This window comes from Crocodylus siamensis, chromosome 3, assembly GCF_052110815.1.
Source record: "Crocodylus siamensis isolate JL-2025a chromosome 3, ASM5211081v1, whole genome shotgun sequence".
In the NCBI taxonomy this organism is placed as follows: domain Eukaryota; kingdom Metazoa; phylum Chordata; order Crocodylia; family Crocodylidae; genus Crocodylus; species Crocodylus siamensis.
Window position 1 is genome coordinate 72,491,208 of NC_143397.1, and position 72,089 is coordinate 72,563,296.

General features: G+C 42.4%; 1 protein-coding gene across 3 annotated transcripts; it reads left to right on the plus strand.

Annotated features, from left to right (window-relative positions):
* The first annotated feature begins 7,148 nt into the window (after positions 1-7,148).
* On the plus strand, positions 7,149-52,435 carry LOC149868398 (long-chain fatty acid transport protein 6-like). Of its 3 annotated transcripts, none has more exons than XM_090038503.1 (11): positions 7,149-7,190; positions 7,729-8,232; positions 14,502-14,708; positions 18,284-18,442; positions 22,100-22,224; positions 32,184-32,378; positions 43,477-43,567; positions 46,136-46,334; positions 46,721-46,818; positions 47,932-48,062; positions 51,123-52,435. In XM_090038503.1, exons 2-11 carry the CDS (start codon positions 7,752-7,754, stop codon positions 51,297-51,299), a joined length of 1,863 nt encoding a protein of 620 aa, XP_089894629.1. In that variant the 5' UTR covers positions 7,149-7,190; positions 7,729-7,751; the 3' UTR covers positions 51,300-52,435. The 3 variants fall into 3 exon arrangements, with proteins under 3 accessions (XP_089894629.1, XP_089894627.1, XP_089894626.1); XM_090038501.1 differs by lacking the exon at positions 7,149-7,190 and adding an exon at positions 7,204-7,484; XM_090038500.1 differs by lacking the exon at positions 7,149-7,190 and adding an exon at positions 7,204-7,480.
* The last annotated feature ends 19,654 nt before the right edge of the window (positions 52,436-72,089 follow it).

A 72,089-nucleotide genomic window follows, 5' to 3' on the forward strand; every position in this document is an offset into this window, starting at 1 on the left:
AGCCTTAAACCCTGCAACCTTGCTGCCAGAGCCAGGGCAACCGACGCATGACTGCCTTGAGGTCCTGAATCAGACCACGCAGGTGCGACCTGATCTTGCTGAGGACCCAATTGAAGACCCAGATGTTGAATACTTTGTGGACGGCTCCAGCTCTGTCATCGATGGAAAAAGACGAACAGGATGTGCAGTGGTAACCTTGGATAAGGTAGTATGGAGGGAGTCATTGCCGAGCTCATGGTCGGCACAGGCCGCAGAACTCACTGCGCTCACCCGAGCATTACAGCTGGGGACAGACCAGCGAGTTAATATATACACTGACTCTCGCTATGCTTTTTCTACAGTCCATGCGCACGGACTATTGTGGAAAGAAAGGGGTTTCATTACTGCCTCTGGGAATAAGATTGCTAATGGCCCCCAGATTATCAAACTACTAGAGGCACTCCACCAGCCTAAAGAGGTAGCAGTCATTCATGTGCGGGCCCATGGGAAGGCTGCTGAGAAAAAGCATAAGCTTGGAAATGCAAAGGCTGATGCAGCAGCAAAGGAAGCTGCATTTATTGGGGGAGAAGCGGAAGAGGTATCCAAGCAGGCTATGTCCCATGCCATATGGCCATACGTTCAGGATTTGGTCCCACAGTATTCCCCTGAAGAAGATAAATTTGCACAGAAAGCTTGTGCAGAAAAGAACTCCCAGGGGTGGTGGATAGTACCAGGAGGGAAAGTCATGATACCCAGGCCATTGCTTTGGGAGGTGCTGCAACAGCTCCATGCAAGAACCCATATGGGAGGTTTGGCCATGGGTGATCTAATGATCCGCCAAGCAGTAGCCCCAGGGCTATATGTAGAAGCTCAGCGCATTGCTACCAGGTGCATTACATGCCAGAAAGTAAACCCTCGAAGGAAACCCCCTGTGCCAATGGGAGGTAGACCCTGGGCAGCGTACCCTGGACAGGCATGGCAGATTGATTTTGCCGAGCTCCCACGATCCGGACATCACGGGTTTTTACTTGTCATGGTAGACCAGCTCTCTGGTTGGGTCGAGGCTTGGCCCACCAGGACTGCCACTGCAGCTGCAGTAGTGAAGTATTTGTTACAGGAGATCATTCCCCGGTATTCCCTGCCTGAGTCCATCGAGTCGGATCAAGGACAACACTTTGTGGGAAGAGTGGTTCAAGAAGTCGCACAAGCTCTCAAGGTTACTTGGAAACTACACACACCGTGGAGACCACAGAGTTCAGGACAAGTGGAATGCATGAATAGAACTTTAAAGACTTTGCTCACCAAAATCTGTATTGAAACACGCCTTAAGTGGCCTCAAGCATTGCCGCTAGCTCTTACTTGCATTCGAAACACTCCCCGCCGGGGCCTCAAATTGACCCCATATGAAATTATGTTTGGCAAGCTGCCTCGAGTCTTACCTCCTGGGATGCGAGAGAATGTAACTTTTGAATTAGGTAATAGTGAACTTCATACATATGTTATTGCCTTGCAGTCTGTCTTGTTTTCTCTTCACAGGTATGCAGCCTCCTTTCAGCATCTGCCTTTAGATGTACCGGTACATGACTTCTCCCCGGGAGACTGGGTCTTGGTGCAGCGGTGGAAAAAGGAGCCTTTGACTGAGAGGTGGAGTGGCCCTTTCCAGGTACTTCTAACAACCCACACCGCTGTAAAGATTACTGGCCATGACCGTTGGATACACCATACCCGTGTGAAACGACATCCACAAGCGTCAGAGGACAACATCTCCCAAGACGAACTCACTCCGGAAGCTGAGTCGTCTTCGGAACAAGAAGCCAGCAAGTGGAGCTGTGAACCTACTGGTGATCTCCAAGTGCGCCTGAGACGGCTTAATCAAAGCTCAGAAAATTAGACAAGAAAGTAAAAGGGAAAATATGGTGGGAATCTTAATGTGCCTTGTTCTTATCTGCATAATGAAAGAAGCAGAATTGAGCAGCCTTAACCGCTGGCTCACACCCTCGCTTTCCCAAATTGCTCCCCCAGGGACAAATTTGTATGTTGATATGATGGAAAGAATTGCAGGTACTTTTAATCTTACCAACTGCTGGGCCTGTGGGGAGCTTCGGGAGGCCAGAGGCCAGTGGCCTTGGAGGGCTTTTCCTTTGGCCCCGAAATGGCTAGTAAGTAGTAAGGCAGATGTTAAAAGTACTAGTCAAAAATGGGATGAGAACCACAGTTGGGAACTTTCCCAAGTGGCGTTAGGAGAGTATTGTATCAGTAATAATGGTACAGGAAAAAGGTTGGGACACAGCCGTTGCATATGGACTTTAAAAGTAAGGTGGATGAACCTTACAAGATTAGAACGGCTTTATTATCCTAATAGCCCAGGGTATAATCGGCTAGTGTGGCAGCATCCCAATGGAACAATTGTGTGGTTTAATAAGTATTGGAGTGCCACAAATCAAAGTGATGATCGGACAGATTGTACAGACAAGAACCAGGATGGGCTATGGGAATGTTCCATGAAAGGAGGCCACGCAGTTGCTGGTCCTTTGGGTCCAGAAGAAGGCTTGGGGTTTCCCGAGATGCCCTATGGTTGGGCCCCTCCAAATGCCACCAGTAGAGAAAATAGGGCCTTAAGAGGATACTATTGGATTTGCGGACGACGGGCCTATACAATACTACCACAGGGGTGGACAGGAACTTGCTATATGGGAGTAATTGTACCAGCTTTCTTTTTGTTACCGTCTGAGGTTGGAAATAAGCTAGGAGTCTCTTTGTATGATGATTGGAAAAGGGCCAAGAGAAGTATTGATGTAAGTTTGACACAGGGTAGCTCCCAAAAGTGGAAGAAGGATGAGTGGCCTCCTCAGAGGATTATTGAGTATTATGGACCAGCTACATGGGCTAATGATGGGAGTTGGGGATACCGGACACCAATATATATGCTGAATAGAATCATCCGGTTGCAGGCAGTCTTGGAAGTAATTACTAACCAGACCGCCACTGCTCTCGAGTTATTGGCCCGACAAAGTTCTCAGATGAGAGCAGCCATATACCAAAATCGGATGGCCTTAGACTATTTATTTGCAGAGGAAGGCGGAGTCTGCGGAAAGCTCAACCTTTCTAATTGTTGCCTCCAAATAGATGACAACGGGAAAGCAGTCTTAGAGATTGCCAAAGAGATTAGAAAAATAGCCCATGTACCAATACAAACGTGGGAAACCACATGGAATAAGGACTGGTGGTTTCAATTATTTGGAGGACCCTGGTGGAAAAAGGTAGGGTTTGTGCTTTTGTGTGCTCTAACTGGTTTGATTTTTATCCCTTGCCTTATTCCTTGTCTCACTAGATTGATAACCACCACAGTAGAAGGAATGCAGGTCGCAGCAGTCCCTCTAAAAGCACAGACTGCTGCAAAGGTCATGGTCCTCAGAAAAATTCCTCGTAATTATCTTGATATGCCCGAATGAAGTAAAGATCAGAAAGCATCTCGAGGGGGGATATTGTTAGAAATATTATTAAAAATGCATTATCAATAGCAGATTTAGAAAAAAAACACAGCTGCTAGCCCTCCTTGTCTCCTTAATGGGAGAGGGAAGCGGGGGGTTGGAAATTGAAGGGAAAAACCACCAAAGGCCCTTTGTACTAAGGTATCACTCCCTCTCTGTTCTGCAAATTTACTATCTCTTTGTTACACTAAATCACACTTTCTTTCATGACCCCCACATTCTTAGGCTAAGATAAGAGCAAATGCCATTTTTGCCTTCAGGTTGAACCTTGAGTAACCTTGGGTCCCATCTACGCACGCATGATAACCTAATGCATATTAAGCCTACCCGCCCCGCATACTTAAGTAGTTAATTATAATGCACATGGGACGTATGAAGCGACATGTTTACATATATGTTTGTATGAACCGGAAATGAGTTGTAAAAATTCCTCCTTCTGCACACGTGGTCAGGAGAGAGGGGATAAAAGCCTGCTAATGATTGTGCCCGGGGGCAGAGTGATTGATCTTTTGTCTCTCTCTCTGACCCTATTTGCAAATATATACCTTTTGTGTTGCTAATAAAGTGTGTCTGTAGCTGAAAGTTTTTTTCCACCTCCCGAGAAACGAACCACGATTTTTAATTCAACAACCTCACAAGTATCAATGGATTTCCTGGTTGCCTGCCCTAAGCTATCTTTTCTTTGATGAATTTTTCATGTAATGAACTTTCTGTTTTAAAATATGCCAAACCTTGGAATACCTGTTCTACAGGCAATTCCAGTATTTTGACACTTTCTTTCACCCTGAATTGAAATGACAATTCAAAATTTCTAGAGAAATTCCTGAAAAATAATATTTCAGTAATATCAAAATGACCTTTTTGAAAAATCTTCATTTTGACAAGGATGAAGCTCTTTAGTTCAGCTTTTCTGATTCTACTACAATAAAAATCAAAATGATAAAGCTGTAAGTAAGTGCTTTTACTTTACTGAAGACCTTCAGTAATCTTTTGCCTTCGCTTTTGACAAAAAAATTATATGGTTCCAGAAAGTGCTTAAATGAATCAGAATTTTGCAGTAAGGAAAAAACCCAACAACTTCTTCCACAAAAAGTTCAACCATCTCTGTATTTCCATATTTTACCTTTCAGGTCACACCACACTAATCTATCAGAAGGTTAAAAAAAAATTGTGCAGAAAAGTAAATGGTACTATATTAGATAATTTAGCAATCAGCCATTAAGCAGATGAAGGTAAAAAAGTATTCACTATTTTGGGGTGTTCATATTTTAAACGTCTAAGACCCTATTTTTCATTTGACCAGATAGCGTTATATTGCACTCCATATATTCCAAGAAACCCTCACTCGTTTCATTTGCAGTTGAATGCTCAGCTATTCTCCTCATCAGAAAAGGGGAAAGGCAGTGATTATTTGGGGGAAATTTGGCTAAGACAAGTGACTTCCTTGCCTGTGCTGCAGAGCTCTTACGTGATGCTGAGGATCTCAACTCATCTAACTGAATGCCCTAGACAAATCAACCATGAGACTGCAATGCCTCTCTTGTCACTACATGTTCACCTTACAATTTCCGCAGCAAGTGTGGCAGGAATCCTACAAGAAAAGCTTGCCTTAACTATGATCCTGATTCTGATTCGTTTCCAGGAAAAGAACAATGTATTTTTTAAAGGAATAGAAAACTTCTCTTTTGAATATTACTTATAGCAATGAAACACACATAAACGTCTCAGCCAGGTGATGCCAGGTATCCTATTTAATGTGCTTTCTTTTATAAATGAATAGAATAGTTGGACACTTGCTCCCAGAGAATTTATGTAAAGAATTTTTTTGGCCTTTCACAAGACCCAATATATGAAGTAATTAATGAAACATTTCATAAGGGCTGCCTCAGCTAGGTATTAAAATAGACCCCTGCTCAACTCTAGAGGTCAAGAATTATTAAAAAACAACAACAACAACAACTCATAGAGTGGATGATCAAAAAGTACAATTTTACTCCACGTGGTGTCTTTCATACAAACATATCATGAAAGCACAGAGGCAAGGTTTCAAACAAGGGCATATAAATTAGTAACCCCATTTCAAGACACGAAGGATCACTGCTGTTTAGGCAATCAGAGTGGGATCCTACACTGCAAATTATTTATACCTCTGTGAAGCGGGTTTGAAATGCAGGAGTCATGAGATTTCTCAGAGCCCCAAAAATACACCTAGCAGCCATGGGCACAAGAACTAGACTATTTGCCCAAGTGAATAGCATTGGCGCAGTGACACCCATCACGAACGACAGACATTTCTGCAACATAAAGAAAAACGATCCAAAGCATGGCTATTTAGCTCAGAAGAGAATGCAACCTTAGAGCAGGGGAGTTAAACATGCAGCTCCCAGGCTGGGTCCGGTAGCAAAGGAGTTAACCTCTCACTGCCTCGCCCAGAGGGTTGCCAGAGCCCCCACCCCCCGGTGTTCTGGGCAAGTGGCACCCTGAGGGTGTTAGGCCCATTAGAGGAGCTCAGAGACCTCCTTTCCCAGCGAGAGAAACTGGAAGCTGAGGTGAGAGGAAAAATGGGAACGAAAGGGAAGAAGAGAGCAGTGGAAAGAAAGAAGTAGGACACGATGGGAAGCCGTCCCAGTGGGTGCTGGCTGGGCCCAGTTGAGGCCTGCTCACGGGTGGTGGCCCTCACGCCTCATAGCCAGCCGCCCTAAGCCTGCCCCCAGACTCACCCTCCGATTTCCTCCCTTCTGAGGCTCTCTCCCTTGCATAGTTCTTGCTCAGCTTACTAACGCCAACGGCCTGTCGCTGCTGCCCTTTGCCCTGCTCGTACCATCCCTTGTGCGCGGGGCCGAGGAGGGCAGGCAACAAGATCCTGAAGTGGAAAGGAGAGGCAAGGCAAACTGCCCCTTCAGATAACCCAATTCACGCTCAGGACTGGGTCATCCCAGCAGCCTGGTCGTCTCTGATTTCATGGTTTGCACCTGTCCCTCCCTCTCTCACTTGGTCCGGGTGAAACGAGCCTACAAAACAGGAGGTGAGACAAACCAACATGTTCCTCCCTAGGTGGCTGAGGCTTAGGACAGTAGTTTGGATGTACCAGCTGAGAGACCTGCATTTCTCTCTCTTTATATTTGTAAATCTAATTTCTGAATCTTATTCTGTGCAGGGGCACCAGGTTTCTGAAAAGCTTTTGCTATAATGAAATTCTGGGTAGCCGCAGGGAGAGTTTGCTCTTCACCCCCCTGTTGAATAGGCAGATTTAGCTAGACTTGCTCACCTCCAAGCTAGGGTGGCATAGGCAGATCAGTGGGAAGGAAAGGGGCAGGGAGGTACCGGCTGGGAAGGAGACCAGGGGAGTGGGAAAGCAGGTGTATTTCTGGGGATAAGCAGCACTGTGCTGGCTGCAGGGAAAATGGCCGGGGGGGAGGGGGACTGGGTGCCACACAGGGAAGCAGCAACATGGCAGCCCTGCTTTTTGATCACTTCGGCCTCTCTGAGGCAAGCTGGACTCGTTGGCAAAAGCAAGACGATGCCTGTAGACCTGTAGCCCACACCCTGAGTGCTGTCACGCACCTAGCCCCTTTTTGCATGGAGAAGCTACGGTGGAAGAAGCGGGGCTGAGGAGGAGGAGGAGGAGGAGGAGTCCTCCAGTTTCTTGTTGTGTGAATGCCTCTTCAGGGCGGAGTGGGATTGCATGCAGATGTCTCAAACCTCTGGCATGCCTAATAGGTGGAGTAGGGTCTGGTGGCTGCAGCGTCTCGCTGGGCTTTAAGGGATTAAAAGAAGGGGGATAGGGGTGATTAAGGCCACCAGCGGCGGTGGCTCGAAGCAGGGGGCTGCCTGGTGGCGCGCGGAGAGGCTCGGCGCGGCCGAGGGCAGAGCCAGCCCCTCCCGGGCTGCCCGCCTTGCAGCAGCAGCAGCAGCGCCGAGGGAGGCAGGGTGGGGAGCAGGCACGAGCAAACAGCAGCACAAGCACCAGCTCTAGCTCCCGGCTTGTGCAAACAGAGGAGGCTGCTGCGGTCAGTGAGTCTCGGGCTGGGGAGAGATGTTTGCTCCACTCAGAAGCCGCTGGGGCAGTCCTCGCTTTGCTGAGATGGGGGAAGTGGGGGGCTCTTTCTAGGGGTTTTGCAGGTTTGTTGGGTACATCAGGGCTGGAGGAGGCCGAGGGAAGGGCTGGGGCTGTTCCCTGGGCCCCCCTAGGTGGAGGCTCCTGCAGGCTGGCAGGGCTGCTTGCAAGCCTCTGGCTGTAAATCTTTTTTTTTTGCAGGTGCCAGCTGCTCATTGGCTCCTATGCTGCCCTTGTGGGTGCCAGGCATGGCTGTGGGGATGGTTTCCCTGCATCTCCTTCAGAAGCTGCTCTTCCCCTACTTGTGGCAGGACTTGAGGGACTTGCTGCAAGCCATGGGCCACGGGCTGTCGGCTGCAGTGCGCAGGCGGCGGGGGCAGTTTCCCACTGTACTGGGCAGGTTTGTGAAGCTGGCCCAAGAGCAGCCTCACAAGCCCTTCCTCATCTATGATGGGTGTGTCCACACCTACCAGGACGTGGACAGGAGAAGTAACCAGGTGGCCCAAGTCTTCCTGCACCAGGGGGGTCTAAAGAAGGGGGACACTGTGGCTCTGCTGATGACCAACGAGCCCAACTTCATCCATGTGTGGTTTGGGTTGGCTAAACTGGGCTGCGTGGTGGCTTTCCTCAACTTCACCATCCGCTTCAAGTCCCTCCTGCACTGTATCAGCAACTGTGAGCCCAAGCTCCTGGTCGTTGGGGCAGGTATAGTATTCACCTGAATTGTAGGCTCCTGCTGTTAACCTCATGTGCCAAGCTTTTCCCTTTCTTGGAGACCTGGTTTCCCCAAAAATAGTCATATTGCATAGTAGTAGTTACACAGCAGTGGCCTAGTTGCAACTGAGTACCCTTTTTGCTTGGGGGGACACTTAGGAAGATATGGGCCTTCCCAGGATCTAGAACAGGGAGCGGAAAGCAAAGCAACAGATCAGGCCAGGGTAAGGTATCTGCATGGCACTCAAGGTGGGTATGGAACTAATTTGTGGAATGCCTGCCAAAAAGGTTAGCCTCTGCTGGTGCAGCACATAGGTGACAAGATGCCTCTCAGTGGCCATTTCGCCTTCAGCAGATGGGGTGAAATCAAAGCTGGCTCAAGTCATGGCCAGCACACTTTGGGTAGTTCCCTTTTGTAGATTTTAAGTGCTCAGAGGGAAGCAAAATCACTTTTGTCTGAGGCATTGCGCATTCATTGTAACTTAGTGTTGATTGGAGAAAGAGTTCAACTAAAATCATGGATCTAGAATGAGAATTTGATCTGAAAAAGGTTTCAGCATCCAAATCCAGACCCAATTTTTGTAAATAGCCCTTTATTTTTACAAAATACCAAACAGAATCTTAAAAAAGAGAATATCCTGAACTGTGGGGAATGTGTGTGCATTTCAAAATCTAGATATCCAGCCCTACTTCTGGTTTGCTACTTACTGTCCCATTGTTATTGGTCTGACAGTGGGCTTTAGCATCCATGCCAACAGATTAGTGGCAAGCCCTTCTACCTATACTTTGTAGTAGTGATTTTTCTACTTAAAGGTAATTCTGAAACATTTTTTCTTGGTTTTATTTAAATTACATTTTACTTTTTTGCATATTCTGTACTGGTATATAGTAGGTTGTCTTAAAGGTGTAATTAGAACCTGATATTTAGTCAAACAGACTAAATATTTAGTCAAACAGACTAAAAACAGGAGGCAATTCAGTAAGATTACAAAACACATAATGACCAGTTGTTTCTAAATTTATTTTTCTCTTAACTTTCAGTGGGGACAAAAATCACATAGGCCTACATAAGAAAAATGGCTACTGATGGAAACTGTTCAACTTTGATTCCTCAGTATAATAGGTTGAGTAGAAGTATACATTAACAGCATACATATAGTACCAGAATCTCCCCACCTGGAACAGGGAGGTACAAACAGCATTTGATGGTACCTGTATTGGTGCTGCATCTTAAGAAATGACCAGTTCTGGGAATGAAATACAGTACCATGTTGCCACCACTAGCACTGCTGTGCAGTTCCACTGAAACAGGTTTACTTTGGTTAGTCCCAGAGTCCTTCCCTGGCCACTTCTCAGGATTCAGGAATTATGGGACTTCTGGCACATGTTTCAGTTGCTTTCTGCTGCTGTTGTATGCTATTATGAACTTTCTGTCATTATGGGCCATGCACTCTGGTTTACAAGACAAAATCAGCCAGGAATAATTTTTAGAGAGTAAGAGGCAGCAAGGATTTTGTTCCTGCTGCTGTAAATTTGGAAAAGCTATGGTGACATACAAACAGGAGGGCCCTTTTAAAGACATCAGCTACCTGAATGGAGAGTGGGCAGAAGAACTTTAAGTTTTCCTCAAAGCAGATATTTTTTAATAATTCACATTTTGATTTAAATAAATGAGTAAAAAATGGAAGCAAGGGTTTTGAAATATTCAGAACAGTGAATAATTCAAGATATGCAATGCAGACTATGTGGATCTGCACCAAAAGCATTTTGGTTGCATAACCACTTGTATGGAGCTGTCCCTGACTAAGAGTGAAAAAATGGGATTTGGTTCCCAATTTCTTAGATTGCTTGCAATGTTTTTGTTCTCTGCAATTCGCTTGGTTCTCTGCAACCTATACTTGGGTTGATACCCTCTTTAAAGATATCGCAAATATATAGTTTGACTTGCACTGAGCACTTGTAGTCCCCCAAATGCACTGCAGTATCCACTGCACTGTCTTAAGTGTGATTTCAATCAAATTGTCAAACTCCATGATTGTAAGCTGCACCTGACCCTAGAGACTTCCACTGAATACAGCTTACAAGGAGCTGAGTATCAAGAGGCACCATATCTGAAATAGAAAAGTTTGAAACAGGTTTTTACTATTAAAAATATTTAAGTAGTCCAGCTTATTTTCTGGTGCCAGACAATGGGAATCATGTGAGTTGGCATGTGCACTTGGGTGCCCCTCAAATATTGTGGCAGAAATAATTTGTGCAACCTTTTTGGATGGATTGAGCAACACTTTTCTCAGAACAAGTTGATCTCATTGCCTGATCTGTGCCAGTTATCAATGTGTAGTCATGTCTTTCTGCCAATAAGTGGTATTGTTTGTTAGAAAAAATTATAACACCCATTGCGTGACTAACAATTCAGGATGGTTTAGAGCCAAAACATATTTTGTCTATTATTCTAAGGTCACAACAGGGGATATTTACGTATTTCAGGTTGTTCAAATGTAACAGTGTGTGTCACAAATGTACTGCTCAAAAATGAACTGTTTATAAGGTTGCAGGGAAACAGGGTGGGGGAGGAGGTGGAATCTCAAAACTGGTGGAAAAGGTGATATCTTTTATTAGACCAACTAGATATTTGCAAACAAATTATTTTATGTGAGGAGGGTCTCTACTTTCTAGAAAGCATGTGCACATTGCACTTTTCAGCGAATGCCAAGTTATTAATGTTTGTATCTGAATATTCATGATGCACCATGCAAATACCACACAGGACTTTTGTTTACTGGTATTTGTGTCAAAACTTAACACTGGATCTCAGCCTACAGGAGGCTGAGAAGTGATAACTCATTCAAGATCAAACAATTCCTAAAATGTTGGTAATGGTTTAGGTATTTTCCTAAACCAAAAGGTAAACAAAATACTGAGGTTCACAACCTCCAGGATTCCCTTACCATTTAATCAAATGGTAGTACTGTGTGAGTACTAAGTGCCCACGGAAATGCTGTGCTTCAGTTTCTCTGAGAGAGCTGTGTATTTCCAACACATGGAGAAGATCTGTGTTAAATGAGCAGCAGGCTGTTTACAAAATCTAGTGTAGAAATCCACTAAACACTGAACAACAAATCAGTGATGATCATTGTTTTGAATCTTTTTACATTTTCATAACTAATCTTTGGTTGATGTATAAGCATTTTGAGAGTTGTCTTCAGTGATTATTACACATCCATTTTTCCAAAAGTATAGTAACTGGGCTCCTGGCTCTTTTAATGATAGGAAAATTTGCAGCTGTTTCTGATTAGTCTCCTTTTATTCCTCCAGAAAATGGCCTTTTTTTTGTTTTCTTATCTAACCTCAAATCTATTTCAAGATAACATTTAATTACAAACAGTTCAGATGTTCTTTCAAGTACTTAATTCCATAGTACAGCCTTTGTGCTGAAACAGCTCATAATAAGTGTGTTCAATATTAGATTTTAAAAAAGAACAGTTAAACATGGCAACAGAAACCTTTAGGTTACCTGAGGATCTAGGAATGGAAACAGAAAATCAATAAGCATGTATTTTTTTTCAAACAGAGACATGCTTTTAATTATTTGGAACAAAAGATAGATTTGGTCTAATAAGAAAGAACAATTGCTCCTTGATATTTGAATCTTATATGACCATGTAAAGAACCTGAAATTAGGAAGTAACTGATATTTCTTCCCCTCTTCAGAAAGACTATTTTACTAGGTAATATGATGTCAGATTGCTCCAGACTCCCTCCTGCTTGGCCAACTCCTATTTTAAATGCATTTCATATTCACGTTTGTATTTTAAGACCATTGTACTAAACGGCAAAACCTTATAATACACCTGAAATTCTGAATAATGACCAACATTCAGTCTCAAATTCCTTATTTTTCTTTGTATTTAGTAGTGATCACCACAAGAAGAAAAATTGTGTGAAGAAGCCAATATTTTCATGATACAACTTTCATTAAGCTGCAAAAAATAAAATAAAATAAGGGAAGCGAAAGGCTAGAGACTAGACCTGTAAGAAGTATGGCTCCGTAACTGTATTTTTGTTGTTGTTGTTATTTGAAATCTCCATAAATTGGAGAGAATGGGGTGTTAGTCATTGCTGTCAAGAGCGTAATTGTGGGTGAAGAGTCATCTGTCCACAAATACAGGATTTGCTATGCCTAAACAATCTCTGACTATCTAGCCTTTTCTAGAAAACCACTAAGGAAAGAGATTCCATAGCTTCCCTAATTATGGCACTACTCTATTAGGATCCATAATTATCCTGCAGTGCATGAGGATAGATGATTATTAGCAAGATACCCAAGGCCCAACTCCTGTGCACCTATTTGGGATATCTGCAAAGACACTGTACAGTGATACTGGATAAGAGATTCATTGACTCCTGTTTCTGTGTGCTGGAGGTTTCTGGAAACAAAATTCCTGTTGGATAACATGTAGCTTGTGTTGCATTGAATTTAGTTGTAACTGCTTTCAGTACAAAAATGTATTTGGCATTTTCTCTGACTCAGGACTACAGAAAGTTATCCTATTTTATAACATGATAATTTAGCAGAATTAGCGATTTGATTTCACCCTGCCTATTTAATAAGTTAAACTTTCACAGGATACTACTGCAAAAATTAGTTCTGCTCGGGTCTTAAACCCAACTGTCCAGAACTTATGCAAAATGCACTACGGTCTCTCATTATGGAGATATATATATTTAAAAAAACCTTTTTTTTTCCCCTTATAAAAGGCAAAAACAAAGTAAAATGTATACAAGCTTTTATATTTAACTGTGTTTTAAAGGAGAAATGGTCACAGGGTTGGGAAATTCTGCTTTTTCATTTACCTATTGTGACTAAGGACAAATTATTTCAACTTTGTTTATGCATCAATTAAAAATTGGTATGTTAACTTTAGTCTTGCTGCTGTCTCTGAGTATAAATTTATGATGAAGGCCTTTATCCAGCAAAGCACTTTAACATTAATATAACTTTAAACATGTGAGTAATCCTTTTGACAACAGTAGGACTACACATATCCTTAAATTGCTGGATTCATGTCTTCATTTCTGTATAGTGCTCTGAACATGGAACTGGTTATAAAAAACCTAAACATTATAAGCATAAATGCCCAGGCACTATTTGGGAATCAGAATCTTGTATTTTGCCACTTCTTATTTTTATTTTGGTACTTTTTGTCTGTTTGGTTTCTCCTTTATAAGTGCTTAGATTTAGTTTATTCATAATATTTTATTTTCATTTTCCTCTAGCCAAAGTTAAAGGCTTGTGTGAGGAAATCAGTAAATGATTGTGCCATATTAAGTAAATGAAATGATAATGGATAAAATATTGAAAAGTGCCTTGTTGTTTTTCAAGGATATTTAGATTCCTAGAGATGAAGATAAGCATTTAGGGTCTTGGAAAGTGCTTAAATGAGCCTTATGTGGGTTTTATATACTAAGTCAGTAGAAATAAATCAGTTTAACCTTGTTCCAGTTGCCAGACAGCTCCAAGATTCCTAGATGCCTCCATTCTTGTTTTCGGTCATACATTTTTGCATTTTCTGCTAGGCAGTTAGACACCTATACTTCAGAGGGGGACACACCTGTGCATGAGGCCACTGACAGATGTGAGGGGAAAAAACAAAAAACCCAGTGCTTTACTTCCAGTTTAGTGTGTCCATGCGCCTAGCGAAGTACATGCCGAAAAGAGGCATGGCATCATTTTGACCCAGTTTGCCCACCGTTTTGTATATATTGCACACTTCAGTGGCACATTTTGGCACTTTTAATCAATTAAAGGTTAGATTCAATAACATTTAGCCTTTTTGATTTGCCCTTTGGAGGCACCAAACTCTCCCTGCTCTCTGCATAGAGGGCCCAAGTACGCACATCATGAAATTATTTCCTTTGTAGTCCATTGGGCTTGAAGCTTAATTTCTTGTTGTAATTCATTTCTGCTTTGGAAAGGCACTGAAAGATGCCCAAGGTGGGATAAGGTCAAGACAAGATAATAACTGTGAATAGCTTTCTTTTTTATATCTAGCTATAAGTTAAAGCTGCACTTGTATTGCTTGTGCTTTGTCAAGTCATTCCTCCTCAGATTTATCAGCAGCTGGTTGTATTCCTTTACCAGCGGGATAAATGTGTCTCATCATATTTTACTAATACAACATTCATAATTAAAACTTTAATATATATATTGTGTAAATATGCTGCAGTGCAGGTGAGATGTTGTTGTTCTTGTTTTTAAGATATGCTTGGGACACTTAAAGAAATTCTTCCTAGTCTCCAAAAAGATATTGATGTTTGGGTAGTGACAAAAGACTGCACTTTGCCAAGTGTTCATACCCTGTTAGACAAACTGGAAGGTGCATCTGAAGACCCTGTACCAGTTCATCTCCACTGTGATAACGACCTCAAGTCTTCTGTTCTCTACATTTTTACCTCAGGAACAACAGGTACTGTTTTTCCCCCAAGGGAAGGATTTTTTTCCCCTCAACTCTTTCCAGAGAATTGTATTTCCATTAGTTGCTAAAATTGTTTATGAAACTATCAGTTAGTGTATCTGATATAAGATGGTTCTACTAGTGACTTCTCAGTCTTGGTTTCCTCTGTAGTGCTCCATCAGGAGCTCAAGGAAGGCATCTGTCACTTTGGGTAGGGACAGACATTGCACACAAACCAGGTTTAAACCTATAATAGAAGTGACATTTGGTGCACATAAACCAGTTTGAAAATGGCCCAAACTGGTTTGAGATGAACCTGGTTGAAAGTAATATCAGACTTAACTGATCGGGCTCAAACCAGTTTATGCAATGTCTGTCCCAGACTCCTTCCTGGTTTAAGGGAAACAAGACACCCCCAGCATCACAATGTGCTCTTTGGACTGGGTAGGGCTCTCTACTCCACGGCAGGGCTGGCCCCTCCTCCCTGCTCTGTAGCCAGAGTGGGGACTGGCCCTAGCAGAGACATGGGCCAGCATGGCCCCATTAAGGCAAAGTGGGCAGGGAGGGGGTTAATTCTTCCCTCCTTCCCCTCTTCCCCACCAGAGCCATGGTCAGCCTTTCTGCTGGGGAGCAGAGGGGAGGGAGCTGCAGCAGTGGCCCCTAGAGCTGTCAGACCCCAACTGCAGGGAAAGGAGGAGGCCTTCACCTTAATGGGGCCATGCTGGGTTGGTTGTCCTGCCAGGTGGGGAGGGGGGCTCTATTCCATGCTGGAGGGAATTCTTTCCCCTCCTCCCATGGTGGGGAAGGGGACTCTGTGAAGCACTGGAAGGAGGACTCTTCCTACTTCTCCTCCCCACCCCCGGGGCTGGGAGGGGAGTCTTCATGCAATGCTGCCCTGCCCCAGAGCAAGGGGAGGCTCTGTTCCTTACTGGGGAGAACTTCCCCCCCCCCTCCTCTTCTTCCGCTTCCCCTATTGAATTGTGTAAGCCAACAGTAGGCGGCCTTTTCAGATTGCCAGGTCAGGATGATTTAGCTGAGGTCAGAGACTGTCTGGTGGACGTTGGGAGAGTGACTGTCATTGAGCACCACTAATGAAGCCCCATGTCCCCGGGCTGGATCAAATGGCCTTGCGGGCTGTATCAAACAGATGGATTCTTGTGTCTGGATGACCTCTGGTATAAGCAGTAGGACAGGATACTTTCTAATTACACATAATTGCAATAGTTACAAAACACTTTTTTTGTCTGGTTTTTGGCATTACAAACTTAGTACTAATATTGTGTGTTCATATAATAAAGCAGCCGGATTAAACTTTATAACAGAGATCTTATAACATAAAATAAGGTGATATATATTTAATATAAAGTTGCTTTACAAGTTTAAGTTGTTTTGTATGTAGGTCACTGTAAAACAGCAAATGGGATTAAGGTAGTAGCCTTTTAGTTTAGACACATATGGTTGCATTTTGTAGCATTTCTCCTAAGAAATTAAGGCTTTTAAAAAAAATTAGGTCACATGTGAAAAGTAGCATGGTGTTATTAGAATAAGCAGATTGATGTTCTTCATTCCCTTGAAAACCAATTTGTTTCAGCCACAGGATGTATTAAATGTAAATTGCATCTTGTTTCTCCTGCCCAAGAATATATTTTTATTTTATTTCCCTGGGCTCCCAGGAACAATTTATTTAACTAATTCAAATAAAAAGTAATATATTATGTAGATTTAAAATAAAGTAGTTAAAAATGCTGCAGGCACTGTTTAGGTATAAACTATGTCTTAATACTGGCACAAATACAGTTGAGTGTGCTGCTTTGGATAAACCTATATTTGGTTATGAAAATATTACAAGTAAACAATACTGTTTCCCTATATGGAAGCTACCTTCATATAGAGACCATGAATACAGTTGTAAAATTAATGTAGTCTCATAGCTATATTCAAGGTCTTCATGTGAAGCTAAGGTAAAAAGCTGCCACACAGAGAATTGGTGCTACTTATTTTTAATGTTTTGTATGTGTTTAAGTTTTGAAGGGTGACTTAGCATACTTACCTTATTTAGATTCATATCTAGTGTAAAGTGATCCATCTTTATTCTTTCCAGTAATATGAGACCATGGATTTGCTGATTAAATGAATACCTGGTAGATTAAAATAAAATAATATCTTATGCAGCTTGTAGTCAGCCACTGGAATTTAATGTTGAGGGAACTAAATTTCGAATACTGTGGGGGGGGGGGTGTTAAGTGGTAGATTACTATGAACAATGTATCTTGAATAAAGTATTGCACAACAAGGTATTGGTAGTTACGTTCTTGTGGAACTAGAGAGCATTGCCAGAAGCGGGTACGAACCAGTGGACTGTGGATATAATTGAATGGGAACTCTTTTCTTCTTTTTAATTGTATATCTATCCATTTTTTATTTTGTTAATATTGTATATGCATTATATTTTTTTTTCCCTCCCTGGGAGTGATGTGAGTTTTACCAGCTTTTAAAATGTTCCTAGATTATTTCATGCAAATTATGTGATGTAAACTATTCACTGGTTTTTAACTCTGCATTTTAAGACTGTCTGATTATCTGCTGTGAGATTAACATTTATCAACAACCAAAAGCTCTTTTACAATATTTTTGTAAAAAGAAAAGTATATCCTTTTATCAGTCTTCCTAAATAAGGAGACTGAAAATTAAGGGGATCAGGATCTTGGAAGACTTCTGAGTCCTAACGGAGAGAATACCACTATTACATGACAGATTTATGGCAAAGCACAGGAAGAACAGACTTCTTCTGATGACACCAGTCAGAGAACTTAATAGAAATCAGAAAAATTACATTATTTTAAAAGGCCATTTCTCTTTCACTGCTGTGTTTGTAACTAAAAGGCTTCCCAGCTTGTTTTCTCCCAGACTTCTCAGTACAGTTTTAAAGGAAGAGTTCATGTTCACACAAATGCTAAAATGAAGTGGAGCAGAAGCATGATGTATATGAGAGGCCGTTTGTAAAGGGCTGCACAGGGAGCCAGTCCAAGGCTTTCTCCAGAAATGGAATGGTTCTGAGTAGCCTACTGCTGAAATTGCCTCTTGCCTTTAACTGGTCAGTCGCATGGATTATGGTACCATTTCAAAAGGACATGCCCTCATCATAATCTGTGGTTTTTAGCTGACAATTCTGGGTAGAGGGGGCAGAGCAGTGCATACCGGGATGCAGGAGGATGGTGCTATAACTTCTGTTGGAAGGTAAGTATGCATGTGTTTGTTCTCCCATAAGAAACTCTCCTGGAAGCCACTTATACCAAATTACAGTTAAGTTACTTTTCTCCTAGGGCTGCCATTTTTGGTCTCTGAGAAACTGAACATTTATACACTTAAGATTTATACTAGGAGAACTGCAGTTCTCCCAGTAGAAATGTAAGACTTGTATGTGGCCTAAGTGACCAGCTTATAATTTGGGTCCAGAGTAAAGATGGGAAATCATGGTTATGACCATTCTTAACAGATTATGGAAGAGATACAGCAACAGTGTTTGTTGGCCTCCATAACATGTGGCTTGCGTGTGGTGTTTAATGTTTTTTCTTTTTTCGTTACAGGTTTACCAAAGGCTGCAGTTATCACCAATCTGCAAGTTCTAAATGCTGCTGGTGGCTTGTGTGCTTTTGGTGCTACTAAAAATGACATTCTTTATATAACACTCCCTCTTTACCATGGCTCAGCAGCTCTTGTTGGCATTTGTGGATGTATAGAATTAGGTAGGCCTCACTATATAATAGCATTGTTGACAAAAGAGGTTATTCTTTTAGGAGTGCATTAAAATACCAGGCAGAATCATTGTTATTGGTAGAGCTAATTAAATCTGTTTCAATATGCCTGACTGCTTCTGCAAAAAATAACTGGATCTGGAAATACGTTTTTATAAATTTATATGGTTCCTTAGATGAATATCTTCAGAAACTATGGTTATGTAATTTTTGCTCACTTCTGGGAAATTATGTACCATTTTTTTTTAGACTTGTTTTAGGTTGGATTATTTTGTAATGGATTAAGAACCCCCAAACAAGTGGTTTTATATATAAAACTCAATATTGCCTAAAAGTGTCCTTGTGCATTGCCCTTCATTCATGTGAATAAGACTAAAATGTCTCACTGTCTGCCAGGCTATGAAAACACATAGCAAGCATATAACTGGAGCATTGAGACAGAAAGATATATTTTTGAAGGCTTAAAATATCTGATGATGCATTTCTAGTTCCTTTATATATCAGTATTTAACATATCTTTTAAATTGTCTTTACAGATCATATTAGCTATAGGGTGCACATTTTACTATGGCTGAACCTTTGACCCTTTTAGGCAGGTTTCATAGTTTAACATGGAACTTGAGGGCAGCATGTTGAGTTTAGGCCTGAACTAGCCATGATGTCAAACTCAACCCCCCTTCCCCCTCCCCCCCCCAAAAAAAAACAACCAAAAAAACCCAAAACCGACTGGTTGTTTATGGTTTTTTGTTTTTTGGGGGGGGGGGGGTTGGGGAGGAGGCAAGGAGGTGGGTTCAGTGAATACTTTATACTTTGGTCATACTGAAACTTTGATTTGGGCTGAATTTCCTGAATTGTTTGTTAGGCTTTTTATTTTTTTTCTTGTTGGCTAGATTTTCAGAAGCAAGAAGAAGAAACTGCTTTTTCCCTTGCCCTCCTTTTTCCTGCCAATAATCTAGCAATTAGGTCTCACACCAGGGATATGGGATACCTAGATGCAATTCCTCCTCCTGCCTAAAAATGATTTGAACCTGTTATTCTCATGAGAGTGGCCTAAACTTTGTTATAAATGGATTATCCCTTGATGTTGTGTTGGTGCTGCTCTACTTTGTATTTTATTAGGAGACAGAGAGGAGTGAAAGAATGATTGTAACTTGTCAGTTAAGACTCTTACTTGGAGGTAGGATATCTGGGATGCATCTCCTGCTCAAGTGATTACTGATGTGTGTATTACAGAGTGAATTAGTATCCATAGAAGAGAGTGAGAGCAACCTGCATTGTTCAGTAATCACTCAGGGACACCAAAACACTTCTTCATTGTGAGAGTTGTTCAATTCTCCTGACACAGGACAGAACTGAAATCACGTATCCAAGGGGCTGTGAGAGTGATGGGAGTTTCACAAAATTGGAAATGAGGGAAGACTGGTGCCTGACTAGTTCTTTATTTGCATCGCCTTTGTTAAAAATACATGACATGGGAACGAAGAGGGGGTGTGTGTGTGTGTGTGTGTGTGTGTGTGTCCTAAATGTTCTGCTACATCTGAAACAAAAATATATATATTTTTAGTTTTGGCTAAAAAAAGACCCTACCTATTTTAATAAAAATAAATAAATAAAAAATTGGTTACTGAATAAAAAACCTTTTACTTGCAGAGTATTTCTACAGACTTGATTCAGTAAGGGAACATACTCATTTCTGTTTTGTATAACTATTCTACTTGTATCATGGCAAAAGAATCTCTTTGTCCAATTGTCTGCTGATCTTTTTCTTAGGAATGTTCTACTTAAAATCTATATTTTGTCTTGCTTCTTGCATAAAACAGAAATAGGGTTTATTCTGTGTATGTATATATTTATTACCCGATACAGGTTTCCCTCACTTTATACTGCACGTGCGTTCCTGGAAAATGGCATGTGACTTGAAGTGGCATAAAGGGAACCCACTTTACAATGTAACGAATAGGGATACATTCCAAGACCTTGACTGTACTGACCTCCAGAAATATTTCTACCACTTTTACCAGACAATTTTGGTACTCACCAACAACAGACAGTACACACAAGCACAGGGCACTGTCATGGAATGGGGATGTCAACTGCAGAAACATGTCACAGACAATGAGTGAGGAGCACAGATCCACATAGGAGACTATATTTTTAGTGCATGTCACTCCCACAATGCACCGCACAAAGCAGCTGACTGAGGGCTTCCGCCACACTGATTGCATAAGAGTGAATTTTCCTCGCATGTACTAAAATTTTGGTATAAAAAGGGTCATCATATAAGCGTGAATTTGCACATAAAGTGAGGGGAAACCTGTATAACCAACTTTGTGGAAGTGGAATGAATAATATTTAGCTATAGTAAATTAACTTCTCTTCCCCATTTTTTCCCCTCATTTGTTAGGTGATTTATCAAAATACATGGTGGATATCAGTTCTGGAATTTAGAATTCATTATGAAACCCTCTGTTTCTGGCAGAGAGGGTAAAAGCATTTTAAGATTTCATGGTGGTTGCAAATGTAAAAAAAAAAACCCCACCACCAAACCCAGTGCTTTACTTTAAACTTTGCACACTCTTGCGCTGAACCCCACATGGCCAGAAGTGGTGGCACGTTACTTTGACGTGGCTCATCCGATGCCTATAAAGATTGGGTGCTTTAATGGGGCTTTTTTGGTGAGTGTATCTAATAGCTGATTGAATCGTTACAGATGCTGCAGAGCCGGGTTGAAGTAATATGCTTCTGCTTCCAGTAAAGTGCATGTTTTTCTTTGGTTTTTTTTGTGTCTGTAAGCAGCCTCTGTGCTCATCCAGAATTACTGCAGTGCAGAGCATCCCTTTTACATAATACTTCCTTCCACCCTATAGTAACAAAAACAATATACACAAAATTTGAATATCCTATACACAAGAAAAAAATTCTCCTCCCTCTGCCCCCATCCCCTGCTGGCGTAAATACTCTTTACTTGTGTATGACTCTTAGATAACTCCCCCCTGAGACTGGGAGATTCTAAGACATGCACACTGAGAACCACCAGTCAAAGAAGACTAATTCAAGCACAAATGAATCAAAATTGGCTGGCTATAGATGTGCTTGTTCAAGTTCTAGTTAGAATGCGTCAGAGCAGACTTGGTTGAATCTGTTCTAAATGGAATGCTCCAGTGTTGCCTTATCGTCATGTGTATTAAGCTCCTGTGCATTTTAAAATGGCCGTTGGGACATTTTATCTAAGCCTCATCAAATGAACTTTACTAAAGATTCCCGCAGCCATGTTAAAACATTCAAGGGCTTAAAACAACTCATCATCATTGTACTAATTAGAGTGGCTGTCCAGGAATTGCTTTAATAAAAACACCACTCCTATCCCCAAGCATGTATATGGGCAGCCTCAGAGGCTAAAATATGTATAGTGGCTTTCCTATTATGTTCATATTCCAATATTAATGGGAATCAGTCTCAGATAATTTTGCTGTTACGTTTTGTCATATTTGTTTGAGATTACTGCAGTATTTTAACATAATAGAAATTTGTGTTTAATTTTGATACCAAAAAAAAATTTCCAGAACCTTTCCAATATATTCTGTACTAAAATTGAAAGCTTATAGCCACAGAGCAATGATATATTTCTTCCCTTATTTTTCCCATAAGGTGCAACTTGTGTCTTAAGAAAGAAATTTTCAGCTAGTAATTTTTGGAATGACTGCAAAAAGTACAATGTGACTCTTATCCAGTATATTGGAGAACTTTGCCATTACCTTTGTAACCAACCTGTGGTAAGTGGAATTGTTATACTGTCAATTGATGATCTGCTGGTTTTTTGTTTTGTTTTATTTCTTGTATATTCATTGTTGGAGCTGTAGTTGTACTAAAAGGGAAACTTCAAGGTTAACCTATTCATCTACCATTCTTCCTGTGAAAGGTCTTTACTTATCATGAGTACCAATTAGGTTTGATGCTGGGAAAGCTGTTAGAAGCATATACAGTGGGAGTGAAAAATGAATCCGAAATCTTGTGATTTAGAAGTTTAGCACAGAGTGGTCTATGAGCACCTACATCCTCACTAATATATTTTCAAAATGGTTATTCTTGAAATAATTAAATGAAGTCTTGTTAAAATTAGGCCTCTAACATTTAATCTTACCAGTTTTACTTGGCAGTGTGAAAAAATACATGCACCATTTGCATCATTCCTCTTCTTTTGTAATTTTTAAAGTGCTGAATACAGTTCAAAAGCTCAAGAGGAAATTGTTTTAAGTTCCTGTTAAAAAGTTGCTATAGACAAGCCAGTTAGCTTTTTTAAAGTACCACTCCTGCCTGGATCATAGTCTACTTCAGTGCTAACTTGTTCTGATGAAACCATATTCCATTTGGTGGTCCACGAACAAGGTTTGTAGAGCTAACTGTAAATACCTTTTGACTGTTTCATATTTCATAGTTGGTAGAGTCAGAAGGGACCTGAGCAGATCATCAAGTCCAACCCCCCTGCCTAGGCAGGAAAAAGTACTGGGGTCAAACGACACCAGCAAGGTGTTTGTCTAGCCTCCTCTTAAAGACCCCCAGGGTAGGAGCCAGTACCACTTCTCTTGGAAGTTGGTTCCAGATCCTAACTGCCCTGACAGTGAAGTAGCACCTCCTGATGTCTAGTCTGAATCTACCCTCTGCTAGCTTGTGACCATTATTTCTAGTCACTCCTAGTAGTGCTCAGGGGAACAGGGACTCCCACAATGCCTGCTGGTCCCCTCTGACTAGTTTGTAACAGGCCACTAGATCCCAAATAGTTATAAAGTTATTGCTGGAAAATATGCAATAACATTATAGCTGACTTCCACCCAGCTTTAATTTGCATGTGTAACCTGTGCTCCTGTGGTTGGGAGGCTTCAGTCTCCTAGCCACAGGAGCACCCCATGTACCTCCATTGTGGGGAGACCAGCTGCTATGATCTCCCAGATGCAGGAAATCACAAGCCGCTGAGGTCACAGTACTTGGTCTCCCAGTCCCAGAAGTGTGTATGGCTCCCCCATGGCTTCTCATGATTGCACCATGTAGCCTGCAACTGGGAGACTTCAGCTGCTGTTATCTCCCAACCATGGATATGCATAGTGTGCTCCTGTGCCTGGGAGATCATAGCATCTGCAGTCTCTGAACCTCAGGGTGTATGAGGCACCTCCTACAGCTAGGAGATCACAGAAGCTGGTGTCCCAGCCAAGAGGGTGTGCAGGGCATCCTCATGACTGGGAGCCCTGTCAGCTGAGGAGGCTCCCAGCTGTGGGAACTTGCTTCTTGCCAGTTCCCACAATCGTGCCTCCTGCCATACACATGTAGTATGGCAGGATGTACAATTGTGTGGATCATGCATTAGATCCCATCATGCATTTACCTGCACATGTAGAGGGTGCCAAAGGCACTATGGTCAAATTATTTATTCCCACCAGGTAAAAAATTCTCTTCCATCTGAGGCTTACTTTACCAAGTGGAAGGCAGGGGTGGACAATTATTTAGGCTGGAGGGCCACTTGGTGAGAGGGGTAGTGCTAACCCAGCCTCAGTCTCCCATCATGACTGTTTACACTACCTGGCTGAGCGGGGCTGAGAGAAGAGGAGAGACAGGGAGATGCCAATCTGGCCCTGTCTGCCCTCCACCTACTGCTAGGGGTGCCAGATGGAGCAGGTAGGTTACCCTCTCCATGAAGACCCATGTGGGACCCCAGATGGGATGGGGCCACAAATCAGTAGAGGTCTGCATCCAGGAATGGGATGGGCGGTGGGTGTGTGGTGGATGGGCCGAAATGCCTGGGCATGGGACCAGGTCCAGCAGTGGTGGTGGAGACACTGGTAGCTGGAGTGTAAGGGTGAGAGTGAGCTCCTGCTGTGGGGGCTGCCAGGAAGCCAAGTCCAGCTGCCGCATTCCCACCACTGTGCTGCCCAGCCCCATGGACACCATTTCCTGGCATGTCGAGGAGCTGCACCTGGGGATAGGGTGTGCTGTGTTCTGTGCCAGGTGGCACCTCCGTGCCTAGGGGTGGTGGGACTGGCCACATGTGCCATGGCCGGGGTTGCTATATGCACCATGGCCCAGGTTGCCTTCTGTGTCTGGACCAGGCAGGGCCAAGGGACCTGCTGTGGGATGGATAGAATCACTTGGCAGGCTGGATGTGGCCCATGGGCTGTGTGTTTTTTTTTTTTTTTTTTGCCCATCCCTGACCTTAGGAGTCATAGATCCACCGTATTTAGGACCATTGTGTACTAGGGTCAAACTAGCTGTAATGAGGTCACAGGTTGAGGCCATTGGCTACCTTAATTCCTTTGGATTTGCAAGATCTGGTTTATTGTGTGGAATTCCTCTTAAGGATACAGTTAAGAGATTTTCAGTGTGCTTGAAAAGTATAAACGGAAGCAAATTTACCTGCTTCTACCTGTTCTCTAAAGAGTTTCATTTTGCCTATGTTTATAAATGACCATTTCATCTGTGTATATTCTTGTATCTTCTGTTCATTGTTGAACAAATGTGCTTGATGAAAGGATCTCTTTGTTTTGTTTTAGTGGGTGTTACCAAAAGGCTTTATATGTGAAACTCTCAGAACTCAGTGAGCTCAGTAGGAGGTAACTTTGGGTCAGTAACTGATGCATTAATTTCAGTGTAGCAATGAAACTGAAAGAAAAATGATCAGTTAAAAAAAGTTGTATTAGTGTAAATAAAATTGACTTGCATTTCACCATTACAGCCTGAGAGGGTGAACAAACAATTTCCTAGAAACAATGAATTGAAAGCTTTTATATGGTAGCTCAAAATAAGATTGAAACATTTTTAAATGCAATTTTTTATTAATAAACTGTTTGGTAAACATTTAAAATACAATAAAGCCTCATATTTCTGAGATGCATAAAAAGCTACAGTTGCGGCAGTGTGATGTCATCTCCAAAATTAAAAGCTAAGTACTTGTTTAATTTACATTTTTAAATGGTACACTATAGCAATGTTATTGTTGCTCATAACACCCGCTGTCAGCTCCCTCATGCTGAATAATGAATCACATGTTTTGAAGTAAGGTCACAGAGCCAAGGATGTAGGAAAAAAGCAATGTTGTATGTAATTAAATATATAAAACTATCTCTTATCTGATTCTTTCAGTTAAAATAAGATTACAGAAGAGAAAAGGGGGCTTTATAAAAGTAAGCAAAAAATAGTTGAATGGAATGATGGTAAAACAGGACCTTACTAGTAATTTGTAGACCTGGGAGAGTATTTCAGAATGATGCTATAGGTATTTCTAGTCGGAGATGACAACATGCATGAAATCTGGATTTTTTTTTTTCTGGATCATCTTGAGAAGAGTTTCCAAAATCAACAAAAATTGCTCTTTCCTTTTCAGCAAGGTATCCATTTTTAAGAAGGAAGGATGGGAAGGTGTGGGGGGACAGGAAAAGAAAAGAAAGATGGCTGGTTTTGGCCCAGGTACTGAAAGGTAACTTACACAGTGCCAAAAGCATCCAAATGTGCCTCGAAGGCATTCAAAGTGGCAATCTATTCCAAACCTTGGGGGCTCGAACAGTAAAGAAGTTCTTCCTCATGTCCAGCCTGAATTGGTCGTGGCGGAGTTTGTGATTCTTCGTTCTTGTTATCCCTTGGGGCGCTCTGGTGAACAGACATTCCCTCAGATACTGATGAGCACCCTGATAAACTTATATGTGGCCACCAGATCACTCCTGAGCCTGCGCTTTCCAGGCTGAAGAGTCTCATGGCTGTCAGCCTGTCATCATAAGGTCTGTTTTTTCTGACCTCCTGATCATGCGCGTGGATGTTCTCTGCACCCTCTCAAGCTTCTCCACATCCTTTTTAAATTGTGGAGCCCAAAACTGGATGCAGTACTCGACCTGTGGCCTCGCCAAGGCAGAGTACAAGGGGAGAATGACGTCCCGGGATTTGTTTGAGAAGCATCTATGGATGCAAGCCAGCATTTTGCTCGCTTTTTACTAGCTGCAGCATCGCAGCTCATGAAGGCTCATGTACATCTTGTGGTCAACCATGACCCCCAAGTCCCTTTCATCTGTAGTGCTAACCAGCGTAGCACTACCGAGCCTATAAGCATGGTGCAGGTTTTTCCTCCCAAGGTGGGGTACCTTGTATTTTTCAGTGTTAAACACCATCAGGTTCTCATCTGCCCATTTTATGAGTGTGTCCAGATCCGCCTGGATCATCCCCCTCCTGTCCTCAGGTGTGGATGCTTTACTCCAGAGTTTGGTGTCATCAGCGAACTTGGCCAGTCCGCTTCTGATACCAATGTTCACATCATTAATGAAGATGCTAAACAGTATAGGCCCTAGGAGAGAGCCTTGTGGGATCCCACTGGTCACAGCACACCAAGATGACTGGCTCCTGTCAACCACCACCCTCTGGGTCCTGCCATGGAGCCAGTTCCCCAGCCAGCAGATTGTGGTGACATCAAGGCCACAGTTAGCCAGTTTCACCAAGAGGTGATCATGGGATACCAGATTGAAGGCTTTTTTAAAGTTGAGGTATACAACATCAATCTCTTCCCCATTGTCCAGGTGATAGGTCACCTGGTCATAAAAGGAAATGAGATTGGTCAGGCAAGACCTACCCACAACAAACCCATACTGGGTATCCCTCAGGATATTGCCATCAGCTAGTCTGTTAAGGATGGCCTCTTTGATAATCTTTTCCAAGACCTTCCCCGGGATAGAAGTCAGGCTGATAGGCCTGTAGTTTGCTGGATCCACTTTCCTCCCTTTATTGGCACAACACTGGCCTTCTTCCAATCTTTGGACGCTTCTCCAGAGCACCAGGAGTTCTCAAAGATCCATGCCAGAGGCTGAGCTATGATGCTTGCCAGCTCCTTGAGTACCCTTGGGTGTAAACCGTCAGGGCTGGCTGACTTGAAGGTATCCAGCCTGTCAAAGTGTTCCTTCACAAGGTCAGCTTCGATGGAGGGCAAGAAATCTCCCTCACCTGGGCCTCCCTGATCCACAGTGGGTAGGGGCGTCCCATGGGACTGGTGGAAAAACTAAGATTTAAATAAGTTAATCCAGAAATGCATTTTAAATTGCATGTTAATCAGTTTCTAGATATTACATAATTTTCGTATTCTAATTTACTAAAATAAGTTGTTTTTCATCCATGAGAGTCAACTACAACAATAAAATAATTGTCTGCCTAGGATCTTTATCATAATTTCGAAAAAAAATTCAACAACTATTGCAGTATAATCTGCAATAATTTACATGCACAAAGTTGCTGGTCATGGTTGGTTGGTTGTTTTGCTAAATTGGGTTATCAAGTTCATCAGAATGAAATGAACTGTAATGTACTTTTCATATAAGTTCTTTCTAGTTTTCAGTTTAGTGTACATTCAAAATAAAGTACTTGAAAAGTTAGTTTGCTATAAAATGTAAGACCTCAGCATTTGAGTTAAACAGATATTTTAGATGGTTTCTAAAGTATTTTAAACTGTCTTTTTTTTTTTAGTAGGTGGCTACTTGTTTTTTTGCAACAGAAAAGAAAATTAAGTAATCTGCAGGTGTTGGAGCCTTTCAGCAAGGGGAATGTTGGAAAAGTACAGCAGCTGGTAAATTCTAATTGTTGTGTGTGAATGAGCTGAGAACTATTCAAATGCAGCAAACTAGTTCCAGCTTTCCTCCTGGATGGAGGAATGTTAAAGCTGGAGCCAGTTTGCTGTATTTGACTCTTCTCAGCTCGTTCACACACAATTAAAATGTACCAGCTGCTACCCTTCTAAAATGTTTAAAATTAGCACTTGATTTTTCACAGTGTGCTTTTGAAATATTCCAGGAAGCTTAAACCCATCTAAAGTGGTCTATACTTCTAAACTCTTAGGGTGCCTAGACACAATTAATCAAGTCTGCTGCAACATGGAATTGGTGCACTCCAGCAGACTCCAGTGTCATGCGCGTCAGTGTTCCCATGCTGAAAAATAGCAGTGGAGGTGCTTTAAATAAAGCTCATTCAGCAAGCTTTAGTTGAAGCACCCGCATGCCATATATCAGCGCAGGGATGCTGATACACATATCGCTCCAGGCCCTTTAATTAAAGCGGCTCTTGGAGCACTTTAAAGCTCCTCCCCCCACTGCCTCCCAGAGTATGTGTATAAATGCCCTTGGGGTTTAAAGTGTATTTAGAAAAAGCTAAGTGTTACATTTCTGCACATCCTGACCATCTTACTTCTAGGACAGGGGTGGGCAAAATGCAGCCCGTGGGCTGGATATGGCCTACCAAGCCATTCTATCTGGCCCACGAGGCCCCTAAAAAATTCAGAAAATTAATATTTACCTGCATCTGGCTGCCTGTTATACGGCCCTCAATGGCTGAGCAAGCGGCCCTCTGTCTGAAATAATTGCCTGCCCCTGTCCTGCACAGCATATTAACCCAGCTGAACCTGTGTCCTTGACCTGCACAGTTCTGTATAACCTTGTCAAGGCAAGCCATTGAGCAAAGTGGTAGAACTGATCAGGTAATTGTCATTTAAAAAAATGTTAGAAAAATAATAACTATAACCCTTACTTGTTGGTTTTTTAATACAAGTATTGACATAAACAGTGATACTGAGCTCAACTGTAGAATTTGCAAAATGAAGGTACTTCTTACCCTGGTAGGATGTAGATCTTAATATGAAGCAGTTTCTGTCATGTCACCATAAGACATTTAAAGGTGGAAAACAGGAGCCTCTCCACTATCTAAGAATGACCATATTTACTCTAATATAGAATGGTCCTGATTTATAAGACAGCCCCCCCCCAATAATTAAATTCTATACATGGGAAATTTGTAAGTGTGATATAATTTTCCAGGTATCAAATCTAATTATTGGAGGCTTGTCTTGAATTTGTCAACTTCCCACTGATACAGCATGGAGATTAAATCTGGGGGGTCAGGTCTGTCCTGCCCCAGTTAACTTTTTCCTGCAACCCCTTCCCCATTATAGTCGGACCGTGTTCTCCCTGAGGATATGGAAGGGAGAAAAAATTTAAAACACTGACCTTGAAATAAACAAGGCTGTAGCAATTTGCATATAGTATCCATAGACTTAGTTCATGCAACATTGATACACTTTATCTTTTTTTGAAACTGATACAAGTTTTAGTACAGGTACTCCATAAACACACGTTTAAGCAGCACTTTTGTACCTATAGAGAGAATACAAATTATGTATGATATTAGTCCAGAGCCAAGAGCCAAATTGTTCATGATTTACCATATAGTTCATTGGGCTAGGGTTCACCAGTCACCAGCATTTCATGGTGACTCCACAGCTTAGCACTGTTCAGTATGGGTGTGTGTATCCCAGATACCACACTCCTACACTAATCAGCACCAGGCTGAGAGGGGCTGACAGAGGGATTCTGGGTGAACCATTTGGGACCCTGTTTGATGATGTTTGCCAGACATTTAAGGCTGGTAAACCTACAGGGATCATTGGAAATGGGAAAGGAAGGCACAGCACAGCTGTGGGAATGAAGACTAATTTGAAATGTATGCAAGTGTAGTGGCTCACAGTGACTTAAGAAGAGTCAGGGCTAGGGGTGGGCACGGGGGTCAATAGACATTTTATTCAGATGGGTTGTGCTAAGGTGCTGGACATCTGGCAGGGGAGACACTGTGATCTAGAAAGTGGTTTTCTTAGTTATAGGAAAAAACCACTTTCTGGGCAGCGGGTATTACGCTGGCTAAAGTAATACATAGTTAACCTTCTGTTTTCACTTCCAGTGGAAAGATCTCTGCTATATGCTGGCTTTATGGAAATAGGAGATTTCTTCCTAGCTTGTTCCTGCAGGCATGCAATTGAGGGCAAGTAAAACTTGAGGGCATCCAAACCCCAAGCCTCCAGGCTTGGGCCTGTGTATAGGATGCTGGCCAAAGGATTTGGAAGCATCTGAAGCCCCAGGCAGCGATAGAGGATGCTTGCTGGTAGTAGGGCCACACGTGGTTCTTGAATGACTCACGGATTTGGAATTGATTTGGCTTGGGACACGAAAAATTGTCCTTAAAGTTGCTGGACACACTTGATGGCCTATGGGTTGCAAGTTTGAAGACATAGTAGAAACGCACACAGCACGGCCTGTCAGATTCCAACAAATCTGCAAATTCTGTTACATGTCTTGTTACAAGGACATGAAAAGGTTCTCATTAACATGTTTGCCTAGCAGGGGAGATGCCATGATCAACAGGCTTTCCCAAGGTGAGGCCTGTTTCCCAAATGTGATAGTGGGGGACTGCATTTGCACTTTCCCCCCAGCTTCCTGTTTTGTTTGGCCTTTTGGCTAGGAGCAAACATGGCTAGGGGGAATCTAAACTTCAATGCCTCTGGGTTTGGGACCTGCACATAAGATGCTTGCCATGGATTTGGGAAGTATCCAAAGTCCCATACTGATGGATTTGTGAGGGAGAAGACTTGCTTGGTGGTATGGCCACACAGACTTGAATAATTGGACTTGAACAATTAGCTTAGTCTATTTGGAATTTGGAACTAATTTGATCTCAAGCCAGAAAAAAAAAAAAAAAAAAAGCATGTTTGCCCCATGTGCATCGTGTTTACAGTCATGCTGATTGCTGGCTGTGTTTAATCAGCTTCATAGTTGGTTTCCATTACTGAACATATGCTGCTTTTAGCAGAAGTTCAGAGATGAACAGTGTATTTAATGTGGTTTCCTTGAATGCAAATGTAAGACAAGGGGCTCTTTCCCCCATGTTGACTGGGGGCAGGGACTGCCTTGTCTTACAGTATTTCTTTTTGATAGCAAAGTCTACAAAAGTTGCAGTACATAATGTAAGAAGAGATATATAGTCAACATAGCAACAAAGGAAATAGTGAAAATTTGTTTAACAGATGGGTCAGGTGCTTTAGTTAGGGCAGGAATGCATATAAGCAGGAACTATGTGAAATCTTGGTCGCTTAATTTATAACCAGTTTATGAGGACAGGATGGAAACTGTTATCCTTTTTAAATGCAAATCTCTGAAAGAAACCGTTCCTGTCTCTTTCCATTCTTCACTGTAAGAAAAAACATGACTTCTATTTTTGTTTTAAAACTGATCTAGAGGGAAGAAAAAGTATTAGTTGATTCTATTAAGACATTATTTACGTGTTCTTATCAAATTATCCATATTTCGATATTCATATATAGTGCAACATTTGTAACAGCCCAGCTATATGCTAGATATGTCTCATAAGTTTGCTTTAGTTTCTAATTAGAACTGGGGGACACCAGACACGCTACATAGTTTTGCTGGCAGAGCTTGAGTTTTCTCTGCAAAACTGTGAGAAACCTGCATTCACAGCTCCTATGCAGATGCAGAACCCTTTTTTTCCCTCCTGGAAGAATAATGGAATCACCCTTACTGAAAGTAGGCCTCTGCCACCACCAAAATGGTAGCATAAGGCATGTGTAGAAATGTCCATGTCTTCTTTTGGATGCCCCAGCCACTTCAACATCTTGCACCTGCTATGATGCACTTCATATCCTGCAAACACAGCTGATAAAATAGTTGTGCAGTTCCTATAAGAATTCTTGTAGGCCTATAATGATGAGACTTTGGCAGCTAGACTTCTAACAGATGCCAGCCAGTGTAGACAAGGTCTTGGTTTCTTTCTTTTAGAAGTTCGTACACTTTTTTTTTTTTTTTTTTCCAGATGGTATGCAGCAACCAAATTTTCCATCATAATATGTTCTTGAGAATCTTCATTTGTTTTCTCTTAATAGAAAGAAGGAGAAAAAGATCACAAAGTTCGCCTGGCGATTGGAAATGGAATAAGAAGTGATGTGTGGAGAGAATTTTTAGACCGGTTTGGTAATATCAAGATATGTGAATTTTATGGTACTACTGAAGGAAACATCTCTTTTCTGAACCATGCAGGGAAAATTGGAGCTATAGGACGTACTAATTTTTTTCATAAGGTAAATTATTACATCTGTTTTATTTTGGAGGGAGTTAGGGGGTAAATGTGATTTCCAGTTTGGTAACTAAATCGGAAGAGATAAGGGCTGAAGTCAGTGGGAGTGCTTTTAGCAAGTCTGAGGGAAGGGTGAAGACTGCAAAGACATGGGATATGTTTTGATGGATCTGGCCTGACATGAATTCCTAGATATTTCCCAGGTTTGTGGGTTGGCACTGTGCCCCATTTCATATGATAAATGAACTTTCTGTATGTCTCAAGAGAAAGATTTGGAGGGAGCCCTTCAAAGAAACTTGCACATACTTGCTCTTCCAGAACTTTTTTTTTTTCCTGAGGTTTTTTCACAAGTGAGACTATCCAGTCCAAAACACCATACTTCTTGTTGTCATCACCCACCTACCCACATGTCTCTCTGAGAAAGTTCTTTCTACTGGAACAGTACAGAGTACGCTACATACTTGATTATCTGAACTTTGGTCATCTCAGTTTCCATTACGGCAAAACAAACTTTTTTTTTTTTCCCCCCCCCACCCTTACTAACCTGTAACTTGGTATTGTATAGCAAACTGTTCTCTTTTTAGGTAATACGCTACTGCATCTCTACTATTGTTTGATACAGTACCTAGCAACTATTGGTATTGTATATGGTTCTCTCTTAAGCATTATTTAACACAATGCTTATTATTTCTACTCTTAGCACAAGTTACTGTTTCATTTACCAAAAAAATGCAGCCATCTGAATGGGATTTTACCAGGAGAACAGGTAGAAGGGAATGAATGTTACAAAAGATAGGTATCAGTTTTGTATTAGTCTCAGAGATTTACAGAAATATTTAAATTTTGGGTCAGTGTTTGGAATGGACTGCTCCTTTGTTTTGTGGGTTTCTGACTGTACTGTAGCTGTACTGATTTGACATGAATAATATGTGTATCATAATACTCTTGGCCAGTGGATCTTTGGATAGTGGATCTTTTGTTTAAAAATATTTCACATACCATTGACTGGTCCAAACTGTATTTCAAAATGTAGATGATGCACTTGTTTCATTTTGCATTGGTTGATGCATCTGGAACAGGACAGCAAAGCAGCTCTGCATTTGAAAAGCATCCATATCTGTCTGGCATACAAATTCTGTAGGATGGAGAACCTGTGTGGGGCTGAAAATGGTTTGAGAAATAATGTATTTGAATGGGCTGTACAAGAGGCTTCTTGGAATCTTTATTGTTATCAAGTTTAACATTTTTGCTATTCCAGCTTTGCTGGTGGGTGCAGACTGCCCTAAGCTTATTTTTTTTATTGATGTTGTACTTAAAATCTAACTAAAGGAATTAGAAATACACATGATATCTCTGCTCTTTAAAACCTTAGCCCTTCAACCATGGGTGTGGGAGGCATGAGAAGAGAGAGGTCCAGTTTCCTAAAGTAGGATTAAAAGGAGAGAGGAGCTGAGAAAGGAAAAAGAAAACAAATGTAAAGTAAACATTTGCTCCAGTTTTCTTGTCTTACTCCCACCACATGTAAGGTTTTCTTTCATAACCTCTAACTTCTGGAGACTCTCTTTTATTTGTCTCACTCTCTTGCCTTTTCATTGTCACTGAGCCTAGTTCACAACAACAGAAAGAAAAAGGATTGGCCAGTGGAGATGCTCACTCAGAATAGTTTGCAGTATGAACTGTCCATCCAAGTTCTACAGTGGTAGTGTAGCCAGGGTGTTGAGGGAATTGGCAGGGGTTATTGCAGGGCCCCGGCACAGCTTTACGAGCACTCATGGTGCTCTGGCCAGGTGCCGGATGACTGGAAGAAAGCCGAAGTGGTCCCCATCTTTAAAAAAGGAAGAAGGAGGACCCAGGCAACTATAGGCCCATTAGTCTTACTTCAATCCTGGGGAAGCTCTTTTGAGAAGATTATCAAGGAGCACAGCTGTGATGGGCAACCAACACGGTTTCATTCGGGGCAGGTCCAGTCAGATCAACCTGATTGCCTTCTACGATCGGGTCACAAAAGCATTGGATGCAGGTATCGCAGTGGCTGTGGTCTTTCTGGACTTCAGCAAGGCCTTTGACACGGTCTCCCACCCCATTCTCATTAAAAAGCTGTGACATTGATGCCTACACAGTCAGATGGATTGCAAATTGGCTGAAGGGTTGTACTCAGAGGGTACTGGTGGATGTGTCTTTTTTGCGACTTGGAGAGAAGTGGGCAGTGGAGTCCCCCAGGGTCCTTGGGCCCACACTGTTCAATTTCTTTATTAGTGACTTGGATGATGGGGTGAAAAGTTTAAATTTGCTGATGATACCACGATTTGGGGTGAGGTGGGCACGCTAGTAGGGAAGGACAAATTACAGCAGGACCTGGACAGGTTACAGGGGTGGGCTAATGAAAATAGGATGGGTTTCCATACTGACAAGTGCAGGGTGCTGCACTTGGGGCAGTAGGAACCAGCAGCACACTTACAAGCTGGGAACCTCCCTTCTCCAGAGCACAGTGGCAGAAAGATCTTGAAGTCATTATTGACTCCAAGTTGAACATGGGCTAACCGTACTTTGTTGTGCATCTCAAGCAGGGCCAAGGAGGTGATCCTCCCCCTCTGTAACACTGGTCAAGCCACAGCTGGAGTACGGTGTTCAGTTCTGGGTGCTGCACTTCAGGAGGGATGTGGACAGCACTGAGAAGGTCCAGAGGAGGGCCACTGCATGATCCGGGGACAGCAGGGCAGACCCTACGAAGAGGGGCTATGGGACCTTAATCTGTTCTTTGCAAGAGAAGGCTGAGGGGGGGCCCTGGTGGCTGTCTATAAACTCATTAGGGGGGACCAGCAGGGTTTGAGAGAGACCTTGTTTCCCCAAGCGCCCCGCCGGGGTAACAAGGAATAACAGCCACAAGTTGTTAGAGTAGGTTTAGACTAGACATCCAAAGGCACTACTTCATAGGGCGGCTAGGATCTGGAACCAGCTTCCAAGGGAAGTGGTGATGGCTTCTACCCTGGGGGTCTTTAAGAGGAGGCTTGACGTCTACTTGGCTGGGGTCATTTGAGCCCGGTTTTCTCTCCTGCCCAGCGCAGAGGGTCTGACCTGATGATCTACAAGGTCCCTTGCAATCCTACTTCTATGAATCTATAATAGGGGTGTGTGAAGCAGGCCGTATTTGATTCAGATTTGGCCCGAATCGGGGACAGTGATTCGATTAATTGATTTGGATCACTGTCCCCAATTCAGTTAGGCTGAATTTGAAGATTCAGTGCTGATTCAGAGAATCAGTAATTCAGACGTAGACACAGTTTTAAAAGTTTTTCTACATACCTTGAGTAGCAGGTGCAGCTCGTGATGGCTGCGATGCTGGGGCACATGGAGCATCCCACAGGAGTTCAGGGGGGCCCTCCACATGCTCGGCAGTGAATCGGGAAGTGGACCAGAAGTACTTATGGGTCTGCCAGGGAGCATGCAGGGGGCCTCCCTTCCCATGTCCCCCTAGCTCGACGATCGGCCACAGGGGGACCCAAGGTGCCCTCCGAGACCCAGAAGGCACCAGTTGCTGAGCCAGGGGGAAATGGGGAAGTGCTTCTGGTCCACTTCCAGGTCTGGTGCCGAGCACACTGGGGAGCCCCCCATGCTCCTGTGGGACCCCTGCTACCTAGAGGTATGTAGAAAAAACATTTAAAGCTGTGTCTGTTTGAATCTCTCTGAATCTATTCAGAGGGTTCTGATTCAATTCGGAGAGATTAAATGTCCTCTGATTCAATTGGGATTCAGAGATTCGGCCATCGAATTGGGCCGAATCTCCACCAAACTGAATCGATGACCAAAGCTTCGCACAGCCCTGCTTAAGAAATATTTTCTAAAATGGTTGTAGCTATCATGGTTTTGCACACCAGTGACTATGCAGTTTGATTTTGCTTAGTCTGGAGAAGGGGAGACTGAGAGGAGATTTAATAGCAATCTTCAGCTACCTGAGTGGGGGTTCCAAAGAGGATGAAGCCAGACTGTTCTCAGTGGTGGGAGATAACAGAACAAGGAGCAATGGGCTCAAGTTGCAGCAAGGGAAGTTTAGGTTAGGTATCAGGAAAAACTTTCGCACCAGGAAGGTAGGAAAAGCACTGCAACAGGTTACTCAGAGGTTGTGGGATATCCATCCTTGGAGGTTTTTAAGACCTAGCCAGACAAAGTCTTGGCTGGAATAAGATAGTTGGGGATGATTCTGCTTTGAGCAGGGAGTTGGACTAGATGACCCCTAAGGTCCCTTCCAACTCCAGTTTTCTGATTCTACGATTCTGTGTTGGCAGCTTTGGATGGGAAAATATGAATGGGGCTGTACTTTTTTTTTTATCCAACACAATAGTATAATTGGAATAAGAAATTAAATTAATGTAAAAAGCTGGATAAGTATGGATAATAAGAACATCCAAAGTTTTTATATTAGATAGGTTCAGTGCATAAATTTATGCATTTTGTGGGAAGGGTGAGAAGAATATGAATACATTTGTCTTGTAGACAGGTGATCCCCAAGTTGTCCTCTGCAGCATATTTAGTCTTCCACAGCTAGTACTTACTGCTATCAGAGACTGCATACAGACCTTTACAGTTCACTGTCTTTTCCTATATTTCTTTGCATTGATGTGATAAATGTAGCATAGTATCTGAAGGTTAAATATAGACCCAGTAGCTGCTAAATTAGCAAGATGATTCATTTTCATCATTCCATGAGCCGATATCATCTGCCACTAAATAAGGAAGGGGTGAAAAAACGAATGTGTGATTAATGTTCCACGCTGTATTTCATAGGTAATGTCAAAGGCAGAATACCAGGCATGTGATTTGTACATCCAACCCCTACCCAAAAAGTCCACAAAGACAAAATAAGTTAATTGGCTGTGACAGTGATACTCCTACTTCATAATACTTAAAATTGTGGTGAAAAAGGGCGACTATTGTTGCAGTGTTCCAGGCAACCAGAGGCCCACTAAATGCAAGATACAGAATGGAAACTAATGCTCTGATGTATATATTTTGGTATAAAAAAGTCCTGTTGATATACATAAACAAATCCATCAGTAGGGATATCTAGTGGACAAACACCATAGATAACAGTACTCCATGTATTAAGAAATATTCAGATCTTCCTCATATATATTATAATGCAGAGAAGGAGTTATCTATTAGGCTGTCTTTAATATTAGTCAAATATATTAGTAAGGCACTGTATATTGTACCCCATGCTACAAGAGAGGAAATGTCAAAGGAAAGTGAGGAAAGGGAACTCATGAGATGTCAAGTTTAATTATCAGGTTTTCTCTATTTAATTACCTGGTTTTCTCTATTAAGAAATCCAAAATTCCCAAAACCTGCATAGACTTACCTGTATCCAGCTGTGAGGACTACTCCCACCCCTTGCCTGGCTATATACTTGTGTGTGTACACATGTAGTACCCCCTGCCTCCAGTCACCTTCCCCTTGCTGCCTCCAGCGCCAAGCAGCTCTTTGCATGTTGAAAGGCTGCAAGGGGAAACCCACAGTTTCCCATGATTTTCTCTTTTAAAAGAGAAAATCTTTGTTGTTGTTTTTGTTTCCCCATGGGAAATGGAAAATCTGGATCCCTGTTAATAATGTAGACTAAAAATGCCCTCTACCAATACACCCCTTAAAAAGCAGCATATAAAATTAATATTCAGATTTTGATTATGGCCTTAAGTTTTGGCAGTGTTTTAAATACTGACATTTTAAAGGTGTGTATTTTTCTTTCAGACTTTGGGGGTGTGAAATTTTACTCTGTGGTTATCCTTGTGGAAATTAGTGGGAGTATTTGTTTTGTAGAATGAAGTATTGGTCACTATGACAGTGACAGTCATTGGCATCTGGCAGAATCAGGTGCTAAACAAATAATTTAACATTATAGTCTGATGGAAAATTGGACAGTAGCAATGAATAAGAAATAATTTAGCATAAATTGTTGAAATGTTTTCCTTTTTCATTTGGCAAAGCAGAACCGATTTACTTTACAGTCTTAAAACTGAAGATACTTCTTAACATGGAAGTAACTTCAGGTCAAGCAAGTATTTCTTGTTGGGCACTATAATCCCTAGAAATTTGTGTGGTAATAACAGTGATAGTTTGTTAATCCAAGCAGTATTACAGGGATCTCTTATGATTGTGGGCTGATTAATGAGAAAAGATTAAAACAACATCTGAAAATTAGTATTGCTGTTGCTCTCTTACCACTGAGTTATTCACATAGCTTTGAACTAATATCTTATTGCAGTGTATAAGAATATATTGCAAGATATCTTACTATTTCCTAGGTCAGCCTAGACTTGGTTTTTCTTTTTTCTTTTTAAATGGTTTGGTTCTGTTTACATTGCCTAGTGATTAGAACAGTGTTTAACCAGAGAGCATGAGCCCACAAACAACTTTAACCAAGGGTGTCTGTCACCAGATGTTGTCTGTCTCGTTTGTGCTGCCTTAAAAAAAATTACTGGACAAAAAGATGTCCTTACCCTTTGTTGTGCCACATGACAGGAAAATCAGTGGTGCAACAAAAGGTAGTAACAGACTTACCACATTATTGCATCAGATGTCTATTACCTTGTGATGCTTCCCCCACTCAGCCACCCTATGCGGCTGGCTGGGCAGGCAATACCCCATTTTGTCTGCTGTCACAGACCCCCCACCATGGGTCTGAGGTAGCAGGGAAAGTGGGGAGATCACATTGCTGCTTGTGCTGCGCCATCAAGGGTATTTTACACCCCTGTGTGCATTACAAACTGAGATTTTTCCTAAGAATTCAGAAATAGATCACCTCTAAAATAAATGATTAGTAAATCAAAAGTGGTAGCTGATATTTTATACCTGTTCACTGTCAGTTTAAAATACAATAATTCCAAACTGTTTTAACACTTATTTTAAATAAACTTGTTTAAAAAACAAACAGTATAAAGTTGTAATGGGGGGGGGGGGGAGAGATGTGCTTGCAAATTTAGCTAGTTGAAAGGTGCAGTTAAAAATAAAAATGTTTTCCACTCCCAAGTATCTTTATAACATACTATGGGGGAATGAAATATAGTGAAATTAGATGGGTGATGCTTTGCATTGCATTGTATAAACTAATATAGCAATGTCTTCAGCCCTTCTGATAATTCTGAATATCAGAGCTAAGACAAAAGTAGGTCTGCAGTTGCAGATTTATGATGAATCTGCATTGTCCAGGTGTTTTCAATTTTGTTTTTCCCTATTTAAAGCTGTACAGTTTGTATATAGACACATTTTGGTATCTAACTTCAGTGAGTTGCAACTTGCATGTCTACTGTCTAAATTTTGGATGAGGACTTGTCCTGGCACATAGTATTACAGTTTTCTGTAGGTTAGATTTAGAGAAAAAGTCCCTTTATTTTAGTCTTTGGGGTAAAATGAAATCCAAATGACTATTTTTAAAGCAGTCTAGGTCAAGAAAAGTAGGTAACCACCTTTTTTTCAAAAAAACCAAACTTCTTTTGTTCTTTCCTGTAAAATATTGCTTAATAGCAGCCAATTTACATATATAATAACACTGTTGGAACCAATGAATATGCATAGCTAAGGCTCATTCAATTTCATAATATTAAAAAGGTGATACTTATGCTACTACATTCACTAATCTAGCATCTAATCCCCTCAGATTTGATTCTTTCTAAATTGTCCCCTTTGTGGAAGTCTAAGGTTTTTAATTATGTTAAAATCATTATACAGCTAATTACCCAAATTAAATGGGGGGGAGGGAGGGCAAGAGATATCTTGGCTATCATTGAGTTTCTCTCTTTCCTAATCCCTTTCCATTATGGCAAAAATGTACATTGGTGATTTAAACAATACATTTTAAAATTGCTTTTTCATCCCATCAAGATTTTGCCTGCTAAATAATCCTTTTGTTAGCTGACTGGTTATAAGCATTGCTTGTATACTTTTAGTTGAAGGAAAACAAAGCGTTGAAAACTAAACAAATTGGAAGCATAAGAAAATAATTGTCCATTATAGGATATATGTCCATAGACTTTCTTTCTAGTTCTCATTTATACTAAAATCTCTTTTATACCACTCTGCTAGTATAAAGAGGCCCTAGGGCCAAATTCAACTCCTACTTGCAGGCACCTAATTGGAGTTTAGGTAGAATTTAGGCCCTAAATTATAAAAAGGGATCGAGATTTGATCCTATTTCAGTAGCTTCAGAACTGCTTGGGTACCTCTGTTTTAACATAAAAGGGTCCCTTGTCCTCTTGGCTTAGGTTTGTATCTGTTCAGAAGAGTTCTAGAATGACATCTGGAGCAGTGCTAGAAAACACCATGTTCTCTGTAAATCTCCCCTCTCCTAAGTTTTTGCAAAGCACACCTAACCATTGACATGAAAAAACATAAGGAATAGTACCCTACATTTACTTGTAGGCAACACTCAAACAAAGTGTAGGCTGATCTGGACAATAGCACCCTGAATCCTCCAGTTGAAGCTGGGACACTAAATTGCTGAGTTCAAAATTCATGGATCTAGAAAGAGAGACAGCATGAGAGAGTGGAGTGCGTGAAGAGTGAATATCCTAGTTCTTTCCACCACCATTAGTTCTGTTTTAAAGCAATGACTGTCTAATGCAGGCAATTATTTTGGGCAGAGTGCCGCTTACTGAGTTGGCAAGCCGTCAAGGGCTTCATGACGGGCAGCTAGGGGCAGATAAATATAAATTTTCTAAATTTTATTAGGGGCCCTGTGGGCCAGATGGAATGGCCTGGTGGGCCACATCTGGCCTGGGGTTGCATTTTGCCTGCCTTGGTCTAATGTAAAAATGCATGCTGGCAGCAGGGCCTGGAACCCATGATTCTTCCTTTGCAAAGAGTGCCTTTTTTTTTTACTGGTTTATAGAGCTATGCTCCCTTTTGCTTTGCTTGCTTGATTTGTGGCTCAGCTCTAAAAGGAGGAGACTCTTATCTAAATTAATCTAAAGACCAGGTAAGAGATTGATTTATAGGTCTGACTCTTCTTAGAGCGAGGAGTGCCCAATACTGACTTATTTCCTAGCCTGAAGAATTCTCTAACCACTAATCAGTCAAGTGATCAAAATGCCTTGAACAGTAGCTGTATACAAGAGTGAGTTTGGGGTACTGCCCTTTTACATTGAATTCAGTTACCTTCAGCGTCAGTTTTATCTTGGCCCAGGTACGTGCCTCCCCACTGGTACTCTGGATCGAGAGAGGACAGATATACCTCTGAGTTAAACATCTGAGGCTTGAGGAAAAGCAAGAGTTCAGAGATGTCCATGCATCTTGCATCTTATATTGTTTTGCTCAGAGCTGTCCATCTGGCAGCCTTAAAGCTTTTAACATGCACATCCTGGCAGCTACCTCTCCTGCTGACACGCTGGAGGCCATCTCTGCAGTGTGTGGCCTGTGCAGTCTGGGGGCCATCTGTGATCCCCAGCCACACTTAAGTTATGGACAGTGCTGAACTAGTTATAGGTGCCTCCCTTTCCAGCACTTCAGTCGCTAGTTGACCTTTTGGAGGCACCTGATTCTTTCACTTAACTGTATAGGGATCCTAGGCATCTAACCTTGACAACAGAATTAACACTTTAGAGTAAATACAAATGAGACCTTGAATACTTAGAAGTAGTATTCTTGTTTCTAGTGTTGGTCTGTCATCACTTACATAATTCAGTCATGCCTACGCAAGAGGGAGGGTACAAGAAGGCTTTTGTCCTGCTTCCAGCCCTGTGATACAGTCCATGTCGGGGATAGCCAGATGGCAAAGTCTGTGATTACTTAACACGACTGGATACACGCTAGGCAGCAGTGTGAATGAAGTTTAATAATGAACATACTCCACTTCCTGTTGACAATTAGGGGCATATGCTGGAGCTGAGTGGTGCCACCTCAGCTCCTAGTGCACAGCGCCCTGCCAATCGGTGCTGCAACCATGCCATGTGGCAGTTGCGCAGGCGCCAGGCGGGGATACTATTCCCCACTGCTCTGTGCTGTGCAGGGGGGTTTGCCATGAGCCCTCAGAGGCCCCAGTTGCTGCTGCCGTATCTGGTGAGTGCAGGGCTTTTTTAAAGTGCCGGGAGGCTGGGGCTGAGTGGGACAGCTATGGGGGCTTCTCCCACGGCTCCTCTGGCTGTACCTGCCTCTGCCCCAGCAGGGGGAGCCGCAGGAGAAGCCCTCATGGCTGCCCTACCCGGCCCCATCTGCGGCCTAGCCGGCACGGTGGGGGGCAATTCTGATGCAGGCGTGGCTCGCTCCAGGCGGTAGCACAGCATAGCCCCCACTCCCAGCACTGTGGTGTCTACATCAGCGCTGGGAGCAGGGGCTCTGCCATGCCGCCGCTTGCCAGCCCATGGGGGGGGGGGAGGGGGCACAGGATGTGGGTGCAGCAGTGCTCTGCCCTGCTACCACCTTTCGTCTGGAGCAAGCTGTGCCTGCATTCCCTCCCGCCCTCACCCTGTGCCGGCTGGGCAAGCCGCAGCAGGGCAGAGCCCCTGCTCCCAGCACTGTCACATCTGCATCCTGCCCCCACCCTGCCCCAGCTGGGCAAGCAGCAGCAGGGCATAACCCCCACTCTCTCAGCGCTGCCACACCTGCATCCTGTGCCCCCGTGTCCCCCTCCTTGAGTAACGTGCTTCCCCTGCCCTGGCTGGGCAGCTTGTCCTAGCCCCAGCCTCAATCCCCCCCTCCCCCCCCCCCCCCCCCCAACCCCAACAGACTTACCAGCTGTGAGCTGCCTGTTTAGTTTATGGCCAAATCTTTTCTGAAGGTTTTCCAAATCAATTTGGATGCTTTGAATCGAATCGGAGCTTTTAGTTGGTCTTCTGGTTAGATTCGGAGATTCGGTCCCTGAATCAGGCTGTATCTCTTCCAGATCGAATTGGCTACCAAAGCTTCGCACAGCCCTACTACTTACGGGCATGAAGAGGAAATAGGGTTTAGACCTTGATACTTACAAAAAAAAAAAAGAAACTAGGTTCTACACTCAGAAAAAGATTGTAGAAAAAATTTGAATGCAGTACCTAGAATTGCCATTGCTTATATTTGCTGCCACCAGATGTCACTATATAGTTGAATAACTGATGACCCATTTTTTCCCCTGTTTTTAGCTTTTTTCTCCTTCTGACTTAATAAAGTATGATTTTCAAAAAGATGAACCATTTAGGAATAAGCATGGCTGGTGTGAGAAAGTTAAGAAAGGTAAGAATGGTCTCTAACTGTTAATGTGAATAACTAAGAAGAGGGTTCATGTAATAAAATACCAACACTAGTAGCAAAAACAGTAGGCTGAATGACCTAAAGGAGTAATTTATTAAGCATTGTGAGGCTTCAGAGACAAAATCTATTTAATGATAGTCTGGCAGATAGTTAAAGCACAGAAAATCTAAAACCTGTTTATAAGCTGAAGGCTGGCTCTGTAGAAGATGCATCAGCAGCAAAGACCTTTAACCTATGGAAACCTATTCTCCCTCTTTCCTTTACTGTTCATGCCATGTATGGGCTTAGCTCTGCGTATGGTCTAGGGCAGTCATACATATGGCCCACAGGGCTTCTAACCATAGCTGCCAGAGCATCTCTGTTGGTGCTAGCAGCAAAAGAGTTAATGCTACAGCCACTCAAACCCCATCATTTGTATTTGTCAGAGCAACTGTACTGATATCAGTAGCAAAGGATTTAATGCCACTGATGCTCAACTCCTGTTGCTGTGGCTGTTGGAGCTGCTCTTAGTGCAGCAATTGGCAACGGGCATCCTGGCCTGTGATTGATACTGTGGCTCTGGCAGTTGTGGTGAAGGTGGTTGAGTGGTACCAGCACAGCAGCAGTGTTGGTGTTTGTGGTGGGAAAAAAAAGTCCAGTGGTCCAGATCCAGCCCACCAACTTGTTTGAGTTTGATAGCCTCAGTCTAGTTAGTTTCTAAAGGGGATTTGGTGCATCAGCTGTTAATCATAATGCCAAAAAAGGGAGGAATGTTGAAGTGGGTGATGTCTCGTTATTATTGGAAAATGGTGAAATACTTTCCAGGGCCTGAATAATTAAGGAGGATGTTGGACAGTACCTGATAGAAATAAACACTTTTCTTCCACACAACTGTCCTAAAAACGTTGGCTCAAGAGATCGTTGACCCTTCAAGATTAATTTCTTTATAAATCTTGGAATACCAGGTAAATCCAGAAAATGGGAAGTATATTTATATTGCTCCAGTTTTTAAAGAGGACGAGCAGTGTAGCCTTATATCCAAAAGGCTAATGGGATTATTAGATAAATAAGAGTGACCTGAAGTATTACTGTGATCTTGTCCCTTAATTCAGAAATAGATGTGTCAAATTCTGCTGTCAGTAATTTTACATGTTGAAAAATTAGAATATGTGCAGAAGAGGTACAAAAATTAATATGTTTAATCAGAAAAAAGAAGATTTGAGGGGCGACTCATTCCAACATACAGGTACCTTCACAGTGCTTATCATGTATGAAAGAACTGTTTCATCTAGTAGGGAAAAGCCTACAAACCAGGATCAGGAAGATGAAGCTGCACAGATTTAAGTCAAAAGTTGAGCATCTCTTTTTTTAACAGTCAGGGTCATTAAGCACTGGATCAAACTATCATAGGAACTCATAGATTTACTTTCTCATCATATGTTCAGATCAAGACTGCATACCTTTCTGAAAGATGTGTGCTTTTTTCAAAAACACATTAGTCTTCATACTGGTGTAAGTGGGTAAAAGTTAATAGCAAGCAATGCACAGGTCAGACTATATGGTCTAATGGTCCCTTTTGGTTTCTAAATCTATAAATCTACCATAAATAGGACAAAATCCTCTTAGGAGGATATGACATAAAAGCATCACAATTTAATCTCTCGTGTATTTTTTATTTAACCACTTTTGTACACTCAGAACAGCGTGACCATATAGCCTTACTGGTTATATACATTTTGTATAAACATGGAAACCTGTAGTTGAAGCTTGTGTTTGTACATAACCCCAGAATGTGCATAGACACAATCAGTTTGGGAACTGTAGTGCAAATTTTGTGATATGTACCACTAATCAGTTAGTAAACTAATACCTGCCTACATTCTGCATGCACCAAACATTTTATTCTGGTCTTAACTTACTTAGTACTTTTTGAAAATAACTTGTGTTTAAATTTTCAGACATAAAACTGAAAAGTACTAATTTGATTCTAAACATCCCACCAGCCTTTTCTGCCTTCACTGGGCATGCTGGGTGCTTGGTACTCCAGAAAATCAACTTTTCTAAAACATAAATTTTAAACACTTTTTTTTTTTTTCAAGTCCTGTCACTTTCTCCTGAGCCCTAAAAGGAAACTTATTGTAAACAGGACTTCTACATGTTTACACATCCAATAAGTATGCAGCAGGAGTAGGAAGTGCATTTTGAGAGGATACTGAATCCTACTGTATAGTAGCTGATATCCCCAAAAGATAATGAAGGCTAATTTTCCATTGCTCTGCATGTTCCGTAATTAATTTTATATGTAAAGAGTTAATATAAAATATTGTTCTCTGATTTGTCAGCATTTTACATTTACTTTTTATACATGTGATTAAACAAGGTACAAAGTAGTGCCAAATTGGGGGAACTTTTTTTTGTTAGACACATGGATACATCATGCTGGAGTTCTTGTGTCTTATGATACACATTTCTTTATAGTAAATTAACTATAAGTTAATTAACTGTACCTTGTAAGTTAGTAGCAGTTCTACTGTATATTACATAAATACTTAACACAATGTTTCTGTGTAGGTGAAGCTGGTCTTCTCATTTCCAAAGTGAATACAAAGAATCCATTCTTTGGTTATGCTGGAAATAAGAGAGAGACAGAAAAGAAATTGCTCCGTGATGTGTTTAAGAAGGGAGATCTCTATCTTAATTCAGGCGATCTGCTGGTTCAAGACCAAGAGAACTTTCTTTATTTTTGGGACAGAATTGGGGATACCTTCAGGTATAATTGCTATTTTCGTATTAAGTTTGTTTATTAAAAATCTGTTGTTCTTGGGGCAGGATAATATTGCTTGCTTTGTTTCATATCTGGTTTTGAAGTGTCTAAGTAAGTTAGTGTCTAATTTTATAAATGTCATTACAAAATAGCTAACTTTGTTTCTTATAAACAAACAGTCCCTCAGATAATGTTTTTCAGAAGTATTTTGGGAAATGAAGTTTTGTTTTGTGAGTATTTTGGGGAGTAAGGGGACTGAATTCCAAATGAGGAACAAATGAGGTGATGTGCTAGAATAAGGTGAACATAAATCCTATTAGCATCCATCAAGAGTAGAATATACCTATGTTTTCATATAAATGTAGCATTTTGTGTGTTGTCCTCAAATTTAGGTGGAAAGGGGAGAATGTTTCAACTGCAGAAGTTTCTGATGTTGTTGGTATGCTGGACTTCATACAGGATGCAAATGTATACGGTGTACTTGTCCCAGGTATGTCAAGTGTTCTTTCTTCAGTTTGTCCTTTAGCTGTGATTGCTGCTGCTCCATAGTTGTAAAATCATCAGCTCAGCTATTTAACTTCTATTTCTCTAACAAGCTGTTATGGAGAACTGAAATAACAGTAGATTGTGAATCAGTCAGTGAATGCTCTACAGTGATATTTGTAATATGAGACGCAACCATGTTTTTGTTTGTTTGTTTTGTTTTGTTTTGTTTTTTTACAGACATGCACACTTTATTTTGATATGAATTTGGGATGGCAGGGCTTTGAATTAATTCTCCAAGTATTATTAAAATTGCAAATTGTGTAGAATCCACACCTCCGTATAGCAAAATAAAAGTATCTCAGTAGGGTATGGAGGAAAATAATTTTAACCACACTTAAAGTGAAAAATGTATTCACTATTCAACCAAGCACTTGCAAAAACTAAGCTTGTTTTCATCTTTAATTTAATCTAGTAAACTAGCTAGGAGGAAGAATTTTTCTGAAAAGCCCCTCAAAAATGAATTCAATTCATAAACTATTGAATAATAAGAAACAAATTATATTTTCTGAAAACAATCTATGCCTAATTTCTATTATACTACTCTGACTCTTTATACCACAGACTTTTTTACACTCTCCTAATTTGGTGTTAATTCATCGAAATCCATTAATATTAAATCATTTTTAAAGTTTGATTAATTCCTACTTCCACATCCTCACAAGAATTATGTAAATGGATGTTACTGTACTGTAAGTGAGAATAAGGAGCAGAGTATATTCAGGTTTTTCCATCATATATTCAGCATCCTGGAACTACAGTGTACACTTAAGGAATAATGGTGGTAACTCATGTCACTCCATACATATTTGAAAAGAAAGACTGAAAGAATACATGATGGAACTAATTTTATGGAAGGTTTTTCTGTTGCTTGAAAAGTTTTTATTTCATCTCACGTGGGTGTCTCATTTGATTAAAACACACTATTTGATTATTTGTTCAGACTAATTTTCAGTATGTTAATGAACTACATTTGTTTTTTAAATATGAGGTCAGTGGGGAAATCTGATTTTATAGTTTATATAGCATGTACCCGTCATCAAAACATTTTTCCCCCCAGATCATGAAGGAAAAGCAGGAATGGTTGCTTTTACTTTAAAACCCGATAAAACATTAAATTTGGAACAAATTTACGAACAAGTTGTGACATGCCTACCAAGTTATGCCTGCCCGCTGTTTTTAAGACTCCAGGTAATTTTGTGCACATAAATACACTATGCACATAAATCTGCACATCATTTGAACAGAGAAATAAAAGAATAAAAAGCAACATGGCAGATTTAGAGGGAGACTTTAAATAGTATATTCCATAGTAAGTAGAATCAGTCATACCACCAATCTATTCTCTATTAATGATTTAGAAGGGGGAATTAGATAGCACACTAATGACATTTGTAGATTATGTTAAACTGAGAGGAATTATGGATACCAGCGAGGACAGAGATCATACAAAGGGATATAGAGAGATTTAGAGACATGGACAAAATAACAAAATGAGATTCATGTTGGTAAAATGCAAACTAATGTATTTGGGGAAAATAACCTGAAACCAATATATTTAGTGAGACTTGACAAACCTGGAAAAATAAATAGAAAACAGAGTTATAGTGAAAAGTGAATTAGACATGCATTTGGAATGAGATACTTTTGAAAATGTACTTTGACAGCAGTATCATATGTTAGAGAAGAGTTAACAGGTTTTATTATTATTTGTAGTACCTTGGTGTGTGTGTGTGCCCTAGTCGGGCACCAGGACTATTAGGTGCTGAGCAAAAGGACACTTCCTGTCCCAAAGTAGACTTCTAGAGATGAGAGGAATACAAAGAGAGAGGGAAGGACAAGGAAACAAGACAGTTTGGATCAGCATAATAGGCAGTGGAGTAGGTCTTATGTAATTGGAGAAGGGGAACCCAAGAGAATTGTAAGTGGCATGTATAACCAGCTTTTAGATGAAAGGTAAAGGAAAAATGGGAGGCAGTAATGGAAGTTGAAAGTTGTTTTATTTTTTAAGATTGGAAAGACTAAGGCCTTGTTTAGCCAGGGATGTCAGACTTGTTTGACCTTGTGGGGCTATGGATGAGTGTCAAACTGTGGTGTTGTTACTAACGCCATGGATGCTGGAGGCACTGTTTTGGTATGGCTCTGGAACCCAGGGATTTAACACTGCTGCTGCTTGCCCACCCCTTTTCCCTGCTGTGGATCGTAAATTGCCACAGGTGACTAAAAATCCTGATTTCAGTGGCAGGTAAGAAGAGGGTGCCATGAGTTGCATTAACTTCCTGGGTTTTGGAGCCACACTGAAACTGACACTCCAGCAGTTGCAGGGATGAATACTGCTGCTGCAGGAGCCCCAGAGGTGATGTGATCCAGCCTGCAAGCATGCCCATAGGCCAGGTAACCCACTTCTGCAGGCCAGATCAAGCTGACAGGCTGTATGTTTGAGACAGCCGTGATCTGCACCGTCATTGTGCTGAGCCTGGGACTACAAATAAGGGAGTGTTCCCCCACCCCACTAGCTCCCACTCAATGTACACTAAATCTCAGAGTTATGACAACTTACCAGCTTCAGGGAACCCTAAGAATGAACCCAGAAGCATATCTGAAACAGAGAGCTGGCAGAAGCACTCTGAGCTGGTTTGATTTCTGAACTTTGGTATATTGTGAATGGCAATAAGTGGGCAGGGTTTGCTTCTCTGTGTTGGTCCCACTCAGGCAAATGTAGACAAGTCCTAAAGCATGTTTGTCTTATGAGAGCAGAGTGAAAGGGTAAGGCATACATCTCCACATGCAAATAATGTGGAATCGGTTTACTCTAGTCTAGAGAAAACAGTCCCAGGCACATGTCTACGCATGCAGGGATGAGGAAGTAGATTTTCTGCTCCTAGCAGCAGACAGCTCCCATTCCCTGCACCATGCCCCTGCAGCGCCAGGGGGAGCTTTAAGCTCCCTGTACTTGTTAGTCCAGGGGCTGGCAGGAAGTATGGGGCCAAGAGACAGCTGTTTCCTGGCAGGGGCTGGGACATTGTTCCTTGCCCCCAGGAACTGCCTGCTGCAGTGGCAGACTCTGCCAGTGGAGCACAGGCAGGGAGCTCCCAGATCTGGAAGTGGGGCCAGAGTTGGGAGATCCTGATTTCCTAGTCAGTCACAGGGCCTCCCAGCGCCAGCTCTCTGGTTGTGGGACCCAGGCTGGGAGATCCTTATCTGCCAACACCAGCTTCCCGGTTGCGGAGCTGGCACTGGGAGATCCTTATGTCCCAGCCCAGGCCACATAACTACAGAACTCAGCCTGGGAGATAAGGATCTCCCAGCCCCCACCCCACAATTGCAAAGCAGGGGCCGGGACATAATCCTCACCCAGGCTCCAGTGGCAGAGCCCTCCCCAGCAGCAGGCAGCTCCCAGGGGCAAGAGCAATCTTCCACCTCCTGCTGCCCAGCTGATTAGGAGCACATTTGCTCCCAGTCAGGTGTCTATATGTGCACTACTGCACTGCGCAGTTACTAATCACAAGCACATTTGCTACCTGCATTTACAGGTAGCATATTTCCTTGTGATTAGAGCAAATTACTGTGCAATAAGCATCTGCATGTGTAAATGCAGACTCTGCAGTTATTAGCTCCACTGCAGTGAAGCATCTCATGGACACACCCAAAGAGAAGTATAAGGGAGGAGACTAGCACATTCAAATGAGATCAGGAAGTGGGATGAGGGATTCAAGGAACAAGTGGAGGCACTGAAGGGAGAGAGCAAATGAAAAACTTCTGTATGTGATGGGAGAAGGGGAGGGAATTGGAGGAGAGGCAGAAAGAAGGGAAAGAAAATCAAGGAGAGGGGTAAAATCGTATTATATTTTTTTCCAGTTATCTCTTGGAAGAAACCACTAAGATTCTGTGCAGAGACCAAACTGGGGATGGAGGTAGCAGAAGGATTTAACCAAGTGAAAAATGGTGGAAAGGCAGTTCAGATTGTATGGGATTCAATTTTATTGGCAAAATATAATTTCTTAGCTAGGAAGATGGCAAAAAGGAAGGGAAGATGGGGATGGGCAAATTTGTTGTGGAGGAAGTTAGACTGATCATAGGATGCCAGTCTTGATAGGGTTTCATCTTATTTTGAAGTGGGTTGCATATCTAGTTCAGCAGCTGCTGAACTAGTCATGAACATAAGTCAAGTAGGATGTTTTTAAATAGACGTTCCTTCAGACAAAACAATAAGTATTTCCTATGAATGCTGAATCTTTCTTTCTTCTATAGGAAACCATGGCGATGACAGGAACTTTGAAACAACAAAAATTTCGGTTGGTGGGTGAAGGGTTTAACCCTTCTGTAATTACTGATCCACTTTACTTTTTTGACAGCTCTAAGAAATCTTATGTTCCATTAACCAAAGAACTTCATGCCAAGATCTTATCTGGGCAAATGAAACTTTAATTACTGGTAAATTGTTAACAAAATTACCCATGTGGACTACTGGATAAGAAATAAGTCAATTAGCAATATTTGTATCTAGTTATCCAAGATAATAGTTTGTGTTCTTGATCGTTGCAATTCAGAAGTTTCATGATACCTTTAGTTTTTTTCCCCATAATTGAACAATTATTGATTCCTACCTCTTGATACATGAAAAACAGTTAAATTATTTTTAGTGGATGTTTAAAATATATTTCCTGCTACATTTTGGTTATGAATGTCCCAGTCCTGTTTTTCTCTAATGAAATAAGTAAATGGCATTTGGAGAAAAAAAATAATAAACAGTAAAAGGACATGATGATAGAAAACAATGTTAATGTCTTTTGCTGTTTGTTTTGTAAGTTGCATAAATATGAATGGATTTAAAAAAAAAAAAAATTAAAGGCGTATAAAGGTGAGAAGAGAAGCAAAGCAAGCTGTTTCTTGCTCTGCTGCTTGCTTCTATTACTTCTTGATGGTGAGAGCACATATCTGCATTGCAATCTTAATGTGCCAGGCATGTTTGAGGGTAATGACATTCTTGAGGGTACTGCTTCTTGGGGCACTAAGTTTGTTGGAGATATGCCCTTAGTTTCAGTACATGAAAGACAGAGTATCATGTCCCTGTCTTGTAGCAACTGGGTCTTGGTTGTGTCTTGTTTTGATTCTTGATTCACTCACAATATTTTGATTCACAATATTTGTGCACAATACTTAAGTTTCTTGTGCAGTTCAAGTTTTGCTTTTTAAATGGCTTGATCCAAAGCCCGTTGAAGTCACTGGAGATCCTTCCGTTCTGATCTGTGTGTGCCTTGCCTGCCTTCATTCCTACCCCATCCTCATGCACTGATGTGCATAAGTCTGGATTGCATGTAACGTAACTAAGTGGAAGCCATTACCAACTACCAGTCAAAATTGTTCTTAAAACATGAAAAGCTTGAATAAAAAAGGTATATTAGGCCTTCATAAACTTCATTGGGACTAACAAGGAGGTTTCTTCCTGCTTCAATGGCTGCTTGAGATTATTATTTATATGTATTAAAAGGTAATAGAATATTTTGGAATTCCAAACTATACTTACTAATCTGCTGTTTTTAAAATAAAGGGTACAACTTTCTAAAACAGTATGCATTTTGTCTGAGTGATTTAGGTTCAATCCCTTCAAGTTGTTTTGAGGTTTATTACATCATGCTTCTCTCACACAGCAGAAGACTAGTAAAATATTGTGATAGATCTCTTTTAAGCCCACTTTCTTCAGTTGTTCCTTCAGATATTTACAGACCTTTTCATTGTTAAAATTTGGTGATTAGTCTGTTCAACAATGGATATCAAACATCTCTTTATTTGATATGACAGAGAGCTTTAGTAGACTCAAGTTTTACTTGCAATGTATACTTTCCATTCTTTTTTTAAAATCAGACTTTTTAGACTTTTATTAAATCATGTCATTAACTTTTTTGTGTTTTTAAATTGTTGTTCCTAAAGAAACAGACAGTAAAAAAAAAGTCTGAAAAGATAAATAATTTACAGCGTGTGTAAGTTCCTGAACGTCCCATGTTTTACAGGATCTCTGCTGAAATTACGCCATTTTGCAACTTATCAGAGTTGTAAGACAAGGCTTATTATACGTGTTACAGCAATACAGCGAGAGGATGTGCATATCCCAGTGTAAAATAAAATGCTGAACTGGCACTGAAGTTAGTCTAAATCAGTGGTTCTCAACCTTTTCAGATTCAAGGCACCTCTCGTTTGACTTGAGGCGCTGAGTTAAGACTTGAGGCGCCCCTTAGAAAATGCCAGCTCTTAGTTTTCACTCATTTTTTGACTGCGGAAAAATAGAGCAGTTCTGTTGCAGAGAACTCAAAGACCTCAACAGGTTAGAATGTTTTTTACACTGTGAATTTGTGTGTGAAATCTCTGGGTTTATCTTGTGAATCATGTTTCCACACTAGGAGTTGTAACATTGCATGGCATCCTAAGGCACACTTGAAAGGTTCTCAAGGCACCCCAGGGTGCTGTGGCATCCTGGTAGAGACTTAGTGGTCTAAACACTAGTGATGTTGACAGTAGCTATTATCAAGCTTCTTTCATATGAAAGAGCTAAAAAGCTTGGCGCAGATCATTCTTATCCCATCCTCAGGCTCAGAGCTGTATGAAGGACAGGCTTGAATGGTTCTGCAACACTGTCCACCACTGTTTTGCTTTAGGAGGCATGGCACTACACTTCATGAAGTTGTGGGAGAGGAAGCATAATGGAGGAAGGCCTGGGTACTTCCAACCATAAGTCTTCAGAAATAACGAGAATTTAAAATAAATGCTGAGACTTTCTACTTGCCTTTTGCATCTTCAAACATATGGAGGTCACATTTTCAAATGGTTTTTCACAACCAAGAGGATTAGAAAACCTATGAGTCTCATGTAATAATATGACTCTGGTAGCTTGGGGCTTCAAGAAAAACACCAAATATTGTAGACGTGACAAATCATGAGTTTGCAGTACTGAAGACTAGGGGGAATCACCATATACTATCTCCTTTCTTGCTCTAGGGAGTCTCTTTAGAAAAGCTGATTCCACACAAGCCTGTGTTAACTTTTTTCAACAAATCTCTCTTGTGGTTCCCAGAAGCTGCTACAGCCAGGGTGCTGCTCAAGAAATAGCTGTACTGCTAGAAGCTAAAGTTCTTTTAATAATACTGGGCCACTTTACTAGTGGATTTGCTTACTGTTTATCCCCCTGTCCTCACCCCTCCAAATCCAAGTAGCTTCCTAGGGAATCTGATAGATCTTTGGGTTAGATTTTCAGCAGAAGAGAGAACTCCAGCACCTTATCCTACTCTATTGTGTAGTTTGAGAGAGTGATCTTAAATAATTCTTCCCAGATATTCCTACATAAAAAGTCTTTTACTTTTTCTTTTAAGGAAGAGAGTATGCTGAAAGTCTGCCATGTTCATTTTATAAGAATACAACACCTGAAATCTTTAAAAAATTCAGCCAAATTTTTTTCTTCAGAAAATCTTTTTTAGTTATTGTTCCAAAACATGTTTCCAATGCTTTTTTCTATTAATAATTTCTGTGGTGAAGAAAGGCCTCAAAGACCAACTAAACACAGTTAACTGATTGGGATAAATGCTACCAATTTTTAGTCTGGGTGCTGCTGCAGACTAAACTGGAGCAAGTTCAGCATATAGTTTCACACACCCCTATTTATGTCCCAGTTGATTACAACTTCTGTCACTGAGATGCTGCAAGAGAAAAATCAATACTGTACATTTCTGGATGCTTTTGTCCTTCTGCAAAAATGATCAGCTCCAAGATTTTTTGTCAAGTTCTTAAGTGTTATGTAGACTGCTTTCTATGGTTGTGCCCTCTACACTGTTTTGTACCTGAACAATCCAGCATTTCCCATACAAAAATAAGCAAGAGCTGGCTGGCTAATTCTTACTGAATAATTTATTTAATAAAGTTTACTTCCTATATGTGTTGTGAGTTAAGTATGAACAGATTTTGATTTTTCTTGAATTTGACAGTTGCTGAATTATTTCTGCAAATAGTTCTTGGCATATAATTTGAGCATGAACAGCTGATTTTTGAATAGTTGAGCTGTTTTTATGGGTCAGAGAGATCATGATTCATTTCTTTTTGTCTATGACACAGCAGGGTCCTAGGAGCGGCTGTGATCTCTCCTAACGCCCCCTACCGTGCCAAGTTTGGAATAAAGCACCCTCATGCTCTCCTGCCACCTCTTTGATGTTATGTGTTTTATAAGGGAGGCTGCCTTTTGTCCCCCTGGACACAGTGCTCTGGTTTATCCTGGCCCCTGTTCTGTATTGATTGACTTGGTGAACCCTAGCCTTATAGGCTATACATGGCTCCAACCACCCCTGTACCAAGCCTTGCAGATGTCCCGGACATTGTTTAGTCGATTTCCTTTGGTGCTCTCTGGCTTGTCTTGCAGCCCGTGCCCTCACTGGTGCTGGGGTCCCCACACTACCATGGAGCCCCTGTGAGGCCTCCTCCAACCCCTAATAGCCTCACCCAGTCCTCCAGTCTTATAGAACTACAAACAGAAAACTCAAGCCCCTGGGCTATAACATAAAATCTAAGCAATCTGGCTAACCATCATTCAAATCCCTACCAGGGAAGTTTCCACCCAGTATCTGCAAAAAGAAGCTGCTCAGGCTATCGGGCTTCTCCACTCTGCTTGCTCCAGCAGAGCTCCTTCTTCCTTAGCTGCTAGCAGAGAGGCTTGCCTGGCCTCAGCCTGGATTATATATAGGTCAGGTCCTGCCCCCTTCTAGTCAGCTGACCAACTGTGGTTGCCCCGGCAACCAGCGCCTGTACCTCTTTATAGGAGCAGAGTACTCAGGTGCTCTGCGACAGTCTAAAAGGCTAATTCTAAGAATCGGGTTCCCAGTGCAGAAAGAGGTTCACAAATGCAAATTTTAAATTAAATTTTGGCAAATATGTTTGTCTACATTTTCCTATTTTGAAAAGTATTTCACTATAATTATTTGTCAGATTATTAATGATCAGCCAACAGTCAAAGTAAGTTCATTAGACTATCTGAACAAATACTCATAGAACTGTTTTTGTAATATTCACCCTGTAATTTTAGTAGTATTGTACCTGATACGTACTACTTCTAATTGACATTCAGTGTAGTGAAATTAATTAACCTTCCCACAAGGGTTATAATAGGATTATTTTCTGGTCCATATTTATAACCTTAATGGAAAAATAGACCATATTAACAGACCAAAGTGCTTCATTAAAGCTACCTTGGCTAGCTCAGGCACCAAAATTGTGCTACCTGTGCCAATATAGACCTCTGTGGGGGGCTAATTCCTCTTGTTTGCAAGATACAGTTACACTCCATACTCAAAGAACAGCATCTACGTGGGAATAAGATTTCAATGCTACAAACAGACCTCCAAGTCTCCCAGAGTTGTATGTATTCGGACACTACCAGAATAGCCCCCCCACTTTTCAACATCATGCTAGATATGACATGAAGCATAATTTTTGTGCTTAATTTCATCATGCAGATTTCAAAATTAATTTCTAAAATTTTCTGGAACCTAAAGGAAAGGAACACAAAGGCATTATCATGCGTGTTCCATATGCTACAAAATAAAAATTATTCCCTTGTATAAACCAAGTTCCCATGTGGGGAAGAAAAAAAGTTGAATCAATACAAACAAAAAGTGTTAACTTGTGGTTCTAGTGATGGGAGCCTCTTCCCTCCCTTTGAGTGTTCGAATCAGTCTTGCCTGGATTACGACAGCAGGCACAGGAGATAAGGTCAGTTTTGAGTGTACTATGCTTTTCCTCACCTTCCACAAATAAATGGGCAGAGTTTAGACATCAATATGTTGTGTCTGCCAAGATATAAGGAGAGGAAGGCCTTAGCAAAGTACTCCTTAGCTGTACTTAACTGCAAGTGGCCAGGATGGGGGATACTTTCACCCTAACTATACCTTTGGCTAGGTATACACTGGAAATATTTACTGGTATAATATGCTTGCTTGGGATTTTTTATGGCATATTTCTACTGCCTAAAAGCCCTTGCTTAGATATGCTTTTGCTGGCAAAAATATATTTTTCTGCTGGTACATCTTATTCAGACAATTGATATAAGATATACTTTGGCTATTGTAGTCTGTCTCTCCATGAGAACGTCGTCAATATTGCTATCCCAGAATGGCTATACTGGTCATGCTCTTTAAATGCTGATTTGGCTTCAAGGTTCAGCACAAAAGGAGTTTTAAGGAATTCATTAGTGAATACAGACGCTATTTTAAGTACACTTTGCAAGTAGGTAGATGAATGCCTTGATGTATGTGATCTAATATATAATATTGACAGAGTCGTGATTAAGTATGGCCCGTAATTCAGAATGAGCTGTTGGCATGAATAACCACAGCATTCAAAAGGGCTAGCTAGTAATTCTTCAAATCTCTTCATCTCTTTCAGTATGGAAGGAAAGTGGTAAACTTTTAAAATGAGAATGGAAGAAAATGCTTTAACACACATTGATATGTGACCAAATAATATATGTTGACATACAGTTGCTTACCTGATAATTTACAATACTGTATGTTTCTCAGGTGCTTGTGTATGTTTGTTAATGGAATTTAGCTTCTGTGTCTCAGGCTGCTGAGATTAGTTCATATAATAGAAAGATTGTAAGTAGATAAGATGTCTTTATTACTATCCAGCTTAGACAGCCTTGGTTAATCTCACTGATGTGGGGAATGTTTATAATCAGCTACAAATGCTGACATTGGTGATACTTATTTTTTATGTTTACATTAATCAGTTCTGCAGTTAGTTACACAAAGATGTATTCACTCAAATTGCATCTAATTTGAATCATGAAGCTGAAATGTTCATGCCCCATGAAATGAACAATGAAATGACAGATATGTTTTGATTGCAGCCTGCTCAACCAAAGCAAATGCAAATTTGTTAGTTCAGAGGAGAATGTTTTTGGATATACTATTAGCTTTGCATTCTAAGAGGTGGCTGATGGATAGCAGAGGATGTAACAGGATTTCCTGAGTAATGTCTCCAGAAGATTGTTTTTAATTGTAAGTAAAGCCATGCAAACCTAATTCAATTGTCAGTTGATCCTTATTTTGCTATTTTACCATGTACATACTGCACAGTTAAAGTTTTACAAATGGAAAGTATCAAATTAGGAGCCAACAATTTGAGTTCTAAAACTGGTCTCAGTATGCAGAGATTTTGGTTAACCTAATAAGTGCTGCATGTTGTAATCTGCATTTATTTATAGTGGATGTGTCGAGAGCTGTTCAGAGTTTAAAGAAGCTTGGAATACCTGCTATACTGACCTGCAGGGAAAACAGTTTCCTAGGCAAAACCTGCCAGATGGCTTAAGAGTGACTTACATTTTTCTCACAATAAAAAAAACAAGCATACTAATAGCAGTAAACCGTAATACTAGCATAATTGGACATAATGTGGCATAGCCCAGGGAGAATTAAAGATTTTTCTTGGGATTTTAAAAGTGTTTTTTTTTTTTTTTAATGTCCTTGAAAAGTCCCTATCATTGAAGACCATTTTTTTTTCAAGTAGCTTTTTAAACTTTTTTTTGACAATGTATTACATTTCTAGCATTCACTGAAACATCCTTTTGAGTGTGGTACATATTAAAAGGTAGGGACTTGGTTTGAGCTACTTTTTTCACATGCTGGTCAAGGTTCCCTATTCATCTACTAACTTAGTGGGGTGGGGGGCGGTGGGGGAAACCCTTTAAAGAGTTAAAAATCAACCCTTGCTGATTTTTGGATGTGGTTTTACTTACCGCTATGACATCATTTGAAAGCCTCTCCTAAGTAAACCTGTGCATCCTGCTTTAGGCCATGGCCATCTTTCACTAGGTACAGGGGATACAGAGCTGTTCAAGTGGTGGCACAATATGCTGCTTTCTGGGGGGGATGTGGTATGAGCTTCCTGAGACTTGGAAGTCAGACTTGGGATAGCAGGGGCTGAATTTGTGCCAGTAACAAAGTGCACAACCTCTGCCTGAGAGAAAAGGACTTGTATGGTGCTCTCCAGATTTTCTGGTCCAAAGTCTGGAGGGGCAGTGACATATTCCCGGAGGAAATATATCCAGAGGTTGCATCCCTATGACCACTTTCATTCTCACTACTAGGTCTCCAGTAAAGGTCCGACAATGGAACTTACCTAAAGATGTCTAGATATGCTTCTCCCTGTATTCCCTCAGCTAGAAATACCATTGCCAACAGACGGTATCAAACTTTGATCCTTGGTTGTCATTGTAGCATACTACACCTAAATGAAAAACAGTTTTCTTGCCCTAATGAATGTCATGAAGAATAATGAATATCAACCATCATTAACAGCACAGCCACTAACGGATATTTTCTTGTCTTTTCTTCCACTGATGGAGTCCATCCTCATTGTAACTATTTTTAAAATCAGTCATCCTATAGTCTTTAATTTGCCAGTTTTGAGTATTTTTATTTTGGTGATGCAATTCAATTTACAAGCTCAAGTATTCCTTCAAAGGTTTTCTATCTTGATTATTCTCATTTGGAACATCTGCTTGACAAATGTCTGCAGCACAGCTATTCAAAGAAATGTGGTTTTCATTACTCATGATGAGACGGATAGGTTTAATTCCAGAAATCCTTAATCCACGAGTGATTGTACATTAAATTAAGATTTACCCCCTGCTTCCTTCTTTCATAAGATTTGCTTTGCTTTTTAATGGAGAAACAGAATGAGAGAAGATAAGCTGCCTACTGTAGAACCATTTCAAATTGGAAACTGAAGATTTCTCTGAGGGAACAGGATGGGTGACCTTATAACTGCTCCAGGTCTGGAAACACCTGTGTTATTAGCTGAGTGTGTTCCTGGCAGGAAGATCTGACTGGCAATCAGCAACTTGAGCCATGAAACCCCCAAGTGTAGCTGTGGCATTTAATAAGTAAAAAAGCCTGTTTGTCAAAAATCTTCCTCAATGCCAGGAACAGGAAAATCTGAAGAAACAAAAATAAAGCTGTGATTCTTAGCTTTCTGAAAGTTGTGTGTGATTTGATTTCTTTGCTTTTGCAGTCATGCTATTATTGGGATCAGGATTGCAGGACTAGTAATTCAAGAGTAATTTTATAAACTGGATAAACATTTGAGGCCACAATTCAAAACTGAATGAAGGTCATGTGAATATGGAGTAATGAATTGGAACATAGAAGCAAAGCTACTCCTGTTGTCATTCCCTTGACTTACAGAGAGGAAAAAATAGCAGCACCAGTAAGAATTTCAATGCTGTTTCTAAGGGTAAAATTTAAGAGTGGTGATTGGCTAAAATCGTCTTTTGTCCATTGAGCCTTTATTTAGTTCCAGCAGAATAACAAGACACATCTTAAATTGCAAGAAGGAAAGAGAAAGCAAAATTCTAAACCTGACAGCAGGCTTGTTACCTCAAGGCATTCATATTCCTTGGGGCAACGGCCTCTTCTCTAAGAAATCAGTACAGTAAAGGAGACTGACTTAACTAGAGCTGTTGCTGACTCATACCAGCTATCAGACTTGTGAATTTCCCCATATATTGCAGATCTATACTATTAAGCAATAACTTGACTCGCCAACCCCCCCCCACACACACACACACGCACAAAAACCAACCCAAAAAGCCAAAAACAACCAAATTTGAAAAGTAATTTGAAAGGTTGCAAGCTGGTCATATATTATTCAAACTATTTCTTCCTTTGTTTGAGTCATTCAGTGCTGTATTTTGTGACAAACTGACAACTCTGTTGTAGTTTAGGTACTTCCAAAGGTATTCATTTTTATAATGGAACTGCATATGAAAAATAATCTCATGTTTCGTTACATTACAAAATACAGTAGCTCATATCTTATTTATTTTTATATTTTATTTGTTTTACATTGCCCCTGCAATTTAAGTTTAATGAAGGCTGTAGAACAGAAAATTCACAAAAACTTTATAGAATTTGTCAGGAAAAAAGATCAAAGAGACCTGTGACTTCTGGGATTCAGGGAAGTATGGACTGCAGCAAATTCTAGGAAAATCACTGAATAAATAGGTCCTGGATACAGCTGAGGCATCTTGCAACAGCACAAGAAGAGCATTAGTGCAAAACCCCTAGCTGCCTTGCTAACATACTGGGAAGAGCGATGGATAGCGCGATGAACCTGCCCATTCAGTTCTTGAGACTGAGACAGTCTACAGTCATTCTGCTAAGAGTGGTTCTGTAATGTGGTCAGTTGTCCCTCAGAAACTGGACTGAGATCCACTTCTCACTTCACACAAGTCAGATAACTGGTTTTAGAAGAAACAATATTTGTTAAGAATCAAATTTAAACAAATAGGAAAGCTAAGTGTTATCTGGCTACTGTGTCACGGTAGTATTTTTCATTTAATGGCATGATGTATCTTGTGCCCCATACTGCTGAGCTACTGTTCTTTAGTACCTTTAACATTCCTTCTAATGAAGTGCCACTTCTGATAATGGAAGGAGCAGTAGAAAGGTTTTTGAAAATTACATGGGAGCTAGAAATTATACAATTCGCAGAGTGAGGCTATTTCACATTAATACTGGAATAACGTAGCAGATTCTAATTCACCATTCTATTGGAGTAACATAGCTATAAAAACTTGAGTGAAGCAGTGGTGAATCATGCTTACTGCTATTTAAAAAATGTGACTGTCCCTACAAAAAGCACTCTATGATTGAGGCCCTACTGGCCACATTGAGAGGTTTGCTTCACCTTATTCGGAAATGCAACTTCCTAGATACGTTTTGTTTCAGGAGGGTGGAGGGAGAAGGGGAATGTGTGATTATAATGCTTTTATATACTACGTATTAGGAAATCAATGAGATTATCTTCTAGCCTTTGTTTTAACTCTAATGGAACAAATGGGTAAAGAATCAACTAAATGGATGCTGCTGTCCTGCTAGCAAGATATAGAATTACAAATGTTTGCATTGAACTATATTCTTTTTTCATTTATCCTTGGGTTAGAGGTGAGATGCTCCATGCAGCGTCATGAAATAGCACTGCATATAGGGATTTCCTAGAAAACAAGTATTTGTGATGATTCTTGTGGGCTACAAATGAATGTGGTAGGAAGAATGGGGTACCATTACACCCAAATTTGGGTAGGAAAAATTGGTAGGAAAATCACAATCCCGAACACTCTTCTGGATACTGGCATCCAAATATTAGACCAGAAAGAGAGAGCAAGAGTAAACATGACTCTGAGTCTATGAGGTGTTCACCTGGGGGAAGTCAAGAAATTGTTTACTATAAAATACATAAACATTAATTGGGGCAGGGACTGGAGTACTCCCATCCTTTTCAGGTTTCTCTTCCCAGCCAAGTGCTCTAACCACAAAATTAAAGAATCATGCTCTTTCTTAGATTTCATAGATTTCATAGACATTAGGGCTGGAAGGGACCTCGGGAGATCATCGAGTCCAGTCCCCTGCCCAAAGGGCAGGAAGTCAGCTGGGGTCATAGGATCCCAGCAAGATAAGCATCCAATTTACTCTTGAAGGTGTTCGATGTAGGTGCTTGAACCACCTCCGCTGGCAGACTGTTCCAGACCTTGGGGGCTCGGACAATAAAGAAATTCTTCCTTATGTCCAGCCTGAAACGGTCTTGCAGGAGTTTGTGACCGTTCGACCTCGTCATCCCTTGGGGCGCTCTGGTGAACAGACGTTCCCCCAGATCCTGGTGGTCACCCTTGATAAACTTATAGGTGGCCATCAGATCACCCCTGAGCCTGCGCTTTTCCAGGCTAAAGAGTCCCATGGCTCTCAGCCTGTCACCGTAAGATCTGTTTTCCTGACCTCTGATCATGCGCGTGGCTCTCCTCTGGACTCTCTCAAGCTTCTCCACATCCTTTTTGAATTGTGGAGCCCAAAACTGGACGCAGTACTCCAGCTGCGGCCTCACCAAAGCTGAGTACAAGGGGAGAATGATGTCCCGGGATTTGCTCGAGAAGCATCTATGGATGCACGCCAGCATTTTGGTCGCTTTACTAGCCGCAGCATCGCATTGCAGGCTCAGGTTCATCTTGTGGTCAATGATGACCCCCAAGTCTTTTTCTTCTGTAGTGCTAACCAACGTAGCACTGCCGAGCCTATAAGGGTGCTGCAGGTTTTTCCTCCCAAGGTGGAGAACCTTGCATTTTTCGGTGTTAAACACCATGAGGTTCTCATCTGCCCATTTGCTGAGCTTGTCCAGCTCAGCCTGGATCACCCGCCTATCTTCTGGCGTGGATGCTTTGCCCCAAAGTTTGGTGTCATCGGCAAACTTGGCCAGTCCACTCCTGACTCCAATGTCCACATCATTAATGAAGATGTTGAACAGTATGGGTCCCAGGACAGAGCCTTGAGGGACCCCACTGGTTACAGGGCACCATGATGAGTGACTGCCATCAATCACAACCCTCTGGGTCCGACCACGAAGCCAATTTCCCAGCCAGTGGATCGTGGTGGAGCCAAGGCCACAACTGGACAGTTTGGCCAAGAGGTGATCATGGAATACCAGATCAAAAGCTTTTTTGAAGTCAAGATATATGACATCAATCTCTTCTCCCTTGTCCAGGTGATAGGTCACCTGGTCATAGAAGGAAATGAGATTGGTCAAACAAGACCTACCCGCAACAAACCCATGCTGGCTATCCCTTAGAATGTTAGCCTGGGCCAGCCCCTCAAGGATGGCCTCCTTAATAAACTTTTCTAAGATCTTCCCCAGGATAGAAGTCAGGCTAATGGGCCTGTAGTTAGCCGGATCCACTCTCCTCCCTTTCTTGTTTCTCTTCCTTTCCTCCCTCTCCCCTACCAATATTTAAGTATTCTGTGTATATTGGAGCAACTTAAACAAATCACTGAGAGTTCACCCCAAAGTATCTTGCATCATAAAGTTAGGATACTCATGAAAGCTTGCAAATTCTCTTCTAACAGAAGACAATGAAACAAAGGTTTCCCACATCCTGCCTTGGAGGGCACTAGCCACTGCTGCCTTTGCCACCATGTTTTTTGTAGAGCCTGATCAGTTAGGTGTACTTTGAGCATGCCTACTGGATCAGACCTCATGTTTGAGGTATTCTTCTGCCCATCTCATTTGTGGGTCTGAACGGCCTAATATTTGGATTCCAGTCTCCAGGAGTGTTCAGGGTTGTGATTTTCAAGTGGAGGGAGGTTCCTCTGCCCTCCCACCACTCCAAAGCAAAGCAAAGCTTGTCCTCCTGGGACTGAGGTAGGACAGAGCTGTACTTAACTTTTCTTACTGTTTGGCTTATGCAATGCCTTCTTCAGTGTTCTGGCTGTTGCAGAGCCTATTCTTAGCATGTAACTATTAGGGCCGTGCGAGTCAGCAGCGAGCCAATCCGGCTTCAGATCCAGCCACTTTGGGTGGCCACGATCTGATCTGGAGCTCTGGACTGGGTTTCCGCCTCGATCCGGCCATTGGGTATAATGGGGAATCAATGAAAGAGCTATAACTTTGTTTTTGGTATGATTTGGATGAAACCTGCAGGGGTGGTAGCCTCTGCTAAGAGCATGAAATCTGCCAAGTTTGAAGAAGATCGGTGCAGGGGTTTGGGGGGAACTGTATCCCACATTCTTGAAAGCCAAACTCCTGTCACGGCTGTGTGTTACAACGCAGGGGGATGAAAACTGCAGGGTTGGTAGCTTTTGCCGAGGCCACAAAGCCTGCCATGTTTCAAGAAGATCGGTGCAGGGGTTGGGGGGAACTGCACCCCAAGCTGCTGACAGGCAAAACTCATGACACACATGACCCCGTGTGTGTTAAGGCACAGCTGGCTGAAAACTGCAGGGGTGGTAGCTCTTACTGAGGCCACAAAGCTTGCCAGCTGTGAGTGTGTGTCCTACAGCAGGTCTGAGTGAGTGCTGGGCCCTATCAGGCCACTAAGCCTGCCAGCTGTCTGCATCTTGCTGAGGCAGTCTGTTGTTTGGGGCCCTGCACCCCAAGCTTCTGACAGGAAAAACGCATGATGTGGGTGGGTGACACTGTATGTTAAGGTGTGCCCTTCCTGGCACTGGGGCCTTTGCACAACACGGCAGCGTGTGCCACTGAGGCCTCCTCCTCCCCTACAGCCTCATGCCCTGTCCTCCGCTTTATGTGACAACAGGTACAATAACTTGGCTGGCTCAACACCAGTAGCATCAGCAGCAGCATCGAAGGTACCCAAATGGACCTGTCACAGAGCCTGTCGTTTTATAAAGGAATTGACAGCAAGAAGTAAAGATGTTGTGTTGTGTTGGACATATGATGTTATTCATGGTGTGTTGGCTTATCTTGTGTTTTTATGTCTATATGTGTATTATGAAAAAAAAGGGAGTACTTAAAAAAAAATATCTTTGGAAGCTTTAGGGTTGGAAACCCCTTTGTCAGGCTAAGGAAGTACCTGCAGTTGGTCCTGGATGCCTGGGATGAGTTTCTACCTAGGAGGCTGATGAAGTGCCTCATCACTAGAACTGAAGCCAGCTTCCTACAGCTCAAAACACAAAACCTGCCAACTATCTCCAGTACCCCCACAAACTGCACACCAGACTCTATCAAAGACAACAATACGCAGCTGCCTGTGGGGGCACATTCCTCACCAAAAACACACTCCGTCTCCAGTCTCTCAGGCCTGATCCTGAGAGGGAACAAATTACAATGCAAACCACTTTTCAGAGCTGAGCCTATGAACTGCACTTCATCAGCCTCCTAGGTACAGAAACCCATGGATGCAATATACACAGTGGCATTCTGACATACTGTGACCTGACAGATGTCTGACACCCCAGGCACCTCTGCACTTTTACCTGCACTGCTACATGCCCCTTTCCCCCCTACCCCCCACCCCAGCCTGTCCCTCCCCCCTGCAATGCCTCCATTTCCATTTTCACTGACTGGCTTTCTTGCCTGCATTGTGGGCCAGGCCAGGCTAGCCTCTGGCTTCTTTACTATTTCTTCCATCCAGGACCAACTGCAGGTACTTCTTGAGCCCAACAAAGGGGTTTTCAACCCTAAAGCTGGCATCCTGGGCAGCTAAGCTGAGCTCACCGGGAGCCTCACAACTGCACTGCAAGCAGCAAGCGTCAGGTCCGTCAAAGATGTGACAGGTCTGGGCATTCCCCAGCCAGGACTTTGTGCGTGCGTACGTGCGTTAGCTGGAAGTTATGGTGCCTCCTCCCCGCCTTTCACCAGGGGATCATTGGTCCTGGCATTTACGGGGCTGCAGAGCTGCCAGCAGTCCCACCAGGCCTGCCTACGCTGGCAGGGTGCAGTTTTAGTTGTCATGCCCAGGATCTGGGATCTCCTCCTTCCCCGTAGCCCCAATCCCAGACCTCCAAGTTTGTCCTGATAGGGGGATGAGCTCAGCAGGAACAAGTTCTTCCCTGCTGGTTGGTGATGCAGTTAGTGCCCCCTCCATCTGAGAGTGGGGCATTGCTTGGCTTTTCAAAACCTCAAAAAAGGAAATTGGTGCAGACGGGGTGAGGAGGGTGGCACGCAGTCCATCTGCAGGTGAAGCTTGGGTAACCCCAGCAGCGGGAGGTTCACCTTTAGGAACACAAGCTGCTGCACCAACATAGTATCCAAGCAGGTGCAGGGGGTTGTCACAACATCCCCAGCAACACTGAACACCCTCTCGCGTGGAACACTGGTTGGTGGACAGGACGTGTTGCCAGGCAACTGTGGCCAAATCCTGCCACATCTGGCTGCAGCTTGCCCAGTAGGCTAAGGAGTCTCAGTCCAGTGGCTCCATATCCTCAGCGAGATAGGTAGCCACCAAAGCCTTGGCGCTACCTGCCCAAGGATGGGGTTGTCATGGAAATTTGCTCTGAGTGCTGCCAATACAGAAGTTATCAAGTCTGAGCCAGGGTAACAGGCCCTGCCTGTGCCCTTTGCATGACCTGCGGACCTGTCGCTCATGGGTGACCTAGTTTCCCTGTCAGACGCATGCCCAGTGTGAGAGAGAGCAACAGTGCGCATGCCCATTGCTATTCAGTAAATGACATAATCAGACTAGAAAGTTCTTCGAAGAAAGCATTCTAATTGGCCACCAAATTCAAATAAAAGGTTAGCGGACCCCTTCCTCGGGGGGGGGGGGGGAGGAAGACCTGCGTAGCTGGAGACAGAGGCTGACCTTCTCAGGGACTGTCCTCCAGTTAGGCCCTTGGGCCTATCGGTGTCTCCTCCCCTGTCTGGCGTTCTGTATCATTCGTTATCGCTGTTTACTGCACTGACCTGTTGGCTTACGACCTACCTTCGCATCTATCTTTGACCACGATCTCGGATCACCCCTTTGGACTTTGGCTACGACTTCGGCTCGACTTACCTGGCTTTGGACTTCGGCAATCATCTCAGCTACCCGACCGTTCTGTGGACTGGTGAACATTGACGAGTTACAGTTTTGTTTCGTCATTTGTTCCTCCTCTATAAACTGTTGACCATCCTTGGGACTTATCCGACAGGCAGCCGCACCTATTCCCGGGCTTCGGCACTGGGAGTAGAAAGCAAGGGCTTGTCGGTGAACCCCATGGGACAACAGGTCCCTCTGTTGTGTGTTAATACTGTTAACTGTAACTGAAGACTCCGTACCTGCGCTCTACCAAGCGTAAGTCAATAAACCCATTCTGTTAAACGAACACCCAGCTTCCATGTCGCTCAGAACTCCACCGCCGCTAGACCCAGCCTGTTCGTTCAGGTTTCCACCGTGACACTTGGGACCCTTCCCTGGGGAGGTTTACCCAGCACATATCCTCAGCGAGATAGGTAGCCACCAAAGCCTCAGCGCTACCTGCCCAAGGCTGAGTTCTGGTGCATTTGGACCCCAGCATTGAAGCCATGTACGTGGCCCACATTGGCAGTGGCTGGTGTGGATGAGACTGACTGGTGCTGGTACTGGCACCGGTGCTGGGAGTGCTGGCATGGGATAGTGGATGCCCCTCTTTCACATCCCCACGCCTCTGGACTTTGGCCTCCTTGACTCTGTTCACCAGCACCTGCGTCCAGTGATCAAGGGTTTTGGGGCTGCCAGTGGACATGCTCCCCTTCACCCTCGGGTCGCACATGCCCGCCATCATGTGCCAGCCATCTCCTGATGTCATCCTTCAGCCACCTCACCAGTACCTGTATGTCTGGTGACAGTGGCCTGCCCCAGCCAGGAACATTGATCCCCTGGAACTTCTCCATTTGGTTCTTCAGTTCCCTCACTAGGGGGATCAGCTGGCTGAGGAGGGCATCACCAATGCTAAGGGTCTGAGTGGCCTCAAGGAAGGGCTTGAGGACTACCAAGATCTGGGAGATGGTACCCCACTCAGCTCTGTTCAGGAGGGCAGTGATCCCTATCTCCCTAAGCAAAGCCAGCTCGCAGGGCCCCTCTGTAAGCCCTGGCACTCTGCAAGCTGGCACCTCCATGCAGGAGGTGTGGCTCTGGTTGCTAAGCCTGGCTTGACCTGCCCCAGCCCTGAGCCAGGGGGTGCCTGGCCACCCTGTGGCTGTTCCCAGCCTCCCTGCATGCGAGAATGGGAATGCAGGTATGGGCCCCAGCAGGTATGGGCCAGGGACCTTCCACTGGAGGAAAGGGAGTGTGGGGACCTATGCTGTGCTGGCCCTGCATGCTGCTGGAGCACAGGAGTTGTGCGCTGTGGGGCTGGGTGCTAATGATTTTTTTTTTAAATAGTGCATCACAAAGTAAGATCAAGAACTAATAAAGCAATTGAAATTGCACATGACAAAGAGGATTCACATGGAGTATGAAACTTGTCACCTTTTTATTTGGAAATCTGGAACCGGTTCAAGTTAGCTAATGACTAAGTCATACAATCGTTCATTTTGTATGCTTCCACAGTAACAGCATTAAGTGACTTGCTATAGTCACAAAATAATTGGCAGAACAAGAAGTGTGGATGAGCTATTTTAAAATAAGTCTTGGAGAACTGGCTGTTGGATATTTTTATGGTTGGCAGGCAAGATGGAGTGGATGAATGTACCTTACATGTATCTGTACCTCACACAACTCTGAGGCTCTTTAAAACCCATTCCATAGGGCCTATTTCTGAAACCCAGCTTGCACTTTTTGCACTAGTCCTCGCTTTTTCCAGTTTAAGTAGTGATTTCCCTTGTGGTATTGCATCAAATGCTCTATTGAAACCCAGACAGATTGGATTTACTACAGTTCCATTGTCTAGAAAGACAGCTATCAAGTTAAACTGGCATGGTCCATCTTTGGCAAACCCGTTGCAAATTTTTGTAAAACATGCTCAGAGGCAATAAATACAGGCAGAGACTGTATGTTTTGGAACTGTATTTTGATTCAATTGTAAGTTTTGCTTTGTATAACTTCTTAGAGACTGTGAATCTCTTTCTGAATATCTGCTTCTGTAATGTGCAGAATTTAGAGTGCAAACTCATCAATTAGGCATGCTTTAGTACTGGGCAAATGCAACAACTTAGCATTAGTGGGACTCCTTTGTGCTCAACTGTATTTTAAACCAAACACTAGGTGTATTATCTGAAAATGTTGTAGTCAAATGTTAGTTTTTGAGAATTGTCTTCCTGTGTCATAGTGACAGATTTCTAATACTCATGCATTTTAGACAGATAGAACAAGGTGAAGCTAGATAATGTCGGCTGGAAATTTATAGTGCTGCTGCACAGTTCTGTAGTGCAAAGGCCACAGTCACTCTGGCAAGTTTGTTAATCAGTCTGATATAGCCTGTGGTAAATGCATGAATGTAGGGATGAGAGACGAAGAAACCAAATATGGCCGATGCAATTTTGGCCATAGGGCTTATCTGAGTAACTTTTGGAAACATGTTTAAAGTTAAAAAATCTATAGCAAGTATTCCCCTTAATAAAGGTCTTAAGTATTATATTCTAACATCTATAAAGACAGAACAAGTGACTATCCCTAATTTAAATCAAAGTCAAACCTTAAACTGCAAAGCTCTTAGAATGCAGGCTGCAGCTATCTTCACAGGATGTAGTTAAGGCCTTAAACATGCAGCAATTCCCTGGAAGTACATATAACAGATATGCAAAAGGCCTTTACATAGAGTGATACCACAGGGCTTCATAGTTTCATTTTCACTGTGTAATGAGCAAGTTCTCCATAGGCTACTAACTGGCAATCAGTTACAACCAGAAGGCGGGGCAGATGTGTCCCTGAGTTGCTAGATTAACCCCCTCTGCTAACCTTTGGCCTTGTGTACTGTATGTGATGCACAGGCTGGACTTGGTGCCTGGGGTTGGTCCAGGGTGCTTCACACATCGCAAGCCCCCTGTGTACAGTGAGCCCTGGGGCCAGCATGGACTGCATGTGGTGTGGGCGGCTAGACCAGTGGTATATACTACATGAGGGACTGGCATGGGGTGTGTACTTCCCCCAGTGGGTGGGCTGGACCTTGCACTGCAGGTGCTACATAGGGGAGTCGGTTCTGGTCTGGCTGGCAGTCTAGCTCAGCCACGTGATGAGTTTCACACCCCTGTTGTAGACCAGGGGTGCTGAGCTCCAGGCCTGCCAGACAGATCTGGCCCAGACACCTTGTCCCTAGGCCAAGTGGGTTCCTCATGAGCCATGAGGAGCCCTGTGGGCCCTGCCCTGGGTGCTAGATCTGGTGCACAGCATGGGGATGGGTAGAGGTAACACCCAGCCCTAGGGCCCTGAGCCCAGCATGCAGGGCTGGGCAAGGGTAGATTCAGGGAGGCTGCACTTGCACCCAATTCATTTCTGCTCCACCCAAATTTTAAAACCAACAACCCAGCAGTGGCAGCAGCATTTCTATTCAGGCAACAGTGAGGGAGTCAACTAACCTGGTGGCTCATTAAAATCTATCTAATTACTTCCAAACTTTTCATTCCACAGTTTTAACGGCCCTCTTTCCTTTTGGTCTTGATGTTTCACTTGGCAAGCCAGCCTTTCTTCTGCTGTCTGTGAGCTGCTCTTGGTAATGTAGCTTCCACTTCACAGGAGCTGCAGAACTGTTTTAACTCCTTACAATCCAGTGATTGTTTTTGCATCCATCTTCAACTGAATCAAAGAGCACCAGGCCCCTGGAATACCAGGAAAGCTTCTCATTTCTTTTCACCTGTAGAAAAACATGTGCTGTGTCATATAGGCTGTTGCACCTCATTGTGTGTACCCCCCTTTTTACAAGGGAGGGGTTGGCAACCTACAGTGCTGCTCCAACTTTTAGCCCAGCTGGCCAAATGAGTGCCATAGGCCCAAGACAAGGCACTGGGACCAAGATTGTGTTGCCCAGGTCTCAGCATGTGGGGGTCTTGGGCCTGTGGACTGGCCCCTATACAACTCATTTGGCCCATGGGGCTAACAGCTGGAGCAGCACTGTCTTGGCATGCCCTCCATTCCAGGATGACCTTGGTTTGAGAATGATCGCTACCGGGGCTCGTTGATGGGTTATAGACCAACCAGTGCTGTTATAACCCAACCAAAGGAGATTGATATCTATATCCAGGGCCGTCCCTGGGGGGAAGGGAGAATCGGGGCGATTTGCCCCGGGACCTGCAGAGCTGGGCCAGCTTTGGGTCTGGCTGCTCTGCCCCCCATCCCTCCCCGTTGCCGGGCCCCGCACAAGCTGATTTGCCCCCAGCTCTGCATCATGTTACGGTTGTCTCTGTCTATATCTGTACCTTCCTATAGAGAATCATAGAAAATGAGGGTTGGAAGGGACCTCAGGAAGTCATCTAGTCCAATCCCCAGCTCAAAGCAGGACCATCCCCAAAGACATCATCCCAGCCAAGATATCTATCTATCTTTTGATTTCTCTCGCTTGATATCTATCTTGATCTATTGTTCTCTCTCTCCCTTTCTCGATATCTATCTCCCTCTCTGTCCTGATCTATTTATTTCTCTCTCTCTCTCTCTCTCTCTTCCTCAGTCTTGATCTACAGATCTAAAGGTGTTGTCTGTCTCGATAGCTCTGTTTTTCTCTATTTCGATATCCCTCTCTCCATCCATAGGTGACTGGTAGGGAGTGCACGTGCCCCCCTGACGGGGCCAGTGCCCCCACCTCCCACCAACAGCCGACACCGATGCTGTTGGTAGGGCTGGTGCCCTCGGCGGCTTCTGCGGGTGCTCCCCCCAGATTCAGGAGGCACCAGTCACTCATGTATCCACCCCCCTCGATCTTGAACTGTAAATCTCTCTCCCCCGATACCTATCTATCTATCGATTTCTCTCTCTCCACCTCTCCCTTCATCTGTCAATCTCTCAGT

Coding starts and splice junctions, on each gene's coding strand:
- LOC149868398 (XM_090038503.1), top strand. CDS start 7,752: ATGCTGCCCTTGTGGGTGCCAGGCATGGCTGTGGGGATGGTTTCCCTG. Junction 18,443..22,099: donor TTGTGGATGTATAGAATTAG/GTAGGCCTCACT, acceptor TTTTCCCATAAG/GTGCAACTTGTGTCTTAAGA. Junction 43,568..46,135: donor GTGTGAGAAAGTTAAGAAAG/GTAAGAATGGTC, acceptor GTTTCTGTGTAG/GTGAAGCTGGTCTTCTCATT.